The sequence below is a fragment of the Manduca sexta genome, chromosome 21 (assembly GCF_014839805.1).
Source record: "Manduca sexta isolate Smith_Timp_Sample1 chromosome 21, JHU_Msex_v1.0, whole genome shotgun sequence".
NCBI classification, from domain to species: domain Eukaryota; kingdom Metazoa; phylum Arthropoda; class Insecta; order Lepidoptera; family Sphingidae; genus Manduca; species Manduca sexta.
The window spans coordinates 9,880,191-9,952,279 of NC_051135.1; the positions used below are offsets into that span (position 1 = coordinate 9,880,191).

At 36.6% G+C, this 72,089-nt stretch overlaps 2 protein-coding genes across 2 annotated transcripts; one reads left to right on the plus strand and one right to left on the minus strand.

Moving 5' to 3' along the window:
* Window positions 1-19,943: 19,943 nt before the first annotated feature.
* On the plus strand, window positions 19,944-22,243 carry LOC115440159 (ras-related protein Rap1). Its single transcript, XM_030164351.2, has one exon. The coding sequence runs from the start codon at window positions 20,111-20,113 to the stop codon at window positions 20,666-20,668; it is 558 nt and encodes a 185-aa protein (XP_030020211.1). The 5' UTR covers window positions 19,944-20,110; the 3' UTR covers window positions 20,669-22,243.
* Window positions 22,244-22,537: 294 nt separating this feature from the next.
* On the minus strand, window positions 22,538-50,120 carry LOC115440155 (rootletin). Its single transcript, XM_037440977.1, has 35 exons — window positions 49,835-50,120; window positions 49,286-49,451; window positions 48,375-48,584; window positions 47,923-48,099; window positions 47,586-47,752; window positions 47,349-47,463; window positions 47,038-47,143; window positions 46,263-46,393; window positions 45,794-45,945; window positions 45,290-45,435; window positions 45,019-45,149; window positions 44,631-44,827; window positions 43,934-44,099; window positions 43,277-43,466; window positions 42,885-43,054; window positions 42,452-42,644; window positions 41,938-42,121; window positions 41,286-41,461; window positions 40,802-40,987; window positions 40,472-40,652; window positions 40,105-40,270; window positions 38,525-38,638; window positions 37,770-37,977; window positions 36,829-36,938; window positions 35,928-36,104; window positions 35,330-35,437; window positions 35,109-35,193; window positions 34,363-34,457; window positions 33,867-34,095; window positions 33,215-33,359; window positions 32,759-33,009; window positions 32,336-32,493; window positions 31,668-31,838; window positions 31,124-31,258; window positions 22,538-28,885 (listed from the first exon to the last, which is right to left on the minus strand). The coding sequence occupies exons 1-35, from the start codon at window positions 50,002-50,004 to the stop codon at window positions 28,778-28,780; spliced, it is 5,574 nt and encodes a 1,857-aa protein (XP_037296874.1). The 5' UTR covers window positions 50,005-50,120; the 3' UTR covers window positions 22,538-28,777.
* Between the last annotated feature and the right edge of the window lie 21,969 nt (window positions 50,121-72,089).

Genomic DNA, 72,089 nt, shown 5'->3' on the forward strand with positions numbered 1-72,089 from the left:
CTGGCGTGTTCCATCCCACATATATTTAATCGAAGCGTGAAGCACGCTGGGACGGCATAATTCTGCCGATCGGCAAGGCGTACATTATCTCTCACTATCTGGACAAGTTCATACAATACTGTCGTTATCTTTGGAAACTTGATAATATCTTAATTATAATAAATAGGAAAGTTTGTAAAAACGTTTAGATGTTTATAAGAAACAACTAAACGGATTTGGATGAATGGCACACTGATAGATCATGCCTTGGATTTTTTTATGCGTGCACGGCACTAAGGTCCAAAGTATGTCGACTGACGAGTGATGATTCCTTCTCGGCAGTCGACACAATTATGCTTGTTGGAACCAATACACAGACTGATCCCGGAACACGACGGATATAAAATATTTTTTTTTGTTATCTTCCTACAATTTTATTATGATTAAATATATTTTCCATGAAATTTATTTTAGAGTTTAGTAACCTACGTTATATCCTACTAATATTATAAATGCGAAATTTGGTGAGGATGGATGTATGTTTGTTCCTCTTTCACGAAAAAAATACTGATCTGATTTGTATGGAACTTTACAGTAATATTGTTTATACATCAGGGTAACATATAGGTTACAATTTATAATGAGTTTGTGTAATTTCGTCATAATATAACGATAACTATCAAGCAATTAACTAGTATAAAGGCACAAAGTTTAGGTATTAATTCTAGTTTTATGTTTGTATATTTTATAATTTGTTTTTGGTTCTAGTCTGTTTTGCGTCTTAATTTAATTAAAATAAAGAATAAAATAATTTTATCCCGGAAATCTCCTTCACGCGGGCGCAGCCGCGAGCAAAAGCTAGTAAATTATAATTATAGTGTGTCTGCCATTCGGTATCTTAAAGTTTAATACGCTATGAATAATTCATAAATAAAATTCAAATACTTAGCTACAAATCTATAGGGCATACACCTACTGTTGAAATGATAAACCTCTCTAACTTATTTCTAACCGGTTATAAAAAGTTAAAACTAATAGTTCTAACAAAAAGTGCCGAAATCCGTCAAACCGCAATCCGATTCAGGATCTAACTTCGGCAATGAATTTTATTGAGCGTCTACCATTCGCCTGAGGTTAAGATTTGGAAACACTATTTTTCTAGAACATTCGTACTGTGGGTTATGTATTACAGTCAAGGAATTTCGAGTGTCGATAATTTTCTAGACTAGTTTGTTGCTCAAGGGAGAATTACCCTACATATTTTTGGGAGATTTAAAAAAAATAACCAGCTCCTTAAAATGTCCCTTCAAAAACGCGATTGTGAGTTGACGTCGATTAATTTTGATTAGTTTGTGATTGATAAGACCAATGTGTCAGTAACGTGTTAGTCTTTCAACGAGTACGTAACTTTCAACTCAGTCTTTATGAGTATAAGTCTTTCAACGAATCTCAATAAAACGACACGGAGTGGTGTCGTGTATTTTTACCACATTCTAAGCACACTAATGCGACTTCTTAAATGCACTCAGGGAAGTGTCATAATGCAGATAACCATAGAGGGGAAGGCACGTAAGATATAAAACCCACCACAATGGACCGCGAAAATGATCAGCCGATCAGCCGATGTATATCAAACCTTGAAGAGGCCGGCATAATTGTGTCGACTCGCAAGAGCCATCTCTCGTCAATAACTCGACTAAATGGTCGCAACTGGACTATCGGGACCACGAAAGCCGTATAGTTTTCGAAACGTCGGAAGAAAACTAATATATTTAAACCGCGATAAAATCCGAAAATACTTTAATAATAATGTTTAACATTCGCGTAAATGTAAGAAATCATTCTGAACCGATTTTGAATTAAATTCTATAGGACCACTCTGAAAGTATATTCTTTAAAAAAATAAGAATTTTCTAAATCGCTTAGTAAATAACCGAGTTCTGAGGTAACAATCATGAACAAAAAAGAAGCCGTATTTACAATCTAATTCAGGAGTCTCTGGCCGAGTTTAAAAGAAGTAGAAGGTAATTCAAAGCAACTTTGTGACGCTCCCAGCAATCTTTATTTACTGCGCTAATTACATTGTAACTAATTTACCTCTCAAAGCAAAGGTTATTACATCAGACTCGCAACACGTTGCCCGCTAAATAGATGATAATAGATGGTTCTAGAATCATCTATGATTATATATTTTTTTACTTTATACACCGCTGGAGTAAGCGTGTTCTGGAGTGGAGACCGCTGGGCAAACGTAGCGTGGGAAGACCTCTGGCCAGATGGTGGGACGACTTGCACAAGGGGCCGGCAGCGACTGAATGCACAAAGCAGCAGAACTGGGTCTGTGGCCTACCTTGGGAGAGGCCTACGTCCAGCAGTGGACTGAAACGGGCTGATGATCATGATGATAATGATGATGGTGATGATGATGATGATGATGATGACGATGATGATGATGAATATACTTCTATAGACGGGCCTTGCTCGCAGCTACATCCGAAAACAAGACCTTCTTTGATATAAAAGTCATCCTACCTCAGTTTTTTCCAGGGTAAAATATCTCATTATAATATGAGTATAATACTTTTACCTTTAAATCCAAAACACGGTATATATCTTTGTAAAATTCCATTCAAATCAGTACAGCGGTTTGCGCACTTACTTCAACCATTACCTGTGTAAATAATCAAATAAATTGACATACAAACAAGGCAAACACATCTCCTTTCTTCGCGCAGTCGGGTAAACACCGCCCATGTTTTTCTTTAACAAAATCAAACAGTCTGCGGGAACAGCGAACCGCAACACAATTACAAGTAAATTTCGTAGAAACTTTTCAAACATTTTATTATGTTCCAAGACTTTGTGGAGTTCGTTTCGTTTGATACGATTTGTCGTTCACACATCGACAATTCCGAAGATTTCTTCATGAAAATACTTATAAATGTGATTAAATGATTTTTATGGTTACAATAAAAACTGGATTCTATATAAATAATGATTTCTTATGTTTGAATGTTAGACATTGAAATAAAACTATTTTCGGATTTTATCGCGGTTTATTATATTTCAGTTTTCTACCGACGTTTCGAAGACTTTGCAGCCTTCATGGTCGCGGGGACTGAGGTGTTGGTCGTCGGCAAGTCAATGTTACAATATCTACGTACATTTTACAATAATACAAAGTTCTATATTATATATTTGAGTCTGGTACTTTTGTCCAATACGGCAATAGCCTCGTCCTATCAAAAAATAGGACAGAACGTACTTGAAAACTTGAACCTGTGCCTATCCCTTCACAGATAACGGCGTAATTTATAATTTTGTTATTTCAAGTTCTATTGCTGGATATTGTCTTACTAAAACCTTTATGAAATAGGAGCTTCGCGGTGTTGTTACGGTCAATTACATTTTGAACACCCCACTCTTTTTTATTAATTTCTTTAATTCAACAGCTCAGTGCTCAGTCATGGTATAAAAACAAGCTGGTTTCCGTACCAGCGTCATACCTTCGTAATTTTTCTTCAGGAATGTAATTCTTTTTTTAATCCTTCTTCCAAGACTTCTAGTTTATTAGAACCCCTATTATACGTAATAGGATACTTTCTGGATTACAGATAAAATAAACCATCAGCAACAAAACAAATTACTACAATTACGTTCAGTTTGCTTGTTTTTAGGATTTATGTTTTGTTTTTCATAGATCAAAATATATTTTTTTTTTGCATTATCGGCTACTCACGCTACTTTCATTATAGATACAACTAGAAAGAGGCATGGGCTAGTTTCTGGACCTCTAACAATATTGTAATGCTAATTATTGTTAAAGTAATTATTAACTTTATCACCTTTGTGTTTTTGTTCAATAAAGCCTTTTTTTATTATATAATATCAGCCTATATACTGTCCCACTGCTGGTCTACTTCTGAGAAGGATTGGGCCTTAGTCCACCACGCTGGCCTGTTTGGTAGCCTTCACACACCCTCAGAATTCCTATTAAGAATTTCTCAAGTATGCAGGTTTTCTCACGATATTTTCCTTCGCCGTTGAATCAAGTGATAATTCGCAAAGAATACACACATCATTTTAGAAAGGTCAGCGATGTGTGCCCTTGGGTTTTGAACCTGCGTTCATTCGTCTCAGCAGTCCATTTCACACCCAATTAAGCCATCGGCGCTATCTAATTATTTTCTTTTATTAAGTAATTAATATTATTTTCGCTGAGAAACACACATTTTAAAATATTGCAGAAAATTTAATTATTTTTTTCACTCAGCCGTTTAACGTTGTGCAAATTCAAAAGAAGTGACAACTGTACTTAAATTATACCTAACCTGGAGGTCAAACACATGACCGCCCAATCCTTAATCCACATTCGCTACCACTGAACCAACGAAGCAATAAAATGCGAGCGAAAATAAATAATTCATACATTTCCGTGTCGCGACGCTTCGCAGCTTTGAGTTCCAAAAAGGCGAACTTTGTGATTACTTTATATATTAAAAGATGTTGAAATTGAGGTCAGTGAAGTTATTTGTTGACTTTTTAATGTTAAAGTACCTTTGGACCTCGTGGCGACGTGATATATACTGTTATATGTCAGTGATTGTGAAATTGCCTCATTGGCAATAGGTCGAATAACAGCACGCATCAGCACAGGATCACCAGGTCCTGGGTGCGAGTACCGGGCGTTAAACCACCGCAGGGGGATGTGTAAGAAAAACTTTTTACATACACATACTTCGTTACACTTGTGAATCGAACAGATAGACTGATAGATGCCGAAAGCATTAAATCTGCATGTACACTTGTTATGTTTTGTAGATATTACACATATACATTTGTAACGGCCATATTGCTTTGTAAGCGTCATGTATACGGAGTGTAGTCGGTCCGGAGAGAGTAGTGTAACTAGGAGTCCGGTACTGTGTACACGCAAATAAATAATTATGTAAAATGTGTTTCCTGAAATAAACTTTAATTCATATATCATTATGTTATTGTGGGACACTCACATACTCCCTATAAAAGGTTACCCCCCTTACACATTGTTATGTAGATATAGATATTATAATAATATCAGCCCTGTATTATAATACTGTCCCACTGCTGGGCGCGGGCTTCCTCCACTATTGAGAGGGATTAGACCTTAATTCACCACGATGGCCTAGTGCGGATAGATAGACATCACACACCCTCAAAATTCCTATAGAGAGTTTCTCAGGTATGCAGATTTCCTCACGATGTTTACTTTCACCATTCAAATATAGATATTGGTACATATTACATACATACATAACATCACGCATTTATCCCCGAAGGGGTATGCAGAGGCGCAACTAGGGCACCCACTTTTCGCCAAGTATGTTCCGTCCCATGATGTGATAGGGGGCGAGCCTATCGCTATATCGGGCACAAATTCCAGACTCCGGGCTGATACTGAGCAGAAAAACCCAAATATCACTTTGCCCGACCCGGGATTCGAACCCAGGACCTCATAGTGCTATTGTACCGGACATGCAATACCACTACGCCACCGAGGCAGTCATAGTTGATACACATTAATTAAATTAAATATACGATTCCCAATAAACATCAAAAATAAAAATACGGAAAAAGAACTCATTTTTAAATTGAAAATTAAAATCTTCAAATCCATCAGTGAACAAATGGAATGTATAAATGGTGTATTTTTTCATTAATCTCACACAAACGGCATTGTATCCGGGCTGAGGATTACATGCCTATGCAAATTGTAGACATCGGTTATGAATGTATTATCATTAATGAAAGGCCATTAGATACTAACGGATATTTGTAAATGAAAACATTTCTGTTCCAAATTCAAATATTCATTTCGTACTTTACAAATGAAAGGATCTTTGTCAGTTCACATAATAGATTGATAAGAGTTTTGCTTAGAGAATGTTTATATGTCTTGAACAGTGAGTATTGGATTTTATTCTTAGAAATTTGTATGAAACTTTCATTCCAAGATAATACTAGAAGTTGTAAATATATGTAGTTACTAAACGAACTATTTCCATATGCTCAAATACCGCTACTCTTTTTCCACAGAATAAAGCTACTAACAGCGAAGTTTGGATTAAGGACATTAAAATAGTTAAAACACACACGTGAATTTATTCTAATCTAGTACTAAGTGTAAAAACGGCACAATTTATGTAAAAATCTTGCGAGTGTAGAGCCGTGTTTACGACGTCGTAAGAGCTCACATTTCCATATGGAGATTCAGCAAATAAAAACTACCGAGATACTACTATCAACTTGCGAAAACTGTAATGCAAATGTATGTGTAGTAAGAATAGTTTATATTAAAAAAGAATGGTACAACACTTAGTTTAGCAACAGTTGAAAAAGAAGATAAAAAAAGAAGTTTATTACATTTAAAGCATAATTCAAAATGATTCCTGCATCACTGTATGGCACTCTGAGACGTTACCAATGCAAATTCGTTTATTTCTTCCTCATGATGTAAGGAATGTTAATGATGATGGATCTATCACATTTTAGATTCAACATAAACGAAATATGATCATCAATTTTAAAATACCTATAGGTAAAGGAGGTTAAATAGAAAAAAACAGGTTAGCAGTACCTATATATTTTTACTTCCATTTATAAATATACATTTTGTTACATGTTTGTTAAAATGTTATTTTAAAGAGTATCAAAAACGACGTCATCAACAAGAACACAACCAAATCCCGGCCGACCAACATCACATTCCCAATACTCGGATCCAATCAGCCACTATTTTGAGACGACACAGCCCTTCAGGGATCAGGAATTCAGCAAAAAATTCCCGAACCACCGCGCCGCCTAAACAAACTTGAAAACGTTACTTTGCAAAATATACCTTCATTAAAATTTGTGTATTCACATACCCACTTTCTGTCTTCAAGCTTTGTATATTTGAACAGGATACTGAATACGATAATACCATTTCGCTTGGTGGGTTATTTTCTCTTCTTGCTTGATCAAAAATAAATGATAAATGTATTACTTATAAAGATCATTTTCATTCGTGCAAGATTTTTGTGGGTACTCGAGAGATGAAAGGACCATATTTTATTATAGATAGACATTTGACAGAATACTGAATACCTAGCAAGCGATAACAAACATTGACTAAAATAATATATTATATACTAACGGCCGGTTTCAATAACTAACTAACAATTAACTGGAGTTTGCTATCACACTTAACATAAAAGTTACTTGCTTAACTGAGATCAAGGAAAGATAACATACGTAACTAGTGGGTGCATCAATCAAAGCGTTTTATTTTTGCATTGAGTACTAGTAACGTTAAGTTAAAAAAAAAATAGTATTTTTATATGTTAACTATAATTCTTATTAATATTTTTTCATCCCAATTTACGTAACACAATTACGACATATTACATAAATTATTATAACAATGATTATATTTGACAATAACTAAACGCCATATTGACAGTAATCATAGGTAATCATATTCGACCCACTGATAAATAGGATAAGGACAAGGCATTCCTGTCTGTCCTACAGCCGTTTTCAATAAACGATCTCAATTTCAATCCTCAATCCGATTCCGAGAATGAACCAATCAAAATAACTCATTTGTAGCATGTCAAAAATACTTTGTTCTGATTGGTCCATTTTTTAAATAGATCGAATAAAGCGATTGGGATCGTATATTCAAAAAGGCGGTTGGTTTATAGATATACAGATAACTACCATATAATCATTCAAACAGTTTATAATCTATAAAGATTACATTACATTATAATATCTATTGCGACTCAAAAGCATTGTTACTTGTCGCTCGTTGAAGATTGTAATTGAACTATGTACTTACTATACCATCAGTTATTGGTATAACATAGCATCGGGCGCACGTCTGTCGCATTGTCTGCCAAGATATACTAACTGGCAAACATCTTGAGCACAATGCCGCATGGCAAGAACAACTTATGCAGGTATGGTGTTTTTTTTTTTATTTACGTCCAGGAACACCCCAGTATGCTCAAGATATTTTCCGGCCGTATTATAGCATCTTCCACTTGCCTTAATCCCACACTAAAGCCCAAAGTAAGGAAGTACACATATTAACGAGAATGTAGAAAGGGTTTGGCTAAATTTTATATCCGACACAGACTATCTGACGTCAACCTTTGGTAGCTATCCAATTCCTAAAATACGGATCACACCCTCATCTATTTAAAAAAAAAATTAAAGCGACTATGAATTGTAATAATTCTAACATATTATATAGGTTACAGCGCTTACAGAAACAAGGAACCTTCTTCAGAGAAAGTACATGCCTAATTAATTTCATAACTTAAAAACCAAGTTAGGTCAATGACTCAAATTAAATCTAAAATTACTGTAAAACTTAGCGTATTGTTCAAGATCTCAAACTTAACAACATTCGAGCTAGCGAGCCGGAATCAATCCGGGTAACGAATGAGCGAATGAATCAACCTTCTTATAAGTTCTCAAGGTCCCGCCTGAAACGTTCTAGTGCCTATTATGTGAGTTTTGAATGATCAATTTAACTTCCACCGCTGAAAAGTTTGTTGAGTTGTGAAAAATGGATGTGGTAAATGTTGATCGGTCGTTTATTGCAAGAACGACGAATCGGAAAATTTATCGAGTGATGTGATGATATAAAAGAAGCCATTACTCATAAATTATGATCAAATTGTTTTACAGTTCGAGAGGGTATTCGAATGAAGAAGTTACGGAGTAAAATTTTGTGAGTTAATATCTACGAATTATTTTTTTTATTTTTTCTGTCTTCAATCGGAGTTAATACACATTCACAGCGAAATACAACATTAGGAATAATCGGCATTAAAAAAACACTGAACTCTGGCTCCAATAATCTTATTATTCAAGATTTTTAAACCACTATGCTTCACTTAAATGAAGAAAATGATGATAATGGAAACAGATTTTAATACAAAACGTAAACAATCACTTCCTAAAAAATTATCCGCAAATTTTAATTTGCTGAAAGCATTTATTTTAGGCGATGGGTAAATATTTTCATATTTTAATGTACAAACTGAAAAAGCCGTGGAACTTCAAGAATATAAAATTATATGGATGTGACACAGGATCACCTCTTCTTTTTTTTAAATACCCGTAAATATATTTGTTTTCATTCTACTTTTTAAATTTTTTATTATTATTTACCACGTAGAACAGTTAAACGTACCTTATATTTATGCTTTACACATTTTTACTCTCCACTACCAAAAAAATATTTTACAACACTCAATGATATTGCCAAAGCCTGCCATAACCAATAAAAAATCCTATGTAACGATTATCCCTCGATTGCAAAAGTAAGTCTAATCTATTACAATAGTAGTGTTAGGTTTTTAGTACTCGAAAGTCTAGCTAGGACTGTCCAAGGACATTACAGGCTACAAAATTCTAATGACTCATTGACGAATGTAGTAGAGTAACAAAATTGGCTGTTCATCTCACCATTTCGTTTCATAATAATATATGTGATGTAACATAATTTATGTTACCATAGATTATACATTTTTTTTTATACAATTTAGCGATTGAGAATGTCACCTCTGTGGTACAGAATCAATGCCGGATTTATATTTTTTATGAACGTAGGTCACTTTATTTCCGCCACCCCATGTATGTATGTAGGTTTCTAAAATACTTATTTTCCATTTGTTGGTATAATGGAAGACACTAAAGTTAAATAAACGAATGATTTTAATTAAATCGAGTGAGCGTCCTCTGAAATCTGCCGCTCCTATACGGCCTATTTACAAATTTAGGAGTGGTGTGAATGACAATTCGGGATCACTTTTAGAACGTCACTTTCCTTCCGTCGGCAGTCATGTACTATCCGATGCCGCATCCATTCCTAGATTTGGTCCTCAAGGTCCCAGCGTACGGTCCTTAGCCACGCTGGAGTCGGTTCTAACGAACTCATTCATTCAGCCGCTCGTATTGTGACCGGAGAAAGATGTGCTCTTAAATTCAATCAAACTTTGCAATTAAAAGTTGCCTTTCAACTACTGAGGTGTTCAGCTCATATTGAGGCTTTAAAAAGGTTATGTTATCTTTTCCGAATGTGAGGTTAAAATTATTGGATAAATTTTGATAGCTTAAGGTCCATTTTCATACATTTTGTTTCACCTTTAATCTGGGTAACTAAACAAGTATTAACAAGTAAAGAATTTAAATTCACGTCTAGTTAGTGATTAGTTCTCGCAGTTGAAAAAAAAACGTAAAAATAATTAATATGCATGGATATTTCGGCCTTTAAAATTTCGTCATATTAAATTTGTACCATGGTTTGTACCATGTTTTTATTATAAATTTTATCCCTAATTTAAAATGTCCGTAGTTATATAAGTGATTTTAATTGTTATTTAAAAATAACAAGTATTCTTACAAATTGTATTGACGTATCATAAGTGTAACTTTGTTTGCCTACGTGATAATTAATAAAGTATTTTATTTATTTAAAAACAGACACCAATTAAAGTAAATATATTAGGTGAAAATGAACATCACAATCCTAGAGATATATTGAATAACAGTTGACAAATAAATTAGTTCTCGGAATATCATATTGTTTAGAAGCAGTCGCCTGCGGTCACATAATGGAACATGCGGCATTAACTGGGCTCTACATTGTACTGCGAGAGGACGCAATGATACCCGCATTCCGACTGACATTTTGGTGGAGTAAGATACTAAATTTCATAGGTTTGCTCTAGGCAATTTTTATTATCAAAGTAAAGATTTATAGAGATAAATGGTTAGTTATTCGTATTTACGAAATGTTGCCAAATCCATATTTATAAATATCAAAGTAACTGTCACGCTTTGTTGGCTGAACCAGTGCACCGATTTCGATGAAATTTAGTAACTAGTCTGAGGATGATACTCTGGATATTGATACTTTTATCTTGGGAAAACATGTCAGGAGTTTTATCCCGGATTTTTTTTTAAGCGAACCGAGCCGCGATCAAAAGCTTGTCATATTAAACTTTAAACAAGTTATGGCTGATTTTCATTGGTTGATAGATCCACATGGCTGCGAAAGATTTTCTTTTCACGCACACGCACGCTACAGGACTTGTATTTCTGTTTAAGCATGTCACGGGATCCCCATGCGGTAGCCATTTTTTGCCACTATCCCGTATTCGTGGACACCTCGCATGCGGTTTAACGAGTGACTTAACAAGAAGTGATATAAGAATGAGCAATAAGTTAGCAATCAAAATACATCACGCCTCTTATGTTTTTTTTCACCACTGTTTTATAATCAAGTCTACTTGTCACTTTACTGAATAATAAAACATAGTCATAATTATTCGACAGAAAATTACTCTGTCTGCGCAAACATGTCGCCAACATCGCAATAAATTAAAATGATACCAGCTTTTTAAGCGAAATGTATTTAAATCAAATTATCTCATATTAAATGTACAGCTGAAATTTTCTGCTAAGAGGGATTGTCCACAGCCGCCGACACAGAAGTAGCTAGTGTTTCCATTAAGGTATTATTCGGACGAGAGGAAAACAGGAGACGGAAAACAAAATCAGAGCAGACGTGCAATCTGATCGATATTAGTCGAAACCATAGCGTTCGAGCAAGGGATTATCATATATCCCATCAGGGTCATAGGTCATACACTCGAGGCTGTACGTCCGTCTTGAAATGGGAGGAATTAGTGTGCTGACCTCGCTGCTGTTACGGACGCCAGCCAAGTTCAATGTACCGACGCACTGTTTACAAAGTGTGCCGCAGAGGTTTATCCAGTAAAAATTCCAGAATCCCAACGTAACCGACCTATCTGGTATCAATCATAGCAAGACTGTGCATTAAACAGATGCTTAGCATGGAACGGTCACGTCATTACATCACCAATCATCGCGGTCAAACATGTTCTCTTCACTTCAACCCTAACTCGGTCCGACGTTTCTGTGTCGGCGGCAGTGGACTAACGCTGAAACAGTTCGAGTTAAAGCAAAAATAAACCGCACAGACGCTACAAGAGACCTCAAACGTAAAACAGACACGCTAATTACAGTCAGTCACGATTTTTGCTTCATCATTAACGTATGATGAGTACTCTACATACACGAATATTTAATTCACAGCCAACCGTTACATGGATCGAGAAAGGTGCTAAGAATATTATATTTTTCATACAAGTGATACGAAAAGTATGGAATAGTGGAATAATGGACTCGTTGGATGTAAGCCACTTCTAACAGGTCTGGAACTTAAAACTATTTTACGGATTTTAACTGTAGCGCGGTTTGACTTTGCGGATGTCCAACACCTCAGTCCGCCCCTGACCACAAAGGCTGCAAAGTCTTCGAAACGTTGGGAGAAAATTATCATATAAAAACCGCGATGAAATTCATAAAATAGTTTTATTTTAATATCTAAGATTTGCGGAAACATAAGAAATCAATAGGTCTAGAAATCTTAAAGGAAGGCCTAACTTTAACAGTGGACTTCTAAAGCTTGAAGATGATACGAAAGGCCGCTCGCTTGATAGTAACACCTACTTAGACTCAGACAGCTCCAAGCAGATTATTTATTTACAAATTACAGGGTAGAAATTATGTAATTCAAACGAATGCAGCAGTAGGTAGGTACATACAATTTGCTCGACGGCAGGAATAAACAAAACAGTACTTACCCAAACTGGCATACAGGACGTAAGAGATTAAGTACAAAGAGATACGATCAACATTTATAACCAAGCAACGTTCTATTTAAATTGGTTACAAACTACCCACATTTGGCAAGACTCGGCGTTTTCAAAATTCCCTAAAATGTTTAAACGATGTTATCAGTAGTTGCGAATGCAATTTCGAATTGCAAATGTGTCTCTTTTTGCATTCAACATATTTGCGAGGTAAGTAGTTTTTTTACGCGGAATTTGCTTTCCTAATCTCTCCACCCTCTAAGCTCTGCGAAAACATTTTGTGTGTTTATTTTTATTTGTTTTATTTTTTCACGGCAAAGTCACCACACTGCACCTTATGGTAAGTGAAGTTCTTGTCCAATAGAATGTCTGACGAGAAATGATTACCCCTGCAGTCGACACAATTATGCCGGTCTATTGGAACTGGATATACAGGTTGATCCCAGAACGCTACACACTTACGTGGGCTATTCTCTCTTTGCGTTGTGTTCCTCAATAACCAGGGTCGTGATCTCCCTTCTGTATCATTTTCTTTATCTTCTGGGGGTGTGGAGGGCGCTGTAAACTGAACAGTCAAGAGCGGTGCGGATCTGGTCAGACCAACGCATTGGCCTACGGCCACGAGGCCATCCCCCACGTGGGCTACTATGGCAGGTTTTAATACATTGTATACAATGGTAGCTATCCGGGCGGATATAAAATATATCCTACCCCTAGCAAATATACTGTTTATTTCATTGTACTTTTTAGTTCCTTAACTTTGGTATTTAATGCACTGTAAATTCTAACAGAAATCCTATAGATTGCGACAACGGCAATGTTAACAAGGGATGCTTACTTACTAGTGGTAGGTCTCTCATATATGAGAGACTGCCTGGATAGGTACCATCGCAATAATTCAAGGTGTTGGATGGTGTTTCTACCGTTTATGAGCGGTCTTATCGCTTACCATCAAGCGAACGGCAAGCTCGTCTCGTCATTCAAAGCAATAAAAAAACTTACTCAAACGTCGCATAGTTCTGAATATATCCAATGATCACCCCATCATTTTCAATAGCTGCACGCAGGTTCATTGCATAAATCGCAGACAGGTACAAATGGTAGCGGGCAGCGCTGTGCGAAACTGAATATTTGTGCGCTCATTAGCATGGAAATTTGTGTGCTTTAAACGCAATAAACTCCCGCCCATCGTACTGTAATGAAATACAAAGGCCATCTATGCATCTTCGTTTATTGCAAGCCATAGATAACATTTAAAAGTATTGGCTGTTTGTGTTGTCTGTGACGAGAATATTCTGAAAACATTTGGGTTGTTTCTAAGAAATAATGAGAACATTCTTATATTATATTTTATAATGTGAATAATGTATTTCGAAATATTAAAAGAGGAGAAACTTATTTTTGTTTGTCCTTTTGTATTTTGAACACGCACCGAAGCCCGACCGATTAAATTTTCATTCTAATTTTATTAACACGTAGTCTCCAAATACTGGAATAATTTATTTCGCACTTATTCAAGCTTTTTGTACGACTAATTGTAATCTAGGCTGAATAACATAACTATATGGAAACATGTAGAAACAATAGTCTTTGTTAGGAATGAGGAAAAACATTTATGTGTAACGAAAATAGGATTAACTATTGCAAGACTTACTCGGTTTTACGTTTTTTTTATGCCTTTATTGCTGATACTAAACAAACATACTGAAAATAACATATTATTTTAACTTAAAATCTAACATCGGATTTTTGGTTCAGTGATCAGCGTGTCCTGTGGCACGTAGGCCTCTTCCAGCTTGTCATGTGTCCTGTCCATCGCCATTTCGACAGTCTTATTTTCTTTACTACTCGGTTTTATATAATTGTATTTAAAAATATAATTTCTATTTCTTTATCGGCTAGTAACAGTATCGTTGTAGGATTTGCCAGTAGAGCTTGTTTATGTACCATTCTGAAGCCGCTGTTAATACAGCCTCCCGTTCGTGGCTCGTCGAATGTCGTAAAGGGTTTAACAGTTAATTGTTTGACTCGCCAGCCGTTCAGCAACAGTCAATGCGAGGTTTTAAAACCACGCAAAGCCCCACCAAGTCAATAACTAGCATAACACGTAGTTTTTCACGTACAAAAATTACCCAAATTAAACGCACACACAATTAACAAATACATAAATGAAACACAGTATTTACAGTAAATAAACAAAGCGCATTTCTCTTAAAAACCCATGCGAAATATCGGACATTTTTGGCCGAATTCATTTTATTTGAATCTGACAACACTAACGCATTCTGTTTGCGTTCATATTGTATACAGATCGTAAAATACGCGATTTCGTATTGAAGAGCGTAAAATATTTTTATTGGCGTCAGTTTATGATATAAATGAAAATCTTTTTGGATATGTTTTTGAGGTCACGGATTTGTGCTAGCGTTTCGCGTGATAGCTATTCGCATGTAATAAAACGGGGTAAATGGCGGAAAGTATGTCTGTATTTATTATATAAACATTATCCAGACCTACATATTTCTTCGGATCTGTTTTGCCTCGCCTCGCTGATTCTTGATACTTTTAAGACAAGATAAGCGTTTCGTACTTGAATGGGTATTTGTAAACGTTATTTATTGTTACATATTTAGTTGTTCAAAGGTGGAAGAGTGGGTTCAAATTTTATTTTATTTTATTTGGGAAACTTACAGCTAGTACAACTCATAGAAAAAGAATACACTCAAAAAAGGCCAATTACAAGTTTCCACTACTAAATTATATAATGTAAAAAATAGGAAATACTGTGGTCTGCTAGCTAATAAATAAAAGTAAGATTATAATTAGTTTTTTTAGTTTTAAATGTTAGGTAATCCGTCCCCCAGGCATATAAGCAACTGAACACGTCAATTTGTGATCCAGTAAATACATATCTATGTTTTTAAGTTGTAAAAATAAGAGATGGGAGAACTGAAAAGTGCGGAAATAAGAGGAGTAAGATATAAGTTCAATGAGTAATGTTTTAGTTCTTACACTACGGGACTACCCATTATTCACAGGAAGCGCATTGAGATCCCTATCGGCGCATAGACTTCAACCCTGCGGTAGCCTTCGTCGACGCATTAGAAGAGATTTCGGGTAGTAAACATTACCTCAGATTGCTACTGACACAGCTTCTATGGTAACCGTGTAAACACACACCGTAATGTCGATATTGATGATACAACTGGCCTTCATAACTTCAGCGAGGTTTGCACACCAGTTCACTCCACGGTCGCATATGCACATACAACCCTAAGTCCTTCTGAATGTCCAGCGGTGACGTAGGGTGAAATATTCCGATAGGGAACCCTACTCAACATAATATAGGTACTAATTTGCATAAATGCGGTCTGCAAATCGTTCTAATGATAATTAGATTTTACATAAATTACAAGAGAGAAGCCGCAAGGAATTGGGTTGTATGGACTTTTTCGCCACTAATGTCCAGTGGCCCTGATAGACCTCTTTAGTCGCCTTTTACGGCAGGTAGTGTTGGCCATTGCAGTATTCTATCATACCCAAATTCCACAGCGCTAAGAGACTACACACCTGACGTTGAGTAAAATATAATACAAATAGTCCAAACGTAGCAGGCTGAGTTGGCCGTAGCGTTATTCTTCCATACCCAAATTCCCCAGAGCTAAGAGACTACACCCCTTAGGTTGAGATAAATATAGTACAAATACTCTAATACGCAACGGGAAATGTGTTCCTTGACAACCGCCAGTTATGTTCCCCTTTGTAGTCGAACGTTCATCGGCTAAACTTGAAATGCGTCGAAACAAATCGTAATCACTATCTTTTGGACACAAAAGAGATCTAATATCTACAATTCAGCATACGAAATCAAAGTACAATATTATCATAACCAACAGTATCTCCATTGCTAAAGAAGTGCCTCCACTAATTTATTAACTCATCAATATTATCGTTAAGTATTTAAACGCAACAAAAAACACAGCCGAACTTTCCATATTTGTTATAATGGTGTGTGGCCGAAACTATCATTAATCAATCACATCCCAACAAAAACCGAACGATTTTGCACTTGCGTTTAATTTTTTCAAAGCATACAACTTTGTAGCGACGCCTTATCAAGCTTTATTTAATATTCGCGACGCTCTTACAAAGTTATCTCATTAGCAGAGCGACGACATCCGAGTGACGCTGAACAGCGACTGGGCACCGGCGTTGATAAATTTAATTTTTATATTTTATATTAGCTTCATGATTTTAATACAATAAATGTCGGGTAAATAATGACTTCTAGAAACTGGTTGGACTGAGAATTGAAGTCTCTACCTTACTAGTTTTCCAGAGTATATAGGAAATTAAAACCTATTAAAGGAGTCACCTTCTTTAAGTTACAAATTTTTACCAAAAGGGATATAATAATATTATTTACCGTACATTATATACTGTCCCACAACTAGACGCGGGCCTACTCTACTACCTAGAGGGATTAGGTTTTAGTACACACTGCGTTGATTTAGTGCGTGTTGCTAGACTTAAAATAGCGTCACTTTTTTTTATCGAGAACTTCTCTAGTGTGCTCACGATTCTTTCACAATTAAAAAAAAGGATTCCCGGAAAGGTAATTCTAAAATCAAATAAAATTTATTTTCAAACCGTATTAAAATCAAATTACCATTATAAGATCGTAGTCGTTATAAACCGTAAATGGCCTTTTATTTCGCTTATTCTGTATATTATTAAGATGTAGGTATGTTAGCTGTTGGTTTTCTAATAAATAAATAAATAAAAAAGATATTAATTTGTAGTTTAAATTACAAACCACAATTATAGCAATACACCGTGCTTGTTATTGTAAATAGTAATCCAACTGTCAAGAATGACGATTAAAATTTGAACACCTTACACGGTACACTACCTTACTTAAATATTATTATTAGTCAGAGATCTAAACCCACATAACATGCTTTTACTGTAAGTATATATTATAAATTAACTTTTATTTTCTTACAAAAAAGTTCTATTTTCTGAATAGAAACTCTACTTGTTGACAATATTATCTCTACATTAAAATATTTGATTCATTAACGTATTTCAAACAAACCTAAACGAACCTCAAGAATTTGTGATCCTCTTATTTTAATTAAACTATTCCTTTGTAATAAGACTTTTAAGAACGCAAAAAACATGTGTTCCACACGTCCAAGTCGATTTTATTACAAATTCTATTCTTTCTTTTTGACAGATGGTACATCTTTCAGTTAGTAAAATTTTTGTTATGGTACATACTTAAACTTAACAATTAAACTAACTTTTTATAGTTTGCAGACGCAGCCGGGGGCAAAGCGCGAGTTTAAGAATTGACCTTCAAAATAGAGCACATGACAAAGGATAAGTATACTGCAGGAACATAGCATATCAATTACCCTCACTAAAGCTGAAACTGCCATGCTATCTCAGCCAGGCGCGGCTTAAAATGGGTGTCGCAAAATCTCCATTATACTTTCAATTTAATTGCCCCTTCCCATGTCGTTTATGGGACAATGTCTGACATTTTGGGGTACGCGTGCCACACGCGAGCATAATATCATACTACACGCACAAGGGTGAAATGGGTAAACAGGGTGAGGCATATGTTGCAGTTTAAATGTAATTTTCTTTATGGAGCCAAGCAGAGTAAATCTTTTTTGAGTGTGGCAATAAAGGGTAATTTAAATTTTTACCTTGGTAAATTTACATTGAGAGCGAGTGTAGCTACGTGGTCATAATTGATCAGGTATCAGAGCACTTACATTGTGCACTGGAAGGTCCTCGGTGCGATTCCAACGCTTAAACAAAACTTTGAGTAATGAAGTCCTAGGGGGTGGCGATTGGGGCAACTGCCCGAAGCCTTACGCTTATAAGGTGCAGGAAGAAAAAAACATATTCCTCTTTTAACAATCAGATAAAATACCGCGCAACGACCTTCCCTCCAGCGCCTCGTATTAATTAAGGTCGCCAAATTGACTATCAATGTTTTTAAGGTTCTATAACAGAACCCTTATAGGATCAGTTTGTTGTCTATCTCTCCGTTTGTCTATCAGTTTGTTAAAACCCTTTTTCTCAGGAATACATTATCCCGAGCCGAGTATTGTAACCAGTTAGTAGGTTACCCTCAGCATGGTCACTTAATTTTCAAGGATTGCGAGCACCTTAAGCGCTCATCCAAAAGTCCGATGTATTTGTATATAAGCCGACCCTTATCAGGCTAATAAACGTAAATAAGTCAGGTTAAAAAGAAAATATCAACTTTAAGTTTATATCAAATACTGGAGTCCATGATCAAAAGTAAGATAAAAAAAAAACAGAATGTTTATCATTTCAATTGTTTTTTTTAATTAAAATGCCATGCAGGGATTTCTTTCTTAGCTTTTTGTTTTAAAATACGTGTTAACTCTATCTTGCATCAAAATCAACAGAACCTCTATCATCAGTGATTGATTAACCGACAACCCACTTAGCCCCATACAAACTAACAGACTATTCCTTTGTAGGTAAGTAATGTGCAACGCCAATGAATAGTTAAATTATTATAACTACAATGCAGAACCTAGAACCCAATTGTTATATAATACAGTACAGATACAACCTCAATAGATTATTTAGAAAATGTCCACAATATTCATTCTCATGGGTGCAACTTAATATTATACAGAACAATAATCCTACATGATAACGATTATTACGATCACACACTAAATAGGTATATAAGAAAACATTACAAAGTATTTAAAAATCAAATTGGTACATACAAATTATGTACTTTCATAAAATATAACATTGTTTAATCCTCAAAACTAATTTACTATACATGAGTCAATTACAGCGCCATCTATTCATATTAGATGCAACTACATAAAATAATAGTTTTCACCGCTTTGTTTTGATATATCGTTGAAAATATTTTATTTGATTTATATGAATATTTATGTAATATATTAAATTGTACTCATTAAATATTTTCTGAAAAAAAAATACACAAACACAATATAAATTAGCATGCCCCTCTGTGCAATAATGGGTGCAGGCTGCAATTAATTAAAGCTAAATTAAATAATTTGTTTTATCCTCTAGGTCTGCGTAGTTGATTTATTTATTAGTGAGACGATTATTTCGTCGTAGTTGATAACTGAGTTTTGCAAGTTATCAACGTGAATAAAATAATAATATTTTGTCTCTTATAATTTCTAGACTGCACAACCCGTTAAATTACACGCGATTGTGGCAACACTGTAACAGTGAGCCATCGCCCCGCTAACGGTGTCATGGCGGTTTGACTTGTTGAAGGTTTTTTTTTGCTTTAACTCAATAGTTAATGTGCTTTTTAGCAATTTGATCTTTGATTTCAAAAAGTAAAATTACGTGACACAAAATAGTTAATAATGCGCGAATACAAAATAGTCGTGCTAGGTAGCGGTGGCGTGGGAAAGTCTGCTCTGACAGTGCAATTCGTACAAGGCATCTTTGTCGAGAAATACGACCCCACCATCGAGGACAGCTATCGGAAACAGGTGGAAGTGGACGGGCAACAATGTATGCTCGAGATTCTGGACACGGCGGGCACAGAGCAGTTCACGGCGATGCGAGATCTGTACATGAAGAACGGGCAAGGTTTTGTGTTAGTGTATTCGATCACCGCACAATCTACGTTCAACGACCTGCAGGACTTGCGGGAGCAGATCCTGCGAGTGAAGGACAAGGATGATGTGCCGATGGTGCTGGTGGGCAACAAGACAGACCTGGAGGCGGAGCGCGTGGTCGGCAAGGAGCAGGGACAAAACCTGGCGCGCCACTTCAACTGCGCCTTCATGGAGACCTCCGCCAAGGCGAAAATACACGTGAACGATGTGTTCTATGACTTAGTGCGACAGATCAACAAAAAGTCCCCCAAGAAGGAAGAATCAAGGAAAAAAACTATCAAGTACTGTAAGATTCTGTAAGAGTTCCGCTGGTGCCAGCGAGTTCGACGCGTCGAGGTATAAAATATTTAATAATTTGTAAGACTTCTCGTACCCTGATTTGGCTCTTGACAGTACCCAAAGTTAACTAGATCAGATGATGAGCATAACTGCTTCAAAATACCTGTAGCGTTGAGTATGTGCATTTGTTGAGCTGTGTCATGAAGGAGTGCCGTACACAAGTGGAAAATCCACAGAGCGCTCTGCGTGATGTCCGAATTCCTCCCCACGTGCAAACACATATTTACTGATACTTTTTAGTCTATATTTTGATAGTTAGTATATATATGAGGATAGACTCAGAGTTTCTGTGCATGTTTCACTATAGAGAATTCCAATTGTATTGTGTGGATGCTGTAAGTTCAGAAGTTGTAAATGGTTATATAAGAAATTCCTTATTACTATAATGTATAACATTGTAAACCTTTGTTAGAGGTCATGAATAGTGTGGCTGTAGTGTTGTAATTGGGCACTATACATGCTTACTGCTAACATAGTATGATTATATGCAAGAGGTTACATAGTCACTGAGCATACACTGTTCATGGATTCTCAAGTATTAATTTTTTCCATTTTGAGCAACAAAATTCTGTAAATTAATGAATTTTGTTATAATTATAAAATACCAATGTTAGGTACAGACAGCTGCGTGTCAATTAGATTCAACAGGAAAATGACTATGGGGATTTTATTTACCATGAAATTATCCTTCAAGGGCACACAGTATGTAACGGAGCGGTGTGCCACACTGGGAGCTGTATTGTTCACAGGTCAATGTAATTTGCCAGTAATGTTATTTGCATTTAGCCCTCACTGTGTGGACCTAACATTATAAGTTTATTTTTAATTATAGTATTGATCTTATCATACTGATAAGGGTGAGATGTGAACTTCTGAACGGCCAGGGTGAAGTGGGTTGCACGCAGGCTCCCTGGCCAGCTGGCCGGTGTACCGGTAGGCCTGAATCAGCGTAATGTTTAATAATTAAGGATACATTAAATTTTTTCAGATATATTATTGTCTTGTTATATAATTCAAATGTATTGAAGGGATGGTGATGACACTGTTTAGGACTCGGTGCCTCGAACAAACTAGTGGATGGTGAGTGCACAACTGAGTGATTAGTGCGGGCGTCGCGCGGCGGTGCGGCGGCGCGGCTGCGTGCCGTGCTGTGCCGAGCTGTGCCGTGCCGTGCCGTGCCGTGCTGTGCCGCGCCGCAACACACGGCGCACACACGCGCACCGCTCGCGACCCTTCCCCCACCGTAACCCCTCGTAATATACAAAATTAAAAAATCTAAAAAAATTATCGTTATTGTAAATGAATTAAAGTTTTATGATTACTGGCTCATTCATATATAAATTACCAATCTATGTTTTGCCGCTAGAACTTTGTTAAACATAATAATTATATAGGTGTTCAAATATTGTTATGGGATTAGATGTTTCCTCCATTTGTCTTTTCTGTTTAATATTATGTAAGATTAACTGCACAAGGATATTGGTAAACTTTGATCTGAGTTGAATTATATTTTTTATATATATTGTGCAAAACTAAGAACTTGTATATTTTTTATCTTTTCAATCAATAATCGTCATGTACACTAAATATTAATTTGATTTTTTTGCAAATTTATCAATAAAACCAATTTTAAAGATGATTGTTTTGGGGTATGCCTTGTCCCCCGCGCGGCCGTGCGGCCGTGCAGCGCTCCCCCATGTCAATTGAGGTCGCGGCGTGAGTCACGTCCAGCGCGGCGACCACTGACTCGCGCTCGTCCCCCGCCGACAATCAAATAAACATCAATTGCCGAGGAATTTTAATGGATTATAATTAATTGAAAGGGCCACACTCGGTCTACAACTATTTTATTGATCCAGTGTAAAAAACGTTACATAAGTGTCTCACATTTACATCGCTAAGTACTAAACAATTACAAAGGTAAAATAATGGCAGTGTGACGTGGCGGGCGTATGTCGACATTCTAGTAACATAAGAATTGACACAGTCCAATGGAAATGAACACAATACGCCTAGCTTAATACATACGTACGACAACTAGCATTGTAATCTATAATGCAAAATAGGATTGAGTTACGCGTACTAAATGTCTATGCGCACCCCATGATGTGAAACAAGGTCTAACACATAGATCGAGCTCACAATGGGGTGCCCGGGCTGGGAACAAAACGAACGGCGCTGTTGGGGAGTTGACAAGCCAGTGCCAGTGAGAGATCTACATACAATAGCACTCGGGACAGAATAGATAACGAACAATTTATTTGATTATTTTTGAAGCGTCTATCATGACGGTCTGGGCGTTTATCTAGCGAACGGGTCAAACGTTGCACTGTTGCCGGCAATATCGGTTATCGATACTTGCAACTCGCTATCGTTACAATTTGCTTTATGATAAATGTCCGAAATCCGATAAGGGCCCCGTTCATACGTAATTTACTTCGCTACGTGCCATTAAATGCGGAACGGTGCATTATATACCTACTTTCTATAAAATACATATTCACTGCCTGTAATTTAATTTATTTATTTCCAATTAACTTTTGAAATTTGTAAACACACGCCATAAACTAATTTCGACATACAATAATTTTTACGAGTGATCTCATGATTACGTCATTTTAATACATCTTGCATTAATTGCACATTCGTATTACTGACAATTAGCCTTACATTGTACTGAAAATACAATTAACATACATTTAAAGTTACATCAGAGGCGGTAAATGTGATACGTGCTGATAAACACATGTCGCGTTCCCACTCTTATTATCTGTTTGATATCTAAAATCTAGGAAATAGATCATGATCGTTAAAATCAAAAATTTGCGATACAAATGCGAACTATCAAAAATATAATAGAAGTGGGAAGGCGAATAGACGCAAACTTTTCTTCCTGCCACCAAGTCATCAGAGTATTACCAAACACTCGAACCGTACGGCATACGGAATATTTTCACATATCAACACGATTCCAAAGTCCGTTTATCAATACTATTTCACACTAGATAGTCTCAGGCCGACAAGACCGCGTAAAACCATAACCTTAAAACTAACGACTAGTGATGACTAGATTTGCATAATCACAATACATATAAATCCACCATTCACACGATGAAAAAATCTGTTTTTAATATGAATGACTCATTTCTCGATGGTAAGCACAATCGTACTCAGCCTCCGGTGGTGAATCATCGTGGGCTGGATGTGGGAGGAAACGAACGTTTCTGGATATGGCCGACTCCAAGAGCGTCCAATTTAGTTTATCGCATCGATAAATATATGTTAATACACCTGTGAAGCGGTAGGCAGAAGTGATACTTCATAGTTTATTATTTTCTCAAGTAATTTCGGGTGAACATAATAATCAACTTAGTTGGTATAATACGAATTTGACAACCCTATTATTTTATAGGGATGTCCTACATAAAGGAAACACTACGGGGCATGCCTAGGCATCGAACTAAGATTCGCAGCCTCAGTACTATGCCTATGAGACAACAAATCTAATAACTATAGTACTAGTACAATATACCGTAAATAAAGATTTCCTGTGATAGAACGTGACTGAGCCGGACTATGCGCATTCAGATGCAAAGGGAATGCCTTTAAGGGTTCAACGAAACAGTTTTAAAATAATACGTAGACTTAAAAATATTTGTAAACAGTTAAGATCGATTCTGAATTGCATTTAGCGTTAAGTACTATAGTAAGTATAAGACAAGTAAATCACTGGCCCCAGTGGAAACGATACTCCTACCTGTATAGTACTGCACTACTCTCATTACCATAAGAGATCAGATGTTAAGTCTACCAAAGTTTAGGAATTACACCAGCTGTGATATCCTAAAGACTCAACCATGCATACTGATGCTCGATGGCGGAAACAGTGTTTATCTAGGTGGACTTTCGCAAGGGATATTTACGGGTTTAATTTCTAAAATCACAAATAATCAAGATCCACGTAAAGATGGCAGGAACAGTGTTTATCCAGGTGGTATTTCGCACACGAGAAAAAAACGTGTATAATTTTTAAAATCATGCAAAAAAACGTCCACAAAATATTGTGTCAAATATTTTTAAAATTATGCTCTAACGTGATATATTAATTTATGTTACATTAACCTTGACGCGTTATTTAGTGTATTTATATATTATTTTTCTATAAAATATTTGTAAAGGAAAACTAAATGTTTTTAGAGATTACTCGAACTATGACAAATTCCAGGAAACTGATATATGTGATTCACGATTTTAATATCCATTTGCCAACGACAATAAATGACTGATTGGCTGATGATTCCAATCAAACGGCAGTATGACATGTCATATAATAAATGCCTTATAATGAGGTGAATATATCAGACGTAAAAATATAAACCAAATTAAAACACACAAATAACCGCCCGAAAGTTTTAGATAACATTTAAAGATGTTTATCTGTAGAGAATTAATTTGAGTTCACCCCAAAGTTCATTAACCTAACTATCCAGCCAAAATTTTAAAAAATATCCGCAAAATATGAACAAGACTAACTCAAACAAATATAGGATAAAAAACAGACATTCCAAAAATATTACTAGCGATAAGTCAACGCCCCAGATATTATGTCAGAACCGACACATTATTTAGGACAAACGAGAATTTGGTCCAGAACGAGTAAATGTTATCGCATTTCAGGCAATTATTCCGTTTCTAGCTTCACATTTAACTTCGTCACTAATTAGTGTTTTAGGAATTATATAAAAGATTTTGTAATATCCTTTTCAAAGAAATTGTATGCATGTAGACATAAACTTCGATAAATTATACAAATTGCTGTACCAATATAGATAAGGAAATCAGCTTCTAATTCGTTGGTAATTGAGTCTAAATTTGCAAATTTCCATCGCTTAGTTTGCATACGCGTTAGAAACTAGAATATTTGATTCATTAGCATGAGAAACAACGTGTTCCTAAGCTTCCGGTAGCTGACCTGTCGTGAATCATTGGTCAAGACGTTGACTCATGAGTCATGCTGTTTGATAACAAATCGGTCTAAAGATCAATTTTTGCATCCATTATTTCTTAGGAAGTAATTTTATTACTCACTTCCTCTTCGTGTATACTCGTAGGCGTCTCATCCATTTAAGTCATAACATAAGCTCACGCCTATGTTCCGGGAGGGGTAGGCGGATATTAAGTCCGCCTGCGGTTCGTTTGTTTTATATTTACATACCAACCGTAGTAGGCGAGCGTGTCGCAATAATAAACTCTATTTCCAATTTCGGACAACCCACGTGTTGCGAATTGTAAACACTCTTTCTATGGAACGGCCTATCGAACCCATAAATTTACCTTCTCAACTCAAACATGTCTAGCCCAATGATAAAAGTGACACTAAATACCGAAACGAGCTTTTAGCATACTGTGGTCCGAATTTAATGACACAAAATCTTCATTGAATGGAATATTGGATGCCTAACAAATTTTGAAGATTGCAGAGGCGCTAACTTACTTCGGTAGTTATATCTACAAATGTCTACAATATAATGTTGTCTCATCGCATTCATAGGAGATTAAATATAACAAAAAACTTCAAAATAAGAATGCGTCTCTTTTTATAGAATTCAAAACCCTACCTGACTCAAAGTTTTTTTCACCTGTCCAATCCCTTTATAACACATATATTTAAATACATAAAATACCTACATTGTGTCAGAAAAGGGTTAACTGGAAATTGTCACCACAAATAACTTAGGCCCAGAACATACCCAATATTTTTTTTAAAGTGACACGTTTGTTAGCCTGATAAGACCCAGCTTATACAAACACACCGGACTTTTGCACAAGCGCTTCAGGTGCTTAAAACCCAGGGGCGTTTCTACCTCTGTATCAGCCGTATCAGTAATACGGGGCTCGCGAGCTTTGGAGCCCCTCTTGGCCCATCCCTACATTAAACTAAGCGGCGCCCAAAAGTTCGCACTGCCCTGAAAGGCCTCCAACAAATTTAGATATAGGGCACCTCTATAGCAAGATACGCTACTCGCACAAGTCTTGAAAATTAAGCGACTTTAGGGCAACCCACTAACGGGTTAGGAACCTCGGCTCATGAAGGTCATTGGGAGAGGACGAGACATCGACGATGAGAGCATGGCCGCCGGGAGAAGTGCAACAAAAGAAATCACAAAACACAAGTCCCTAACATCCACCACAGAGGTTTATTTATGATAAAGAATGTTCAAATACCCGCAAGATTTAGATTTGAAATAAAATCTTTATGTGCTAAACTCAAAAGCGGTATCTTGAAAAAAAAATCAAAATCTTGATTTTAATGTCAAATAGCTTAAAGAAATACCCATCCAATGCACTTACCTAAATAACTATCTTGTATAGAACTTGTTCAAAAAAACCTTAAAAGAGTCTCTCTATCTCAGTTTTACATACAAATCTATACTTACAAAACTTCGATTATATCGATAAGATTTCCTTGATATACCGCTTTTGCGCTTGACATAGCAGTATAGTGTGTAGGTGCACATACACCTCCCTAAACCTTATCTTGGCGGCGCCTAAGGATGAGGGACACAGTAAACGATGATTTAAGTATTTTAAACCATTTGTTATCGATAAGTGCTGAGAGCAATAATGCGGTAAGTAGGTAAGTGATAAAATCAAACACTATCTCAAGAGTATGGATTTGATAGTCTGAGTGTTGTAGTCTTAATATAACTTGTTACAAACATTTGGTACTGTCTGTCTGTATGTTATCCATTTTCTCAAAATCTACTGAACGGATTTTTATGAAATTTTGTATGGAGATAGTTTAAGACCCTGGGAAGGTAATAGCCTACTTTCTATTCCGGAAAATTATATAACGGGACTTTTATCCCGCAAAAATCTTTCAGGCGGACGAAGCCACGAGCAAAAGCGAGTCGGTAATAAATCTGATCAATTTGTCTGATGCAAATTATTCAACGTATCGAAGCAACGAACAGCAACAAAAATAATTATATTTGTTAAAGGGATAAATGCAGTACCTATTGCACACATTGTCTCATCTCTGCATCACCTAAAGGTTGACTGTTAGAAAATGCCTCAGTCATTAAGTCCACCTGTATACATACACTGTATATAAAGTTTAAAGAAATATTAATTAATGACCAATTTGACTAAAGCTACATAGTCCTACCAAACTTCATACTCAAGCCGAACCTGCACCGTACATGGACAATACTATATATACCAAATTCCTGATTAATACTGAGCAAAAAACCTCAATATCACGACCCGAGGTTCGAACACGGGACCTTAGAACGGTGTACCGTTTACGCAACAACTACGCCACCGAGACAATCCGAGATGGGAATACTAGTAAAAGATTCAAGCGAGTGACGACAAATCATTTCAAATTTTGTCATAGTATTAAAATGGAAGAGCTATTCTAATAGTGCAAGTTATTTAAAATTCAAAAGTGATCTCATTTCCGCTTCTCTGATAAAAATTACAATTTAAATAATTTGTTACATGTTGATACAAGACATTAACTCGTTTAAAGTTATTTGTACTACAAAGCAGGCGTGATAATGTAGTCACAAAAGACAAACATTTGCAGATGACACCAATATTTGTTCCAATATGAAACGTGCCATACTGTACACCATTATGAACAGCGACATAACCCAAAATAAATTAAAAACGGCATCAGAAAAATGACGTCAGACGACAAATATTTATTTTTCTATACATCCTGCAAATGACTAAACCGCATTTGTCACAACATAATCGAAGGAAAATCCACGCCGATGAGTTACATTATTTGTTATGACTCGGGTGTGATTAACTGCATTACGATAGATATCTATAATGAATCAAAGGCATTATAACCAGTGAGTACTGTACACAAAGAAAGATGAACTTCGTAGTGAAGGTAGGGTCAACATCAACGAAGACATGCCGGCAATTCCAAACGATTTACAATTAACAATACCTATATTATAAATTTTGAAGCATACGTTAGTCATTTCCCGAATTCGGAAAAATAAAAATATTGGGTTATGTCACTTCACACACCCGTTGCTATATAAACGGTATTTATTTTGAAGACTCATAGCTGTCGTTGAGCGGCGGCAGGCTGTGTGCGAGTGTGCTGTCCAGCTTCCTGGCTTCGTGCTCCAGGGTGTAGGAATCCAGCGCAGGATCCTGGAATAAACATTAATTATTTACCATTCCATAAAAAAAAAAAAAAAACATTTTATTTGGTCAGTTATTATGTTTTTTTCTCTGTATCACCCAATTTTAACTGGTAGTGAATGCCTTTACATTGCTATGTGTGAAGGACAAAAATAAAATAAATAGTAACCGAGTTGTAAGGTTTATGAAACAAATGTTTTTGTAAAGGTGTATGTTCACGACTTATCACAAAAGGTAGGCACAGACGCTAATAATGCAGTACAAACAGTTAAAATTCCACGGAATAACTAAAATAATAGGTCGATCTGGAAATCTTTGGGGGAGGCCAATGTTCAGCAGTGGACATCCTGCGGCTAATGATGATGAATAACTAAAACTATCTATAAATTGAAATCTAAAAAAAATTCGCTCGACCTGAGAATCGAACCCTAAACCATTCACAAAGCAACTTCTCAACAATGACTATAAACAAAGAATACAACTATATTATCGTACTGAACACACTTTGTATATACAAGCATTGTAATTGTTCGCGATAATGCGTTACTAAAATAGCACCGAGTAAATTATAACCATACTTAATGTTTTTACTTTCCTGTTTTCCGACAAAGTATATTTATCAGGATATTATTCAGGATGGTGAGCGCAGTGGGATAGCAAACAATACCTTGTAATTCATAGTGTTGGTGTTTCTACTGTTTATGGGCGGTCGTATCGCTTACCATCAGGCGAACGGCAAACTCGTCTCGTCTTACAAAGCAAAAAAAAAACCTACACTCAATATTCTTTTACTAGGAGCCATATTAATATATCAATCTCAACTTTGAGTCGGATATCAAGTAGACATTTAATGTATTAAACTATATAAACAAAGATTAAACTGTAACTTAAGGGCTTTTTCTCGGCTAAATCGGCGCTGTTTGATAAATAAAACTCAGCTGTCAAAATCTGTCACATTGAGATTTGAGATATCATTTGAACTGATATATTAATATCAGAACCCGATATGGCTTTAGGGTCGCCTCGTATCACTTCATGGGACGGAACACACTTGGCGTAAAGTTGGCCCTGGTTGCACCTTTGCGTACCCCTTAGGGGATAAATGGGTGATGTGAGCGTGATATTAGTATAGGTTTATTATATTGCGACTATCTTAAGATGCTGATTTTAATTTAACAGCGTCTCAGTAATATCGTTGTTTAGAGCGAGATTATGTTGCATTTATTGCGGCCCTAGTTTTAAACCACTATGAAATATAGAACCTAATGAAAAAATAATACCGCGTTTCCATTTTATTATTCCTAGCCCGAACAATATTGTGACAAGTCTCAATTAATGAATGCCTCAGTGGCGTAGTTGTATTACATACGCGGTACGGCGGCATTCTGAGGCCCTGGGTTTGAATCCCGGGTCGGGCAAAGTGTTATTTGCGTTTTTCTGCTCAGTATCAGCCCGGAGACTATAATTTGTACCCGATATGGCGATAGACTCGCCCCCTATCACAACATGGTAGGGAACACAATTGGTGAAAAGTGTGTGCCCTCGTTGCACCTTTATAGCCCTTCAGAGATAAATGCGTGATGTTGTGTGTGTGTGTCTCAATTAATTTGTTGCCAATATTTCACAAGAAATAATTATTTTCAGTATGTGTGTAATATTTACGTGGAAACGTACAGACGCGTACATTTAGCACGAGGCTTGACGCACTGTGACGTCATTAGACAGGATAACGTTTTGTCACGTTTATTCCAGAACTGAATGAGGCAATTACAAGGAAATATTGCTTTAATACTATGGACCTGTTTTTTCAACGTGCGTACGCGCAGATTGTTTTCCTTGACTGTAGAGATCTAACGGTTATGTTTTGAAAAATCGATAACACAAATAACTTATTTCATCGCATTGTATTATTTAGAATATATAAATTTGCTAGTTGTTTTTTAATAAAGTTGTAGAGCCATGTCGTAGACAGTTAAAGTCTTTGACAAAATTGAGTTAACCTTGTGGCACCAGTACGTATGTTTCAAAAAGCCGAAGAGTAATATTTCGTGTCATTTAAAATTGATGATTGTTGAATAATTTTAAGTGGTGTAATTTAGGAACACAGATGACATTATTTCAATTATTTTTTTTGTAGATTGGATTTAGTCGGAGCTATAGTACTACCAGTCTTTTACTCTCACTTCACGCGTGTGAGGTTAAGAAAAATAATCTAGGGGTGATTAGAGACAGGTAGCGTGGTACTACCTGCGCCACGGCGCGCAGCGAGTCGCCGAGCGCGGCACGCAGGCGCTGCACGTCGCGCGCCGCGCGCCCCGAGCGCGACACGTAGGCCTGCCGCCGCCGCAGCTCCGCCGACAGCTGGCTGCGGAGCTGCGCCGCCTGCGGGCACGACGCACCTCGAATTGTATACTTATATAAACATTTTCATACCTTTTAGGGGCAAACAGAGGTGTTTTCACCCATTTTTTATGGGCCTATATAATAGGCAAGGCTATGTAAATTTTACATAATATTAATGTTAATAAATATTGTGAAAAAAAAAACAAACTTGCTAAGCAAACAATCGAAATAAATATTCATGAATAAAACAATTCAATTATACAGTCCGTGATCGATTTATAGTTTTACACAATTCCAAGTGTTCAATTTTATTTAAAATTTATTCTTCCAACTATTTAAGTACCGTTATTCGATTTGACTGAAATCGATATTTTTTAATCGAGTTCATTCCGAACCAAATTGATCGTTATTGACTTAGGTAATACTCAATTAATCGATATCACGTCACCTGATTCTCGAGCCGCATGATCTGCTGTCGGTGGCTGGCCTCCCTGGCCTCCAGCAGGCGCTCGGCCTGCAGCGCCGCCTGCCGGTAGTGCTCCACGTCCGAGCGGCAGTTGGGCGACGCGGACGACAACTCGCTCAGGTAGCGGCTGCGGGCCATCGCCAGCTCGGATTCCTTATACAAAACAAAAACAAATACATCACACCTTTATCCCCGAAGGAGTAGGCAGGGATGCAATCAGAGCACCCACTTTTTGACATGTATGTTTTATCCCATTACCTGATAGGAAGTCTAACACCATATCGAGTACAGATTGCACTCGGAGTTGATAGAGGGCAAAAAACACAATATCGCTACACCGACCCATTGTAACATGCATTATAACAATTATGCATTATATAAAGCATAACGTCATCGTGTATTTATTACAATTTACAAAAACTTCACAGTGAAAATTAATTACTACAACATCGAATATTAACCCTTGAATACCAACAAAAAATAGCAACATAGGAATTACTTTTCAATTGAAACCTAAAGAACTCCATTAGTTTCTCATAAAAGTTAATAAAATTTTATTTCCACCTCATGATTAACCCACTGGCATTTATCATGAACGCAACACATCAATGATATCGATACACCGCCATCTATTGATAACATTTAAATACCTTATCAGCGAGCTCCTTCTCCAAGCGACGGATCTTCATTCTTAGCTCTCTATTCTCCAACTCAAGTAGACTTAAATCAGTCCCAAACCCTTTGTCCCTGCATGGGATTTCCTTCTCTTTGTAACAATGGGTTGACGAGTCCTTTGTGGAGTCAGGGCCTGAAAACAAAAGTATTTTAGCTTAGGAAAGGTTCACGAGTAAATGAATTGAAAAGTGGTGAGATATTTTATATACTATTTTTCTTCTTTTAATAAAATAACTTATAACTGACTTTAATAAACAATTCGACATCTAACTTCGCATTGGCAGCGAAAATTAACTAATCAGGAAAAAGTTCTTTTGACATGCTTGCAAAGCCCTATTACCATTAACTAGTGATATTAGGGTGACTACTTCAAATCATCCAGTATAATATAATCTTACCTGAATCCAAATCCGAGTAATACACAGACTTGTCGGTCCTGTCATGACTCTTGCTCCTCAAGGCCGAGGGTCGCGTCCCAGTGATCCTGCGCTCAGCCTCTATCTTCCGCATGGACTCCTGCAGCGCGTCGTTCTTCGCCTTCAGTTCGGACCTCTCCCGCTGGAGGGCGTGAAGTTCCCGCTCCAGCTCGCTGTCACTGCTCTCCTTACCGTCCCAGGTGGTCATGCGCAGCTGGGATTCCAGGCCTGATCTGGAAGATTTTACACAATCAGATAAATGGATCAGGTGCTAAATTATCGATAAAATTTTTATCGAATTTCACCTTTCAAAGAATAAGCGAATTCTTTAAACGGAAAATTAAGAAACTTAAGGTACTACGAATATATTGCGGTGCCTTTTGTAAGTTTAAATTGAAAACTCTCAAAATTATGAAAGATATTCAATAGTTAACTGACCTCTGGACCTCGACGTTGGCCAGCTGATTGGTGAGTCTGTGCACTTGATCCTCAAGTGACGAGTTCTGTCGCTTGAACTCGCCGAGAGCCGCTTTAGCGCTTTCTAACTTCTCGGTCAACACACGACGCTCGTTCTCACAATTCGCTAAAATGTAAGAGTATTATTTCAATATCTAGTATCTAGCGATATTAAGTGGACTTTCACAAATTAACAGGGCTTCTTCAAGACTTCTTTTAGCAGATTACAACTACTTTTAACAACAGAGTCTAGAAGCAAGGGTTAAGTGAGTAAAGATAGTCATAGATAGTAGAGCTACCATAAATAGTGTTGTCCCTTTCGTCATAATCGTTTTTATTTAGCATCAAATTACACGTAGGTAATATTTATCGACTCTTACCCTCGCCCTCGCCGTTAGTAGTATGACAGGTGATTATAGTGATTATATGCTATGATAATAGTGGGGTACAGCTGAAAATCAGTGCTGTTTAACAGCGTATACTGAACTAGTATCCCTTCTACCACACATCATGTAAGGAATCCGTTGTGTGCCCGGTATTGTTAACTGTGTGTGTGTGTTTTTTTTTTCTTTTTATACTTTTTTTGTTGTACGTATGTGTGTAGAGAGAAATAAATGGTTAAATGATTACTCACACACAGACTTCTGTATCTGCCTGAGTTTGTCGAGTGCATTCTGTTCGTTGTTCTTGGCTTCGCTGAGCGCCCGCTGTGCCTTGCCCACGGCGGCACGCAGCTCACTCTCGGCGGCGGCGGCCTTCTGCAGCGACGCGGACAGCTGCTCCACCGTGCCCTTGAGGGAGGTGCAGCGGTCCTCCAGCTGGCCGATCGTGCGGGTGTAGCCTTCGCAACGCTCTTGCAGTTTCTAGAAAATTCAGTTATATTAATGCTATCCTAGTGCTGGGTATAGGGTCTGATAAGATACAATCTTTTAATGGTAATAGCTATGTTATATGTCGTTCAAATGCTGGGCACAGTTTTTTTAAAAATGTAGAGGCATATTGACCACCAAGATGATCTTTAGTCGTGATGACAGATTTCACATATCATCGAAATTCTTACGATCGATTAATCGATATTTTTCGTAATCGATTAATTATAATTACAACGTATATTATGTTAATAAGTATACCTTCAGAGCCTGGTCTCTATCTCTCGCTGCAACAGCGGCCCTTTGCACGTCACCCTCCAACTGTGCTCGACGGACGTCCAGCCTCGCCGCACGACCTAAGAATAAATCATATTAAATACATCCAACAACCATACACATATCCAGTCTAGGGTTGAGATCTAAGTAATATATAATTTAATACTCTAGGAATATTTTTTTTTTTTTGTTAAGAACAAATGTATTTTATTTTGCCTTACTGCATGCAAACCTCATATAAGTTTTTTTTATTGCTTTGAATGACGAAACGAGCTTGCCATTCGCCTGATGGTAAGCGATACGTCCGCTCATAAACAGTAGAAACAACATCCAAGACCTTGAATTACAAAGTATTGTAGTACAGTACAGTAGGACTACTGCGCTCGCCATCCTGAGACGTGAGATGTTAAGTCTCATTATGTCCAGTAGTTACACTGGCTACAATGTCCTTCTATCCGGAATACAACAGTGACTACACACTGCTGCTTGGCGGCAGAAATAGACATTGCGGTGGTACCTATCCAGGCGGACTATCACATATAAGAAACCTATCACCAGTAAGTGTATACAAAGTGTCCACTAACATTTCTCAAAAAACATTAATAATAAATAATAATATCAGCCCTGTATTATATACTGTCCTACTGTTGGGCACGGGTCACCTCTACTACTGAGAGGGATTCTCAAAAAACATTAGTGATTAATAATTTAGTATGTGTTAAATATGTCACCTTCGGCCGCCGCTAACGCCTCTCGCAACTGACCGACCTCTTGCACGCGTTCGGCCAACTGTACACGAAGACTCTCTGCTTTGTTCTGTAATCATTATAGTAAAATATAATACATATTACGAATGAAAATTTCTAGACGTTTCTAGCAAAATTGAATAGTAACAGACCGGCATAAGTTTGGCGACTGTCGGATGATGCTGATAATCAAAGTGCATAATTACCTCATTTTGCACCTTTTCTTCTGTGACGGAGCTGAGCGTCGCTTCCAGGCTGGTAATCTTGTCCCTCAAATTGCTTATCTCCAATGTCTTTGATTGAACCGACTCGTTCTACAAAGAAAAAGAAATAAAAGAACGAACAGCTTATAAAAGAACTTCAGGAGTCTATTTTGTATATTTGCATGATTTTTGATTAATCTGAGTGGCCTGGGATAGATTTTGTATCTGATATGGTAGTAGTATCCCTCCACCATATTATGAGACAGATATAGCCTTTTTGAATAGTAGGCGAAGTAATTGTACCTCTGCCAATTATCCTCAAAGCCTTTATCCCCAAAGGATAACCTTTGAGGATAAAGGCGATTGCTTATAATAATTCACATGATTTAAAGCAATTTTCAAACACCCAACTCACCCCCCACCACTCCCCCTTGAATACACTCACAATATTAGAATCATGGATACGTTCTCCTAACGTAAAGGGATGAAGATTAGAGTAAGGATGGTTGTATTTAGGCTACAAGGCTTTTTATTGGACTTTACCGCCTCTCGCCTTACTGGTCACTCTCTTCCTTCAACGTAGTATGAGAGTGTTCCTCACCAGTGCGTTGAGCTGCGCCTCCTTCTGTCCGTACGCGCTCTGCAGCCGCGCCTTCTCCTCCTGCATGGCGCGCAGGTTGGTGGTGACGGACTGCAGCTTGCCCTCCCCCTTGCCCTGCTGGTCACTCGCTTCCTTCAGCTGCTTCTTCATCGCACTTACTTGCGACTTAAGGTCGTCCTAAACATGTGTATTCATTTATTTATGTGTGTTTGTACAGTACTAGATAATTAAACTTTATATTGTGTACAGTATGTAACGGTGAAAGTTGAAACACATTGAAAGAAAGAAAGAAAGAAGAAAGAAAAACCATTTATTAGTCACAGTCGCAACATAAATAAACACAATGTACCTCAATTACAAATAATAATAAAAAATGTCTGGTCGATGCTGGCTGTTTCCGAATTCACGCTCTGGACTTTCAAAAGATGAAACCTCTCTCGTTGGTTGACATTAGCGTTGCAAATCGATAGATAATCGATTATCTATTAATAGTCAAGGTAAAAACAATAGTATCAATTGTCTATCGATAATATCGTCACGTGTCAATACTGTCGATACTATCGATAGAATCGATAGATCTCTTTGTGCAATACTATTGTTAACAGCGATGATATCGATATTATCGATGATAGCGATGATATCGTATTGCACATGGAGAGCTATCGATACTATCGATAGTATCGACAGTATTGACATAGGCAATACGATCGATAGTACAATATATATCTTGAATAGTTTTCGAGGTCAACCATCGATATTCAAATTATCGATGGTTCTGCAATGACATTATAATACTTTGAACTACAGAGTACATACCTTCTGCATTAGGGTTGTCACTTTCCCCCTAAATTCCCATTTCTTTAGTTATACTTACATCTAAGTTTTAAACTAAAATACACACCCTCTCCCGTTCGATCTGGCACACTTCGTGCATCAAAGTTCTGACTCCCTTCTTGATCAGCTCCGGATCCACGTCAATTATCTCGTTGCGGTCTTCGGATTGGTCGCGACCTTTTACGATAGATACTTGTCATAGCATTAAATCGTATTAAGCAACCTTCTCGGTGAATTTTTAATCATAATTTGTCTGGGACTACATAGCCAGAAGGCATTAGGCAAGAGTCCAAAAAATTAAGTAATTCGTGAAAAAGTGTGATGCGCTGTTACATTGAAGTTGATACAGGTAAATGAAGTAAGCCTCTGTAATTGGCAGAAGGACACCAAAACATTTTGACCACATCACTTTTGATATAATAATAATAATAAATGTTTTATTTGCACAAACAAAATATAACAAATAGGAACACATAAGTACTTAACTAAATTATTATTAGTATGTAATGTTAGTGCTTATAACTAATTTAAAACAAAACAATTGACAGGGGGCCCCAAACTAGGCAATGCCTGTATCTTGGGGACCAAAATATGAATATAATATAATTTAAATAATGTTGTTCTTTACTTTTTTGTTTTTTATATTTCACTTAATTTATATCTATTTAAAATTTACCTCCTATTCAGATTTTTGACTGTTAAGCTATTCAATGTATGTAGTATTATATAACAAATGTATATTGTAATTATTTATGGTCCTTATATTAAAAAGAAACATAAAATTTATTATAATTATTGCCATTATTCTTATGTAAACTTGAAATTAAGGTGTAAACTAATATATATCTATCAGTCTTATTTTGAGATCATTAAATTGCTTTTAAAGTTAAATTATCTTATGTTATTTAAAATATGAGATAAAAGTCGTGGCCTCTTATACCGATTTTTGTTTATAATTTGAATGACAATGACCAATGTAATTATATAGACTATGGCGGCAGTTGGTACCTCTGTGCGGGCTGTAGCGGCGCGCGGGGCTGGCGAGGCGGCGGCGCGCGGCGGCCTGCACCGAGCCGTCGGGCTGCACGCCGCACACGCGCCGCAGCGCCTGCGCCACGGACGACAGCCTGGCCTCCGCCTCGCGCCGCGCCGCCTCGCACTGCGCCAGCGACGCCTCCACGGCGCGGCACCGGCCCTCGCTGCCGCCCACGCGCGCCTGCGTGGACAATACATAAATTGTTAAAATTAAATCTGTATAACATCGCATTAGTTTCAACTGTTATGGTGTTATAATATATGTATAAATAAATAAATAAATAAATAAAAAAAATAAATTACATTCCTAGTGTTTGACATTCTACTAAACTCTGCCCGAATATCGACCATGGTACACAACGTGTATGACCCGTCATAATGACTCACGTAAACATGTCGCGTTTCGGGACCCACCTGTGTACATCTAGTTTAAACAGACTGACATAATTTTGTCAACCGGCGAAAGGTAATCTTCTCTCATCCATCCCAATAGGGTTACTATACCAATCCCGTATAAAAAAAAAAAAAAAAAACTTTGCTTTTATATTAATATCGATTAATAATTCATCGAATTGATTACGTGACTGAATCGATTAATTTAGATTTGATTTGATACCTGCTGTTATATTATGACCACATATCCAAAGACTTCAACCAAAACCAATGCCATTAAATATACGTGCAAATATTATCAAATTTGTTTTATAAACAAAACATAAATTATGTACCTTTAATTCTTGTATCTGTTGTGTAGCATCCGCAAGACAGACTTCCAGATTGTGTTTGAGCTCTTCAAGTCTACGTTCCTTTGAACGGCAATCTTCCAAGCGTAATACCAACTCCTATTGAAATTAAACAATAAATTCCACTTCAATGGTAGTTTTGTAATTGTTTTCGAATGAGCATATCATAATATTCAAATAGTAAATATTTTTTTTTTTTTTTTTTTTTTTATTTTATTTATACAGGGAAAACAAACAGTAACATACATGTATACAGTACTTAGTCTAAGTTTACAAATTAATAACGTATGCTACCTACAACATTTTCCACAAGCAACAATTCAAAATTAGATGTTTGGGTGATTATTGTGAGCAGGCGAGATATGCGTTGAGTAAATTGTAGTATGAAAAATAAGTACGATAGAGCAATATTCTGAATTTTAAGGAACACAGACAATACATAGGTAAATACTTTTAAAAATTACATATTTTAAGACACTTCCAGATTTAAAATTAAATGAAATAAGAAAACTCGTGAAGCTAATTATTCTTTAGAATTGACACAACATCTTTTTTAAATTTACTATGGCTGGCATGTAGAATGTCAATAGTGCCAAATTGTTGATTATATGTTTCCACCATCCTGTGCAGAGGAGAGCGCACCCCAGAGTTCGTTTTACAAAAAGAAGAAGCAAATAAACGTCTCGTGCGCACCTCCCGTCCATGAACCGTACGGGGACAAGGTAACATAAGCTGTTGACTAAATCAGAAAAGTCAAATATATTACGGCATATACCGAATAGAGTCAGCACTTCTAATAATGATCGTCTAGATTGTAATGACAGGAGATCATATTTTTTCAGAAGAGACTGATAAGACAGTCTACTATGGTAACATCTGTAGTGCATAGCGCGTAGGTATTTACGCTGGAGCAACTCTAAGATTTCAGTGTATTTTTTCGTTTGGAAAGAAATCGATAAATACAGAAACAAATTAAAAGTGCTGAGCTAATAGTATTTTAGAAGCTGAACGCTCAATGGCTTGTAATGTGAGTGAATTACACTATTGTTTAATCCTAAAGACGGGGATAAATCTAAGGCTGGAAGTTATGTATGAATATATGTATGGATGGTTGAGAATTGAGTTTGAGCCGCGTGCTGCGTCTGTACAGCTGAGTGCTGAACCGAAAGGGTTGAGTCAATGGGTCTGAACGCTAATTCTGCCGTGGTAAAAGATATGCGGCTATTTTCTTTTATGGCTGATTTGGAATGGACGTTAATCGAATTTTCTTCTTGTCCAAGTTTTATCTAAGTAAGTAAGAATGATAAGATAATCTAGTTAAGCATGTAATAGAGCAGAACCGCTTTTTCAGAATTACTGCTGTATCGATTACCAGGATTGAATTGGTTACGGCTGAGTGGTGAGTGATGAGTTGTGAGTGGCGAGTGATGAGTGGTGAGTGATGAGTTGTGAGTGGCGAGTGGTGAGTGATGAGTGATGAGTTGTGAGTGGCAAGTGGTGAGTGATGAGTTGTGAGTGGTGAGTGATGAGTTGTGAGTGGCGAGTGGTGAGTGTTGGGTAGTGACCTGGTCCCTGGCGCGGCAGGCGTCGTCGAGTTCGGCGGCGCGCTGCCGCGTGGCGGCGAGGTCGTGTCGCGCGGCCTGCAGCAGCGCCTCCAGCTCCGCGCCATGTCGCCGCGCCGCCGCCGCCTCCCCGCCCACCCGCTCGCGCTCCTCGCTCTCGTTCTGCAGTCTGACGACACACATAGGCACCGTACAGGAACACGTTGTGTATGATCAGTGATAATGCCAGAGAATAATATACTAGAGATAGAGGCCTTAAGGTTCCATGATGATCACTTACCCTCAAATGTCACGTCTGTTAAGTTTTCTCTTAGTCTTAGTCTAGGACTATTTGGAGTACAATTCTAGTTCATAGCTCTAAAGTACTCACCTGGACTGCAACTCCTTGATGTCATGCTGTGCCTGCTGCAAAGCGGCGCGTTCCCTCTTCAACTGCGCCTCCGTGGCCTTCAGCGAACGAGTTACATGCTCGCCTCCGGACTCGCTCTCTTTCAGCATAGTCTGAACCCGAGACAGTTCCAGCTCCAGGGAGGTGCGGTTTTCTTCCAATCCTATAAGGCATAGCGTTAAGATTAAGACACTGCAGTAGTAGGTCGGGTCCTTATTGTCCTTTAAACCTTTACAGGGAAAGAACTCGGCTCGCTTGACGTGTTCGCGCAGCTCCTTGCAGTAGGAATGCTCAGGCCGACCCAGCTCCTACCTGCGATCTTGTGGTAGGCGTCGTCCCTGGCCCGCGCGGCGTCCCTGCGCTCGTGCTCGGCTCGCTTGACGTGTTCGCGCAGCTCCTTGCAGCTGGTGTTGTACTTGTCGCGCTCGGCACAACAGTTCGTCAGCTGGCGCCGGACGTCCGTCAGCTCCTTGCGTAGACTGTCTGACTCGTTCTCCACTAGGAAAATAAATTTAAAATCGAAATGCCAGTCGAACTTCAGACCAAATTTTAAGAAATTTAACTGGTCAAAAAGAAAGACAGCGCTGACTTTATAATATTATGGTTGTCACCCTTTTATGTGCTAGGACTTTATAAAAATCATGAATTATAAAATAAAGAAATATTGTCGCTAAACATGGAATTCTCTGAACATCAAAATACTAAAACACAATAACCTCGAAAAGTAACACTATCCACATTAAGTTCAATACCACCAGAGTAAACTAAGCTCTTGTATGCAGATGGCCACACTCACACTCCTTGAGTTTCCGCAAGGTGTCCTGCAGCTGCGCGTACGCGTTGTCGTACTTGTCCTCTGCGAGGGAGAGCTGCGCGCGCAGCTCGGTGCTCTCGCGCTGCACGGCCTCCTTCTCCAGGTGGAGTTCCTTGATTCTGTTTTCGAAACGGGAACACTCGTCTTCTGCCGCCGCCCTGATTATATTTATACCATTGTTAACAATCAAAATACTTAAGAAGCAAAAATATTTCGTTAGCAATCAAAATACTCCAGGAGCAAAAATATTTCGTTTCAGGCTGATGGTAAGATATACTTTGTATCCGCCCGGATACTGACCACTGTACACAATACGTATGTACGTCGCGTTCCAGAATCACCCTGTATATATCCGGTTTAAACAGGCCGACATAATCAACAAGCTAGCATATTACTCAGTTAATGGGTGGTTGAATAATCTTAAGAACATCCTATATACTGAGACTTATTATTACTTATTTTTAAGCTTTTTTAAGTAATAAATAAAAAGGTACAAATTTCAAAACCCTTGATAATCATACGGCACTTTCTATTTATCAATAAGGGATAAATCATCAAGATTTAAATATTACTACTCTTTGCCAACACCCTGTGTTCATTCCACCAACATTAGCAATCACTCATGTAGACTCACTTCGCCTCCTCAAGCCTGGTCTTCAGCTGCGCGAGTTCGTCCTTGAGCTGGTTGACGTAGTTCCGGTCCTGGTCGGCGCGCGCCTGCGCATCGCGGCGGCACCGCTCCAGCTTGTTCATCTCGCAGTCCAGCGCTCGTTTCGCTTCTTCCAAGCGTTCGAGCAGCGCTTGTTGCTCTTGATGGGCTGAGAGTAAATATAGAATACTATTTTACACACACATTTACATTCAAAGCAATAAAAAAAATACATTTTTGTAGCTCTGACATGATTAACTGACAGTAAAGCTAGGAAGGTTTTTTCTTTATTTTGGAACAAGAAACAATAATATATTATTCAACGCATCGTTTAATTTACTTGCATAATCCTTCTTCTACTTAACAATAACAAAGAAAGAATTCTAAATAAAAATCTAATTATACTATAATAACCGTCAAATATCTTGAACATACTAACTTGTAGTGGGGTATTTTTTGTGTACGTCAAAATGTTTGCCGGCCTGTATATTAATCTTACCCATAAGCAACGCTTGCTGTTTATCGTTCTCAGCCCTCAGCATAGCCTCATCGTGTTGCAATATGAGCTGGTCGCGGGCGGCGAGTAGTTTCTTCTCTCTTTCCCTCGCGCCCGCCTCGCTAGCTTCCTTCTCACTCGTCAACGATGCGATGGTTTGATTCAACTTTTGTTCCAATGTTTGACGCAGTTGTTCCTAAAAATATCGATAATTGTAAGAACCCAAATAGTTAAACTAAGTATATTGTAAGTTTACATTGAATTGGATACATATTTTTATTTATCTTAAATAAAACCTTACCCGTTGGCTTTTATACGCCTAAATAATCGCACAAAAAGTAAATTGCTAATATTATTCGACAATCGATATTCACAATTTAGAATCGATATCCGTACTTCATTGAATCGAATCGCCTAATATCGATTTATACAGTACCTTCTCCTCCTTAAGCTTGGTAATGTTCTCAGTGGTGGTACGGTTGATGTTGGTGATGATCTGCTGATACTCCGCCTCCTTCTTGCCTGATTGATGCTGCATCGAGTTCTTCGTTTCTCGGAGTTTGCGTTCGCTATTCTCCAGATCCTTGCTTAGACGTGCTATCTGACCTGGAGATATATTTAATTAGTAGTCTATATATCTTAGCCGGATAGTTATCTATTTGTGCTGTTCTGAAGTTAAACCCAAGTGAAGTCGCCGCGATATTTACCAGAGCTTTAAGTGGAACGGGACGCAGAAGGTAAAGAGAGTAGATTGTTTATTGCAGACCATAACGTTCAACATCAGTACAGAATAAAACAACTGCACTACTAATACTATAATCCAAATACCTTTCAAGTTCTCTTGCATCACCAGCGTATCCTGGAGGTCTCTCTCCAGCTTGCTGCGTTTGTTCTCAGCGTCTTCCAGTAGATTGGCTGTATCGAAAAGCACCGCTTCTAACGCATCCTTCTCTGACCTGACGCCCGCCAGCTGCTCTTGCAAGTGTTGTTTGTCTTTCTCTAGACTGTCTATTAAGATCTATGAGAAATAAATAATCAAGAACGAATATATTAAGTTTCTGTGCTATTTATTCATGCGTTGAAAGATAGTAATGATGAATAATGGATTATGTATTTTGGACTGGTTAATCGAACTATATTTTATTATGCAAAAATATAATTTGTTATTTAAGGTACAAGACTTAAAGTATACAATTTTTGGAACCATAATCAAATGAAAGAATCATATTCTAGAAATTAGAAAAGATTTAGAAAAAATATAAAAAACGATTATAAAAAAAAAATATCGCCCCCAAGGAATACCACAAATGCGCTGAAAAGACGACATGAAGAAAGTCGCCGGATCGAACTGGATAAATAGAGCTCAATGCCGCAGTGAATGGGAAATGTTAAAGGAGGCATACACCGAGAAGGTTGAAAAAGGCTAACGAAGAAAAAAGACGAAAGATTACAAAATGAATTTCGACATCACATAAAATGCCGCACCTGTTTCTCCTCGCCATCCTTGACGTGGTCCTCCAAAGCCCTGTTGATTCTGCCGATGGTCTCGTTGGCCTGCTCGAGTCGCTGCTGCAGGCGCATCATCTCCTCGTTCAGAGCGTCCTTCTTGCGCACCATGGACGTCAGCTGCGAACTTAGTTCTCCTCGTTCCCTGGGGAACATCAGTTAAATTTAGTATTCTACATCTACTTTTGATAAAATAACATATTGCTTTTGACTTAATATACATTTTTGGGAAAACAATCAGTTTTCGTGGCCCGACGAGCCCTCAATGGCCTCTATTCGTCGTCTTTTACGACAGGCAGGGGATAGAGTGGTGGAATTCTCCAAACGCCCCCAATCCACAGGGCGGATAGTGCTTTACAACGGTGTTATCTAGTTGTAAACGTTCCTATACTTGAGATTAAAATAACTTCTTAGTTCATCATTTTGTCCCCCGCTTTGCTATAGAGGGTTGACAATTAATATTTCCAACTCTTCTCTGTCTTTCTATTTGATTAATTTCGTTACGGGATATAGACAAATTTGTGTTCCCAGAGACTGCCAGAGCTTCACCGCTCGGTGTCATACAATTCGTACTGTTGTTGATCTTGGCTTACAGGAGTTGTAGTGATAGGTGTGTGTGTGTGTGAGAAAGTCTCTATACGTGTATCTTCCCATTTCTAATTAAAAATGAATATACCTGATGACCTGCCGCAGCTCCAACTCCACCTTCTCCCTGTCGCTCTCGATGAACTTAATCTTCTCGCACAACGACGCCTTGTCCGCCTCGAGCTCCATCCGGGTCTGCTCAGCCGCCAACAACTCCTTGCGCAAGGAGTTCAGATCGCCTTGTTGTTCCGACGACTGGTTCGAGAGCGAGGATCTTTCGTCCTCCAACTATAATGTTTTTTTTTTATTTGTAGAGGTCTATATTGTATTGGTCATCAAACTACGTGTAAAGGTGCCAAATTAAATTTATTTTAAATTAAAATAATATTGGCCAGGATTAAACAATAATTTATCTACAAGAAATAATTAATTTCATTTTCGTGAGTTGTCTATTGCCTTAGACTTGAAGTATAACATACATTTTTAACTTCTTCCTGTAGCTTCTTCTTCTCACACTCCAAGTTCCTGACGGCAGCTTCTAGTTTCTCAACGAGGTCTTGAAGATCACTTCTCTCCATTATGGTTCTTTCTAGTTCTATTTCAAGATCACCTGTAATATAATTTTAGTATCGATAGAGTGTATTTTTTAAGTTAATGTAGCATATATCGCTTTTCTAACAAGTTATAAGCATATAAAGACTGAATAGAGGTTTTCACCTAAAACGGAGATTAACATAATTTATGACTTACTTCTGTGCTTCTCCATCTGGGTCAAGATAGCATCAGCTTCTAACTTCTGTTGGTCGAGTAAGTCTCTAGCTAGGGCGGTCTTATTCAGCTCCTCGCGAGTGGTGACCAGCTCCGAGCGGAGACGAGATGAACTCTCCTCTTCGGCTCTAGAAAAAAAATTATTGATGGATATCACATAATTAATCAAAATACTTTATTGAAGTCAAAAAGGCTTGTATAAATTAGATATCGTATTTTTCATCTGTTTGGATTTATCGATTGCTATTTATTTTTTATCGATTTTACATAAATCATCGTTTTCAAGTATCGATACAATCAAACAATTTTATATTGAAATGAATAGAAACAAAACAATATGATCGCCTATCACCGTAAAAAATAGCGAGAGATAAAATATAGTGATAAGAATCATAGCTACAGCAGTTGCATTCCATTTGGAAAAAAAATTGTTATAGTTGTGAAGTACATACATTTTAAGATTTTCATAATACAATCGATGTATACCTCAAGACAGATTCTCTGGTAGAAGCCTCTCGATGTAAATGGTCCACTTCGGAGTTCAGCGCACGCTTTTCGTTCTCGAGCGCTTCTATCGTCTTCTCTAAGCGTGAATTCATCTTCTGCAGCTTCTCATAATCTGACGTTAGTGATTCCACCTGTACACAAAAGTATATTAACCCTCTTCAGGATACCTCGTTTATGGGCATAGATAAGGCGTTATTCTTAGACTGAGAATTTTCTGAATTATTTTTTTTAAATTAAAAATAATCCTGGTTATCGGATTTAAAAACTTTATGACGAGATCGAATTTCAAGTTGACGCATAAACGTTGTTTAATATTTTTAAAATCTAGATAAAGTTCGAATATCTTCGGTAATTATGAACTCGTATAAAAATTACTTGTATATAAAATCGAGTCCTATATTTAGAGGCTTATGCCAGTTTAAAAACGTATTAAAACAAAACTGTATACCATCGCGTTGATCTCGACTCTATTCCTTTCCAGATTGTTCTTGTCGATCCGCAGCGACTCCACAGTTTTCTGCATAGATTCCTTCTCTTGAAGCAGTTGGTTTAAGTCAGCGTTGGCTTGGTCCAGTTTTCCTAACAGCGTAAAGGCATTTCATGTGTGATAAATGCTATTATAGCTATAAATAATTGGAATACTTTATCTTCCTTACATTATCTTTACTCTTATTGTCAATGAATGACATAACCCAAAACCTAACAATAATATTACACCAAAAATTAAAAAAAAAGGAATCCAATCCAATCAAATCAGATAATAAGAGTCACTGTCAAATAATAGAAAAAGTATAAAGTAGACAAGTGACGTCATATCAATGTTGGTGGCCGTGTAAAAGTGAGACAGCAATATGTTGATGCTTCATCGCAAAACTCATATTCATATTAAAATAATTATTAATGATCCCGTAATTATACTTTAAAGTGTTTCTTGGTGCCTATTTCTTAATAAGTTTAAAACAGAATACAATATTCATTATATCATTATATTACTGTTGGTGGTCGGATATAGAAAGCAACCACCATACACAAGATATTAAAACCCGCTATAGTGGCCAATGTAAGTGTGTCGCATTCCGAGATCAACCTGTGTATATCCGGTTCCAAGAGGCCGGCATAATAGTGTCATCTTTCGCCAGTCGACTTTTTACTGGACCCCATTCCACTTACCATCAGGTGCAGTGCGATCACTATGTTGTACATGTATAAAAAAAAATGATTACCTTGCAAATCTTGCACTTTACTCTCCAATGACATGACGGTGGTTTCTGCTGTCTCGCAATGCTTCCGGCTTGTCAGTAGCTGCTCTCTGCTATTTTGTAACTTTACCTAAACAATTGTTTAAAAAACCTGTAAAATGCTTCTCCAATTTTATATAATGTACAAACACCCACTAACTTGGACAGTGACTATCTGAGTAAATTTTTAATTTACAAGAACGTAACAAAACTTTTTATTGTAACCTTAAACGTTTTTCGGTTATGCTTTTAAATGTAGAATTCAAAATCTTTGAAGTCGTCAGTTAATGCCTTACCTGTAGTTCGTGTATTTGTATCTGGTACTTGTGCAGAGCAGCTTGCACCGCTGAGATGGTACTCTCCGCGAATGCGGTGGCGTTAGCCGCTTGAGACACGCCGCGCTTCGGTGATCTGACAATGGAATTCAAAAATAATAATAAATAATGTATTTTAATATTTCATAATATTTAATTGAATACATATTATTAGTATGATTGAATTAGCAGATACTGCATGTTAATTGAATTACGTACCTGTCAGCGAGGTGCATATGCGCATGCGCAGAGTGTGCATGTGGATGCGCGTGCGCATGGTGGTCGGGCTCAGAGTCTTGTATGAGTGCGCGCGCCACGTCCTCAAGTGCCGCGCGTAGTACGTGTGCCTGCGCACCGGCGCTCTCAGCCGCCTCGCATCGCTCCTCCTACGCACACCGCAAATTTTAACAAACCTTTATTTATATATGTCAATATATCTTTAGAGACTACTGATATTGTTATTGTTTATGAACAGTGGTGGCTATCAGGTAAGCCTTGCTTATCTAATATTTCAATTAAATAGATTCTACTTGTATAGACAAAACTATATTCATACCAGTCCCTGCAGTTCTCCGAGCAGGCGCTGTATGCGCGCATCTCGCTCGCGCAGCTCGGCGGCGGCGGCGTCGCGCTGTGACGTCATCTCGCGCAGCTCCACACGCATCGACTCCACGCTGATGTTACCAGTGGCTTGTTGGGTCATATTCTGCGCAGTTGCATGTTGAATGTCGGACTAGAAAAGGTATATAACTTTCTCCCAAAGATGTTTAGTTAGGAACACGCACTCCTATCCACAAAAAATACAAGCAATAAGTTTTATTCTCATGAAACATAATATTATCAATATTAATAAGGAAAAATCCAATTTATACAATTGTAATACTACTTAAAGTAGCGAAGAGCTCAGTTCATAACAATTTTAATTAACTGGCCCTAGAACTGAAAAAAAATATATAAATAAATTTTCTAATAAAAAAGACAGTAAAAAAATATGTAAAAATATCTTACATTACTACCTTGAGCAGCATAAGCATTAATAGCATAGCCGCTCAGAGTGCCAACGAGCTCCCTGACCGACGAGTCAAAGTCGTTCTTGACTCGATACAAGTCCCTCTCCGTGTTGGACTGAAGCTCGGAGAAGTAACGTTTCACGGAGACCACCTCGCGCCATAGACTTAGCAGACGGTTATGCTCACTTGAATAGTAGTCGTTAAAGGCCTGTGGGAAGAGGGATATGGTCAAATATGTGACACAATTCATACCTGTGAGATGACTGAAAATAGTCTATTTTATAGTAATACTTTTCAGTTGATACAAGTTAATACGAAAGCATAAGTGAACACTTGTCAAGACTGCAGGGAAACTATGGATTAGGATAGTGAAGGCAAGAACATAGAGGAGGGAGTTAAAGGAGGCCTATGGCAAAGGGCACACACACAAGAAGCTGGTGATAAAAGAGGAAAGTTAGCAAAAAATGTTAATTTAATATTTTTGTAATTTCATGTTAATAGAATTAGAATTATAATTATGAATTGCAATGATAATTAAATTCAAATTAATATTTATTATGGAATAATGTTAAGCTAACTTAAAATTGTTTATGTCAAATTTATACTGCTATGTCTAAATAAAGGGCTTATTCATTTATTCATTCAATACTCAAGCAATAGTTCCGGGACAGTTGAAAAATTAGTCCAGAGTGTACTGAAATTTACTGAATACTGGAATGAAAAATAGAAATTGCAGCTTTTGAGCCAACATTTACATTCTATTATGTAAAATATATTTTTTTTTTGTTTCATTCCAATACTAAAAATAAATCTTCTTTCTTTCGTTCTAATAATAAAAATCCTAGTAAACAAAAGTAAAACCATGTTTTAATGGCACCATTATTTTGTCACTAATAGAATTGAACCAACCTGTTCCTCGTCCTTCCACTCATCCTCCTTAATGGCCATCTCGTCCCTCAGAGCTTCCCAGTCATTAGTGAGCTTCTGCAAGTCTCCCGTCAGAGCCTCATTGAGCTGATGGGACTCCTCCAGCTGGTCACGGAGGAGGTTGTTCTGGGCCACCAGCTTTTCACACCTACAGCAAATTGTAGTATAAAAGAATAAGTTTAGTTGATACTGATTTTAACTTTGAAATAGCAGTATTTTAATGTATTACAAATTTATTTTTGGAAATGTAGCCTTTAATTTTAGTCATCAATTTTAATTTTTTTAATAGCATTAATAGGGTTTAAAGAATACAAACACAAAAGATTGAATCCCTTTAAATATATTAAATTCTATAAAAATTCTATGAAATTGCTACACTTTTGCTTCAACCATAATTGCAACGTATAAATAGTGGTGGTCCCTGAAAATGACACTAAGTATAATAATAATAAAGGACATGCGAAACACATACAAATCATAAACCGCGTTAACTCAAGAGCGAACTGAAAAGCTCCACTTTTTCACACTTACTTGCGTTTCTCTTCATCGAGCCGTCGCAACGCAGTTTCCAGATCGCTAATCCGCTCGTCCTTTCGCGAATCTACCGACGAGTACGAGCTCGGGGCCGGCAGAGCGGCCGGCGCGGGCAGAGCGATAGCCCCCGCCCGGTACGGGTCGCTGCGCGGCGTCGACTCTACCATCTGCGTCTCCAGCTCCGAACATCGCTGCTTGTATTGGAGCACCTTTACATACCAACATGATTAATAAACTTATAGTTTAAGAGAAATTAGGGTTTAGGAAAATATGCCGATTTCTGTTTATTTTGGCAAATTGACATTGACATAAAACAGTTGTCTTGACAGTTGACAATATTACATCGTTCTGAAATAGCTACCAATTTGTTTAATTAAAAAAAACCTACATTTTCAACTAAAATATTTTTAAAAAAATTATAAAAAAAAATACAAAGCTATTATATTATTGAAAGTAACACAGAGCCAGGAACGGCTCGAATACACTGCTCCTTTTACACCGTTGCCCTTTTTACGAGCCTTTTGATTTCAAATGAATAAAGATTATTGTTGAAGGTTCATTACATTACCTTAGCTTGAAGCCTAGACACCAAGGCAGCCTGGCCCTGCTGAGCACGGCGGTATGCGTCTAACCGACGCTTATGGTCCGCCGCCTCGCCAGCCAGGCGCGCGCGCAGCTCCTCGTTCTGCCGCCGCAAGTCACTGCTGACGCTGCCGCCCGGAGAATCCATCTCGGGTGGACTATCCGGAACCCTCTATAAGTCAACTATTGATAAATATGAGACTTAAATTTGATTAAAGTCGGCGGGAGAATAACGATCAGTTCCACTTTGAGACGTTACATCGGTATTCACACAAATATAATCAAGTTGTAATTACCATTAGGAGAGCAATATTGTCACTTTAGTTGAATTAAAGCGCCGATGTACTAGGCACTATCTACTTAAGACTATAATAGATACCTTCTCATATTGTCCACATTAGCGAAACATAATATTTCTACTGATAAAAGTACCTAAATACCTCCTATCAATCAATCAATAGTTACCATTATTGTTATTTGAAGTAGATAACCCTAGAGCTGGTATAAATTACCTCTTTCTTCACGCGTTGATGAGGAAGCGTGGTTGGCGTTCGCCTGCCCACAGGAGCGCGAGCACTCCTCGGTGTTGTCAAACAATCCCTCGTTGGTAACTGGTAAAATAAAGCTTTTATTCATTTTAAATGTGAATAATAACCATTCAATTCAAGTCAAATGTTATAAGAAGCTAAAGCAAGAATGCTAAAATATACTGAGTAAATATATAGTTGAGGAAAGTAATAGCGTGGTAATAGATAGTTACTATATCGTACTATTTACGGAACTGACCAGAGTGTGATCCACACAAGGTTACCTACCTATAAGGAAAGTTTAAAACAGTATCAGTATCAGTAAATTGAATAATTTAAGAAATTACATCCTAATTTTACCTCAATATAATGTTAATTTAGATAAAAATTTTATATTTCAAAAAGGTAACTTTTAAACTTAACGGTATATTAAGGCCTCATTAAGAGAACATATTTCGATAGATCATTTAGTATTATTTTAGTTAAGTACACTTTTTCAGCGTTACACCAAATGTTATGGCATGTGCTATACGGATTCATCGCCCCTACGACGCCTTCGTTTATAATAAAGACTTTACTGACTAATAAAAGTGAAAATGCAATAAAACCTTAAACGTCACTTTCTTTTTAACTTTCCTACATGGATATTTCATTTCCAAGTAAACATTTCGAATAGACTTGTGTTCGAAATTCATTTTGTGCACCATAAACACCGTTTTTACTTTTGTAAACACAAAAGTTGAGGCCATAAAGCACTCTTTTTTTTCGCGAACAAAAGGAGGTTAGAAGAAAAAGACTACATTCTGAGGCGAGTCTGAGGTTAAAATGCGGTGTGTTTGCCACAACCCGGTCCCGGTAGGGAGGAACGCTGGCTATCGCACTTGGCATCTAATTATTGCCTGCCGCAGCCCACATTGCATTTACTAAAATACCCTATACTGAGGTGAATAAACCTGTCCCTCGTTTGCGTTTAATAAATCAGTTTCCACCATGCTAACTGCGAAGGTTTGCAGCCAACATCATAAATGCAAATGAAATGATAATTATACAGGGTAAATTAAATGTGTGTTTCTAGTTCGGGAAATCTACAGAGCACGGTAAGTGTAGGGCAAGAAAACAATTTATTTGTAACTACCTGAAAATTCGCTGGAATGACAGTCTTTGCAATTCTTCAATCTATTGAATGAAAGCTTAGGAAGGTAACACTAAAATAATACGTAATTGCTAATGAAACGTTTAATTAATTATACACAGTCACAAAACGTTTAATATTTAGGTAGGTATTTATTATTTAACCTCACAGACGTATAAAGAGACGCTTCATTTAATGTAGTTATCCCATAGTTTTTCTATTTCCCTAAACCGTTTAGGTAGAAAAATCATAAATTAAATTTAAGAACATCATTAACGTAGACAACTCTATAATAAACAATGCATATGAATATAAATTGTGGGTACTGGCTGAATTTCCATGTGCATACGGCCTTACCGAAGTGACTATTTCATTCAACCTAGTATTTACGTTGTAGGTCATGAAACAGGTGAACTACCTTAGTTCAAGAAATCCAATAGTACGCATAACCTTGCGAGCAAGTAACCTGAACCTTCGTAATATATCAAGTGACAACCATCTTCAATATTAAACTTATACAAATACTTACCAAGGTTTTATGGAGTCACAGTCACAGCTATGATTCACGCTGTTTTATGATTTCATACAAAAAAAATAATACACTGTATCTTAGCAACGCAATCAGCTATGCCACGCAGCTTTGTAGGTACTCAAGACGAAGTATACGTTATCGTTTCAGCGGACTTTCACGAGCACATAAATTTTTGCATTATTGTTGCGATATTTAATTAAGTATTATGGCTTTACAGAATATGTTTCACTTCATAGTAATAAATACATAGTGTAAAATATAAATTTATTCGAAAGGAATGGTTTAATCACAATAATATCGTTCTGGTAATTTGCTAAAATAGTTTTATAAGGCACTTTAATACTAATATAAATATAGGTACAGCCCACGTCGCACGAACGTACGTTTCCTAAAAATGTCGATAGGGTACTGATTAAAAATTTCCGCATATTTTTATTTGTGAGGGTGGTGTTTCGGTTGGCTGGACTCCCCTCATAGATAGCACTATACCTGCAGTTATCGATCTTTAACGCACCATTCGTTTACGGTGTACCTAATTATACGTAACTTGAGTCATTCACAGAACCCAAAAAGGACGTACAGAAATTTAATCTAAAAGTCGGCGCTAAAAGAGAGATAAGGACATGGATGATGTTATTATAAAAAAAAAGAAAAGATAAACAATACTGGTAGGTCTTTTATATGTGAGAATCCGCTCCTCGATAGGTACCATCGCTATGTCTATTTCTGCTGCCAAGCAGTAATGTGTAGTTACTATTGTGGTCTGGTTTGAAGAGCATTATAGCTATGTCTCAGGTTGGTGAGCGCAGTAGAATACCAAGCAATACTTTGTAATTCAAGGTGTTGGATTGTGTTTCTACTGTTTATGGGCGTTCGTATCGCTTACCATCGGCGAACGGCAAGCTCATCTCGTCATTCAAAGCAATAAATAAAGAACTACTCAGAATAGTCAAAAAACTAATTTCTTAAGGACTTCAAGGACTAATTTATAATAACTAATTCTCGAAGTCATACACTTATAATCAAATATGTAAGTATATTCTCATAGTATTCTAAATTAAAAGGTGGCAGAAAATTCACAAATAAACAAGCGGCCATATTACAACAAAAGATAAGCGACGTCCTTGAACGCCCAGTGGGAGAGGGTTTATGTTGTGATTGCGTTAGCAACCCATTATAGGGAAAGGAGTTGTATTACAGAAATGTATCTTATGGCCTTTTATTATTTAAAGACATGAAACAATATCATCCACACGAATTTTCTATAAAAATAATTATATTACTGATTATGTCTGTACTAATTTATTTACCACACGACTCTATCAATTAAATAAATATTATAATATGCCTGCCATAGCTACAAAGATTCTATTAATAGAAGATACAAAATGCATTTATTTATCAAACATGCAAATGGATGTAACAAAAAAATAGTGCGACATGTTTTACCATGGTAGATGTACAAATATAGGTGAAATAAATATAGCTACGTCTATATTTTTTTAATCGAAACTTATGACCTTCGCAAGTGCAAAGATTTAACAACATTATTGATTTAAAAGACCTTGGCCATCCTTCAATTGAACCGAAACATGCTAGGATGCGTTCCAACAAATTGTAAATTTCGAAATTATAAATTGATAACTTACCGGTAATGGCTACCTACTACCTAAAGGACTACATTATACTTTGACAAGCATTGTCTTTCAAGTCGACAACTTTTGTCTGTTCGAAATCTGCTAGTGGAGGATATTTCTATCTGCCCGAATATAGATCATCGTCGACAAGGTTTTAAAACAAAACTGGCCATAGAATATGTACCAAACCATTGGGTGAATCTGGTTTTAAACAGATATAATTATATAGACCAGAGAGAGAAATCATTTCTCCTCAATCGACACTATCTAGATCCTATTCTAATCAATATCAAGTGCAGGGACACTTCGCTGTGCCCGTATTAAAGAAATAAAAACTAAATTACCAAGGATTGGTTCCCAAATCCCAATATAAGTAAATATAGTTCTCTATGACATGATAGCTTAGCAATAATGCTCAAATCTTGGTGTGGGTCTTGACTCTACCAGCTCTCTACGCTAGACGAACAACTGGTAAATACACACACTTTTAATTTTGTATATATATTTTGTTTTAATTGGCATATTTATTTTGACAGACTAATAATTGAACTCTGAACTTCGCAGTTCGTTGTCCAATTACGCTTCTACGAAACTTATGACGTATCTCATAACAGAGGCGTAACTGTAGAGCGACATGACGGGCAAAATGGGCCACCGGTTAAGAAGGACCCAAAATTGGAAAATTTAGTAAGTGTTTGTGTTTAGGGACCGAAAAAAAATCGCCGGAAATATTTATGTGGCTATTTCATGTCGAAAGGACCCAATTCGAATAGACCACGAGCCTTTAACGGGTAGTTACCACGCTAAGTAGGTACTAGATAATTAATGTTTATTAATTACCTTAGAACTAGTATCGAAATAAAACAATTTGTCAAACATTTGCTTAAATATAAGAAATCATTATACCTAACTAGTAATTTAGTGAAACCTGTCCATTATGATAATAATCATATGAGGATTACCTCCGTATGTGGTACGTGGTAACACACCACGCCTTATTATTTCTCAACACAATATCTTGTTTTTAGAAAGGTATTTTCATATAATTTATTGCTAAAAGCTATGTATAGGACGTCACAAAGATTACAACGGCTAATCTATCTTTTCTCTTAAGGCTTGTTCACAAGTTTTTGTTACACACCTATAATTTTATTAATATAAAATAAAATTATTAAATCAAATGATTTAACCAAAAAACTAACTTGAGTTTGGAACTTATCTACGATTGAAAATAGTTTGGCTTTTATTCATAATGCTAGCGAAAGGTATTACCACATAAAATATACATTCAAGAGATCATATTTTATACTAGAGAGGGGGAACGAAACATGAGATAGTACGCTTTTTCGGTAACAAGGCCTTTTTATTATTTTAGTAACGACTAGCCTGCGGCTACGCCTGCGTGAACAACTTTTTCCGGGTTAAATATTTTCCCGGAATAGGAAGAATAATGTAATAAGTAGAATATCCGGTAGCCTTTAAGAGTAATGTAGCTTTCTATTAGTGGAAAAAAAATACAAAGTAATAGTAGATCCTGAGATTAGTGCTTTCAAACAAACTTATCAACTTTATATAATAGTGCAGATTGACTAAGTGTAGTAGTGTAGTGACATTTTGGGATTCTAATTTTCTTTAAAACAAAGGTTAGCTTAAACGTGAGTATTTGACGCCCTTCGGCGTATAGATTTTTATGGTTTATCATTTACCTACTAAAATATGTATGGATTTAAGCGGTCTTATTCATAAACCCGGAATCATTAATGCTCAAAGTTCACGTCATCACGTACAATGCACATGGTTCTTGAATGCTGTAATAATTGTATTAATCGAGGGGAATTAATAATTAATCTTATCAATATAACGTTTAATCCAATTTTACAAATATAATTTCCTTAATGAATTCGGCAGAATTTATCGATTTACTTCCTTTTATAAATTAAATTGTAACGCGAAAAAGCATTATGTTATGCCCATGCAAATATTATTTTTAGTTTAACTGTTAATTGGACTTAAAATATATCTTTACGTATCGCAAGATTTCTGTTGTTTTAATTAGAAGCCAATAAGAGAATATTTAAGGTTCTATCGTAAGTTGTCCTGAGTGATGCTGAGTGCGTGACGGAGTCACTTCACCCACTACGTTAAACTTGTTGATCATTTTAAATGTTAAATGATTTTTTAGGAACTGGTACTCCATTTACAAACCAGCAAGCAATTTAAGATGCAGTGATAATATTAATCCAACCTGATCTACTTACACCGGGATTTCCCGGTATCAAGTTTATAAGTAAACCACTCCAGTGTGGACGACACCTAACATCTCCAAGTGCGTCACCGTGCGTCGAGTTCGCTGACCGATATCATGTAGTAGATATGATGTTTGGTTATTATTATGATAAATCCATTCTTGGCTTGTTTTTTTCATTACGCAATTCAAATATAGCTTTATATGTAAACTTTTTGGAGGTAAATTTGCAAACAAGGACCTTTTGCGTAGAGACTCAATTTGACAAATTGAAGTATGTTGTAAAAAAACTTGAAGAATATCCTAAAATCGCAGTCGGTTATTTTATAACGTCACTTTAATACTGTAATTGTTATGGTATTATATGCATGTATAAATAATAATTGAATAAATTACGGTAATTTGAAAATTTGATCTAATTTGGTTTACGTTTGACGTAGACTTTCTCTAGAGCAGCTATACCCAACGTCCGACCCGCGAAGCTTTTCCGGGCGACCTACCAAGCATTTGCAAGTAGCCCACTCGACTTCAAAAATTTCATTAAACAAAAAGAAACATTTCCCAAAATCATTTAAACTGTATGTTATCCAATAAAAATAACAAACTTCAGTCAATAGGGGACCGGCCTATGCTTGATTTTGTACATTATTCTATATGTAATGGTTAATAATACGAAAAAGAAGCACTCCTATGAAAATGCATAAAAATTGGTTAAAAAATGAGCGAGTAATTCATATTTAAAATATTGTAACGTGCAGAAGTGGGCGCGATGTGGGGATATCGCTTCATCTCTTTTTTTCGCACGCGTCGTAATTCCCGATGACGTCACATGTGGATATTTCGTCTCTTTTCTGTTTCTTGTTAATTACCCCTTCCACTGAAATTCAAAGACTTCTAACTTGTTGATTTTTTACCGGATTTTAATAATTCCTTCTGTGTTATAATTTATATTATGTAAATATTTGATAATAGCAAAGAACAAAAATGAGTCCGGTACCCTATTGAGAATATTTTAATGAAAACAAGGAAACTCAAAATTTTGATTACGTTTTAGACACTTAAGTAGGTGAATGAATTTACGTTGTGACTCGAGACATCATAACTATGACTTATTTGCGACCCGTATAAAAAAAGTTGAGAACGAAACTATCAAGGATCATATCCCGAGCAAATTATATAAGAAAAACCTTATTCAGTTTAGCCTTAGGAATCGAACCCAAGTCCTCCCAGTTCACCATAATATTCACTAGTAGACCAAGGCGACAATCATCCATTTTATCTCATATCAGTATTTTATACTCACAATGATAATTGTTTCCGTACGTTATTGTGTAGAGGTATATAAAGATAGGGTTTTATTAGTAGTAGCCCGTTGGTGTGCTACCGAATACTTTCTGTAGCTGATTGAATAGCAACTACTGAAGTTGTGATCAAAGTGTGTTTCTCCAATCTTGTAGCCAGTGTAACTGGACATAATAAGACTTAACATCTCATGTCTTAGGATGGCGAGCGAAATGGAATACCAATCATTACTTTGTGATTCTAGGTGTTGGGTGGTGTTTCTACTGTTTATGGGCGATCGTATCGCTTACCATCAGGTGAACGGCAAGCTCGTCAAGTCATTCAAAGCAATAAAAAAAATATTCAACGCAAATAGAAGACAAAAAAATACAATCGATAAGTAAGTTAGGATATATCGTACACACACATAAAGTTAGCGTTATCGATTTTAGAAAGACAGCTTGTCATACTGCGTTTTTAAGAAAGAGAAGAGGCAAATAATGTAGAGAAGAAGTGAGTTTTCCAATGATACATGACCACCGCCGCCCATAAACCTTCACAATACTCGAAGAAATGTCACTCTATGCGTTAACGTTTATACTTATCATTGGGAAGGGTGAAAATTTCCGTAAGAGAATCCGACACAACATGTAGGTATATATGCATAAATGTGTTCTGCAAATCGTTCTGATAATAATTAGAGTTTACATAAATTACGAAAGAGAAGCCGATAAGTATCGGGTTATATGGATACTTTGCCACTGATACTATCTATCTATAATGCTGACTCTATAGTTTCAAATTATTATCATCATCATCAGCCACAAAAAGTCCAAAGATTTCCAGACGGACCTGTCGAAAGCAGCCTATATCCAACGTGTTCCTGCGACGTCTATTAAGTCGTCTGTCCACCTTGCAGGTGGACTTCCACCGCTGCGATTGCCGGCCCGTGGTCTCCACTCAAATTATGCTTGCATACAGTCACGCAGAAATAAACAAAGTGTCACTCACATCCGTAATCTAATAGTTTATTTGGAAAATTTACTATTAGAGAATCATTATCTCCTAAAGAACGCAATGACGCAATGACGCAAATAAAGTTTGGAACAGAATTAGAGCTATTATAAGGTTATTGACTTACGCACACGTGACCTCGGAGATATTACAATCAAAACATTGTAGAGTATATGTGTAAACTCAAATGTAAGTTAAGTGTAAATGGTCACCTACCTGATGTATTTTATAAGGTGCAGATCGAGATCGTACATAATAATATTAGGAATATTAAACAAAAAACTAAATCATAATGGAAACATTGGTTAGGAAGCTTTGATGCTAAAAATATACGTATATCAAATTTAATCTTTGTTCAGAGAACAATCTCACATACCTGAAATGCAAAGACAGCTGTTACGTAACGCAGTATCTTTGAAGAACTACCCCGTTCTTTATAACAATTTCACCCTTTCATGTTACAGTCAAATCGACTACCTGCCTACCGCATACAAATCTTGCAAATTGCCATTCATCGCAAATTGTCAAAACAATCACAAGATTAAAGATAAAGGAACAAAAGACGAAAGTTATGATGGAAGTTTGTTTACCTCGCAAAGTGCGTGCCATTGTGCGGGCAACGGAACTAGGTCACGAGAAACGTTTACGATAATCTGGTAATAAACGGAGACGGGACAGCACGGGACCAGCTGGGCGCACCACGTGTTTGGGGATCTTTGATTTGGAAGGCATAGTTAGCGTCAGGCGTAAGTGAGGCGCAGTAGCGAAGGGTGTTTTTCATAAAGTAACCCGAGGCAAAAAAAATTGCCTTAGTTAACATACCGCGGCCAATTTAACAGCAAACAAAAATTAAGACTAACGTAAATAAACTTAAAAGTGAAGCCGATAGGAATCAGGTTGTAAGGACGCTACGTCACTAGTGAGGCGTATTTATCGTAGCAATGAAATAACACAGGTATGAACAAATAATAAACGTAACTGTTACGAACAAATTTTCGAAGACAGGTTCGCCTCCCGGTTCGAAAGGGATCTAGCCACAAAATTTAGGTACTAATGTGCATGAATATGGTCTTCAAATCTTTCTGATGATAATTAGATTGTACATAAATTCTACATAATGGGAAGCCGGCATGAATCGGGTTATATGGACCCTTCCCCACCGTAGTATACATAATATAGATGTTAAGAGCGCAAAGTGTGTGTATAATTATGTAGATATACTTATCTGTATGATTTATAAAACGTAGACAATAAAAAAAATCGGAAAGTAACTTTCACGAAATAAGGATATACAATTTGTTTTATTAACTATATTTAAAATCACACAAATATTTTGTTTAATGGAGATACATCAGTGTTATTTCAGAAAATCTGAATATTCTTAAAATTCCAGCTCTCTCCCTCCTTACTTAGATTCCCAAACCATTCATAAATCCTCTGGCATGATAGGTGCTTATGAGCAACAGTGACCATTTTCCATTAGGGATTTACTGCACGGTACACAGGCATTTGCCCCTTTAATTGTCCTTTGAATTGCATTACATGGATTATTTAACTACCTGTAATAATAATAATAATACTGTACTTTCCAAAAAAAGATTGTGTCAGAATTGAAATGAACTATATATCAACGATTTTGCTGTTATCATGTTACGTGGAGGTAATACACTGGCTAAAACTGACTTGACGCATTCAAACACCGTATGTGGAAATTATTTTTGAACCTAGTATGCAAAGTATAAATTCAAGGAACGTACAGTACGTCCATCTACGTCTGGGACAACTTAGTAATGCTTTAAAGGGCATAAAAAGAATGTTGATCAGCTGAAATAGGACTCCATTCAAAATTTTGTTGACAGTAAGTATTAGTTATAAGTTATTCCAAAATTAATAAGCCATAAAAGGCTTTAATCAAGTAGCTGTGCCGGTAATGTACCGGTAAAATAACAAAATTATAAGTGCTATGAAAAAAAACTTGCGTATGTTTCCCGCCGTGTCCTGCGCGGTGCATGCGATCAACCAAAATCCTTCCCATAAAACCGTCATGAATAGAAATCGTTCATTAAATCAGTATTTCCGCGGTTCGTGACTGTCTCGCATGTCTCATCCCGACTCGCAAACTTCCCGCTCGTAAATATCGTTTTATGTCACGTGTCAAGTCCGCCATCTTGGTTTGGCGGTAAAATTCGACAACGTTACATTTACCGGTAAATATGTCACATCCGTAAACCCCGATGCGTTACGGCCTTGACATAGAGTTTAGTATCGGACGTAACCCGCTTTTGGGGGTAGCAAAATATTTATAAAAATTGGAAGGCTCGTCTCCGTATCGATTGTGCCAACTGGTGCTTTACCCCGATCTCGATTCGTGGGCAATCGGCGGCGATCGAGATTACTCGAATAGCATCGAGTGATGGCGGGTAAGTACGTACTAGACACAACAAACTTTTTAGTTGCTAGTACCGCCTAACTCACGTAAACAGACTTTTTCAACAAATTACTCGGCAATTACTGGCAACTAGGAACTGTCTGTTATTGTCGTATAGAGAAATGTGAACGGGAAACTTTGTTGTTACAATAAACTGCATTCAGTTGAAAGTTAGGATTAGTTAATTGAACAATTAGAAAATAAGAAGTGAATGGTTCCGAACAATTAAAAGGCAATTAATCAACATTTTGCGGATTCGTTTTATTGTTGCTGAAATTGCTTGAAAAGGGTAAACTCAATTAAAGTATACCACTAAAATGAAGCAATTTTGTAATTTTTTAGTAAATGGCTTATTTTTTCTTTCAATATTCTTGGATTATGTAAATTTACGTTCATCGCCGTAGACAAATTTGATTTAGTGAGGCACGCACGTCGCGCGTTCCCTGGCTTGGCAACAACAAATGGTATAGTGAAACTTTTAAGGTGGACTAACTATTAAACCACTTATATGGTAACGACTTATTCTCAAGTTATAAAAGGGAACTAGGATCTAACTTAAAGTTCTAATGAACTAGAACTAATCAAGAACTTTTTATAGTATTCTATTTTAACACTTTTAGCAACAAAGTGAACACAACGGGTCGAAATCCTATAAAACTCACACCCAGGGTATAATACATTAGGAGGCCAAAATAATTAAAATAGTACCCATAATAAAACAATAGAATTCGTAAGTATTTTCAATGTTGCATTACGCGAAAACTTAGTAAACATGACAATAAATAGGAAGGGTGAATGAGATTTCAAATAAAATTTCACTCTGCTGTATTCACTGGCTCACTACAATAAAATGCTGAAACACGTTGTGTAGAGATGGCATACAAAATTCCACTCTCATGCAGTCGCTGGCACAGTACTAAAGCAGTTACTGTCATACAACTGTCCAGTTTGTAGCACCTCACGCGGTGAGTTCGTGCCGTTATCACCAACCTTCGCTCAGGCCTGACCTGCGATAAACAACAATCTAGAGGTCAACGTGAGAAGTGCTGAAAGATCCGTCTACTATTACAAAAATTATCTGCCACACTAACCTACTGCACGGTGCGGAATCTGGTTTACTGTGACCCGAATTCAGTTTTATTGTTCAGGTGTTTCGTTCTGATTGTTAACTGTTTATTTATAGAATTGGGGAAACGAGTAAGTCTTCTCTGATCGTAATTTAATACAGCACACAAATATTCGCAAATTAGGAATATGGTTTTTAAGGAAATCGTAATTTCTTAGTCAAAAATTTTAAGAAGATTGGTTCCATAAGGACTTAGAACAAGGAAGAGAATTTTTAGCAATGAACTTCATTGAGGAACGGCGTTCAGATTGGATGGAATCACAACTAATAGAACGATTCATAGTGATCTAATTATAATAGTTGATAGAGCAGCGCTACAGCTAATATTGTCTATACGAAGATTGCCCGCGGGCCTTAATGTGGCCCTCGGATAAATGTTATATGACGTGTATAAGCAAGTTTAAAAAATCCCTACAAAGTAAAAAAAAAGATCCAGTAAAATTATCTGAATCATTTGTTTGCTTGCTGTTAAAAATGTTGAGCAGCCCAAGTCTATTGCAAGAATGGGTCCAGTGGGCGACACTCTGCCAGATCAGAATTTGTCTCATAACCTTCATATATAATGACGCTGTAAATTAAATTCGACAATTTAGAACACTGTTTCTACTCCAGAAAAAAGGATAAAATTATTGTTATTACTTAATTACTTACACATGTAATTTATATATATATATTTCCATACATTTGTCAAGCTCAATACATATTTAGAATTGTATACATAAGGCATGATCGCATTGTGGTATCTGTAATAGTAATGTCAATAAATGTATTCAAATAATCGCGGTTTTTTATATTATAATTTTCTCCCGACGTTTCGAAGACTGCAGCCTTCATGAATCACGTGGGAGAGTGACCTTTTTAACTATTGACAGTCCGATATACGCAGAATTACGGTGTTATGAAATCAAAAATTTTAATATATAAATAAATATATAAGATATGCTACGGCTTTTTTTAAAATAATTAAATATATTTCAATGTAAATGAATGCCTTGTTTATTCACTTATTTTCTAGTTTTTTGTGTGTGATGGATGTAAGTACATAACATTACTGGAAATTTCGCGCGCAATCACGCGGCGTCAGCGTGATCAACGTGTGAGAGTCCAAATAGCCTAATTACTGTGACTACTTAATGTTAAACATTTCCATTATTTATCGACATAATTATTTGTTTACTATATTAATGCTAAACATTAACGTTAATAGTTAATACTCGGTAAGTTAATAACGATCAGAAAATTCCTTACATATTTTTTTCTGGTGTCATTAACCGGCTACGATCTGAATAATAACTCAACAAGCTTATAAACACGGCATAAAACATGCGAAATGATAATACAATTACATCTACAGAACGAAATAGGTGTAAAATTAATTTTAACGGTAATGATTTCTTGGTGTTGGTCCTCCGAAAACTCTAATTGTAACTTTGACTTTTCGGATGACCAACACCTTAGTCCGCCCCGTGACCACTAGGGTTGCAGTCTTCAAAACATCGGCAGAAAGTTATAATAAAAAATCCGCGATAAAATCGGCAAAATAGTTTTATTTCAAAATAATTTTAGCGAGTTCATAATGACTATCTGATTGCCTCCAATAATTATATTACTATTTAATCTATAATGCACAACTACAGATTTTAAATTCACTTTATGAGTGTTCAGTGTCAATAATCCACGTTTAGTCACGTGATCACGTGAAAATTATCTTGTGACTTCATTTTACTTTTATTTTCAAGTTAAGTATGTTGAGACGGAATTTACTCAGCATTATAAAACGGCAAGCTTGTCTCGTCATTTAAAACAATAAAAAAAACTTTTATACATAAATCTTATTTCGAACCGTAAGTCGGCTCTACGCAAGTGGAATCACGAGCTAAACGTTTTCTACGCCAGTGTGGCTAAAAATATAAATGACTTTATATTTTAGCAGCGTCCGTTGATATCGTACAGAGGAAATTCAGTTCATTGCATCTATTTGCATTTTGATCTGTCGCCGACACCGAAAGCAGTATGTCACAGATTGTATTCCAGATACATCTAGGCCAGGTTACCCTATACGTTTTGTAGCAAATCCTATTATGAAGTTGGCAACAATAGATTTTATATTATATTTCTATGCCTCATGGGTATTCCATGGGAGGGAGGGCGAAGCGGGGAGGGGTTCCCACACCTTAAAATAAATGGATGTAAATGTCATATAATGCACATTTTTGACGTTTTATTTTTTAACCCCCTAGCGTGTTATTAAAGCCTGGCAAAGCGCGTGCTATGCTTAAATACTGAATATCAATGATTTACATATTGATATTGAATGTTGACTGTTCATAACGATAATTACTTGAAGGTATATAAAATGCCGGAAAATTCTAGGCAACAACAGGCCGGCATTAATAAAACCCATATTATGTACCTACTTACGAATATAACATCTCTATCACCAGAACTTGCAATCCTCACGGATTAAACAAAAGGTGTGGTATTCTAAGCATTAAATACAATATATTTTATGACATAATCCAATACATTAATCAATTTCTTTCGTATTAATTACTAATTCATTTATAAATGTACAAATAACGTAGATTATTGGATTCTTTTGCGCCAGGTAACAGAGCTTATCAGCGGTATTTACTTTCTACCAAATCTTATCTATGCACAGGCTAATATAGACGTAATTTTAGGTACTGTATCTCTTTATTTCTACACAACTAAAGAAAGTAAAGGATATATCAAAGGACGTATACATCGATGTAAACTTTTTATTTAATTTAAATAAAAAAGAGCGCGCAGGTTTAAAAAGAACGGTCAATACATCTACATAATTTATTTAAAATATTGAGGGTTTGATTTTATCTAAATAAATGCATAAAGATATATTATATAAGTACAACGGCATAGTAACCGATACTTTTTGCATAATCATTACTATCTTGGAGGCTATAATCGATTATGGCTAATCGATTTGTGTCACCATCCGCGGCGCATTTTATGGGTACTACTATTCTCGTAATCTGTCTGCAGTGCAAGACTCATATAAAATCTGATAATAATTTGCTTGTATTGTAATTATTGGCATATTCATACTTAGTCAAATGTGTTCCCGCCTTTATTTAATTGACTTATGATAATTATGATTTTTTTTATTATAATTTTTCCTTGTTCCATATTTTATACGATTTTTTTGGCTCCGCCTTTGTAAAGATTATTTTCCTTAATAACTAAAGTAGCTACCTAACGTAAAATGTTCTTTAAAAATTTACCTATCTTACTGATAATATTTGTATTGAACGTGTATACAATATAATTATCATGTAATAATTATAATAATATCAGCCCTGTATTAAATACTGTCCCACTGCTGGACACGGGCCTCCTCTACCACTGAACGGGATTAGGCCTTAGTCCACCATGCTGGCCTAGTTCGAATTGGTAGACTTCACACACCCTAAAAATTCTTATAGAGAACTTCTCGGGTATGCACGTTAGTTCACAATGTTTTCCTTCGCCGTTAAAGCAAGCGATAATTCACAACGAATACACACATAATTTATTTTTAGACAATTCAAAGATGTTGCCCTTGGGATTTGAACCTGCAGACATTTGTCTCGGCAGTCCATTCCACACCCAACTAAGCTATCGCCGCTTGTCAATTATCATTAGTTTTAATTTACTTAAATAAGTTCAAAAATTTACTTTCATATCCAGATCTAGACGAGAGACGTCTAATTCGCCTTCTTTGTTGACCTTATCGAACTCAATTTGTCATATTAAATACAAATTCCATAATCTAGTCTAATTTCTTATAAATTACATGAGTAAGAGATTAGATTAAAAAGAAAGTAATTTATGATACTTGGAGGTATTAATGTATTTATTTTCAGTAAATTCGTTATAACGGAATCAACTGAAAGTGTGAACTTTAATACTGATAAACTTAAAGCCGGACGTGAGGAGCAAAACAATAAATAACATAAGTCTAGAACTAGAAAATATCTCCATTAGCTATAACCAAAGTGATTTCATTTCAAGTTTTTTTTTTTTTTTTTATTTTTATTCGAGTACGGTTAAGCAGCCCCACTGCACCTGTAAAGATGAATATGAGGACATACTATCAAAATAACCCTGTAAGACTATTTCACTAAAACTGATGAGGACTTTTTTTCTTTTTATACGGACGCTGCAAAGTGCCTTCACTGCACCTGATGGTAAGTGGAATGGGGTCCAATACAATGTCAACTGACGAGAGTTGATTACTCCTTGACAGTGGACACAATTATGCCCTGTTGGATCCGGATGTACACAGGCTGATCTCGGAACGCGACACACTTACGTCGGCCTCTATGGCGGGTTTTAATACCTTGTGGGGTCATCACTCTGTCCTTTTCTCACTCACGCAGCATTATGGCCGGTGGCACTGGGTGACGTCACATTTCAATATTAGTGTAATTTGACAGCTTCCTTTCCACCAAATTTCAAAGCTCTATAATCATCATTAGAACGATTTATAGACCGCATTTATGCATATTAGTACCTATGTATATTGTGTTGTGTCAAATTCCCTTACCAAAAAGTTTACCCTTTGGCACCGACTACCAATATTATTGCGCTCTTGGTCTTCTCATACACAAAGACTTTCGATCATGCTCCGATCACGTGGAACTACGCGAAATTACCTCCCAATCGACGCAGTCATTAATAAGCCATTTTGTTATCATATCGGAATACAATTCGAGATCTCTAAGCAAAATTGACCTGTATTGCTAAATAATATGAGTCTTTTCACCGTTTCAAGAGCTTTATTAATATTTATTTTTAGGGTAGAATGAACTCTCTAATTATAAGACATAAGAAAGTGACAAAATAGCGATTAATTAAAATCATTGAGTTGAAATACTGCTTCACTTATTTTAAGAGCTGAATGCCTCGATGGCCTAATCGGCATACCGTATCGGCAGCACGACTTTGGCTATGAGGTCTCGTATTCAAATCCAGGGAAGGGCGAAGTAATATTGAATTTTTCTTCTCAGCATCAGCCCTGAGTCTATAGCGCGATATGACGATAGGCGTGCCTCCTATCACATCACGGGACGGAGTACATAATAAGGCGAAAAGTGCATACACTAGTTGCATATCTAACTACCTCATAGGGCATACAAGGCGTGAGGGCGTGTATATAATCTTAAAAAGGCAAATAAAAAATGTATTGTTTACCAACCAATTTTTCTACTTCCTTGAACTCCGATATTTTATCAATATAAGAAGGTATATCAATAATAGATTTATTACTAGGCATAGATTTATATCACAGTGATACTAGAACCTTATTTTGTAAAATGTGGTAGCAAAATGAGTAGTTGACATTAAGAAAACAAATCTGGTAAGTAACAAGATAAATACAATCTCAATCATTTAAATATAAACAAAGTTTTTGATAGGAATCATGAAATCATCACTCACTGTGCAAAGTGCGTTTATCTCTCGTTGTACAAAGTTCAATATAGGCATGAAAGTCAACTGTGATGACACAAAAACAACATCGTTTTTTATCATTTACGCTCTCGTCCGTTTATTATAAGAATTCGGATGTATTTTCAAATTATTATTTCTCAACCGGCAAATAAATAATTATTTATATATTTTTTGGTTTGACAGTAACTAAACTAATTTTCTTAAAACGTTTTTGAAAGTCATATTCGAAATTCATTTGGGGATAAATACCATTTTATTCCCCACACACTTTTCAAGTGTCAGTTGGCAGCAAAATTGCATTTAGATCGACAGTTACCCCTCTACCTCACCTATAGGGGTAAAGGCATGAAGTTATGTTTATTTTAAATCTATACTGACCCCATACATTGTAATTGCGAATGAATTCGCATCACCGTAGTACATGCGTAACCTTTGCGCGGGGAGATAATAGCTATCACTTTTAACAGTAGATCTGAGGCCAAGACGCTTTCTTACAATCATAAACGCCAATAGAAAACAAAAAATGTAAAGGAATAAGTTTGTCACTCGGATATTCCTTTAAATTTAATGAAAACGTTTTGCACCAATTACTTACTTATATTAATCCTAAAATACAAAAATGGAGTACCTATATATATGTACAAATGTGAAAAATAAAAATAAGTTAAGGATAAAAATAAAATCATAATACTCATACTAACAATCTCACACACTAACCATTTTCAATAATCGATCCCAGTCGCTTTTTTCGATCTTCCGCGAAAATGAACCAATCAGAACAGCTTTTTTTAACATGCTTACAAATGAGTTATTTCGATTGGTTCAATCTCGGAATCGGATCGAGGATTGAGATTGGGATCGTTTATTGAAAACACCTGTTAGTCATATAAGAATATGTCATTCCCATACGTATCTTTGTTTTCTATTGACGTAAAGAATTGTAGAACGGAGTATTGGCTACGACCCCTGTGGACTATGTCTCATGTAGCGCTTATATATATTTGCTCGGTTAGAAGTAAGAAGGATTTTATCTATCATCGACTAAATTCGAAATGTTTGTACAGTAAGGCCGCTATGTCTTGGCCCGTTTGGAGTTCATTACAACACCTGCTCTCTGTATAATAGTGGCGAAAATAGAATTTTTCCTAAAGGTAACCCAAGACAACACATAGGTACTAAAATGCATGAATGTGATCTGCAAATCGTTCTAATGATAATTAGATTCAACATAAATTCTACATAAAGGGAGCTGGCTGGAATCGGGTTACATAGACCCTTCGCCATTGTATTACCGTCACCCGTTAGTCCCCAGAAACAATGGCTTTGTCGTCACTTGCGACAAACTTCAAGTTAGCTGTGGCAGAGCGACCGTACTTTAGATTAGACGGGGTATCTGAAAAGTCGATGACGACGACAATGTTTCTTTGTTTTAATTATTTTGTATAAATTAATAACAATAAAGAAATTTAAACAGATTTTGTAAAACTATATGCTTACTTTTAATGACAAAAGTAGCGGGAGGGCTCGCTCATTCCGCCATTTTACTTTATAAAAAAATCGCTACTATCTTGATCATCACGTTTAATAAATATAATATCATACCTAATTAACCTACATAGTTTTGTGACAGTACTGCCCGATCTAGATGGCCGTGAGTTGGAAACCAAGACTATCGCAGTCACGTATCGCATCCACGTTCACAGCTGATAATCACACGAACATACAAACAAATTGTTATTTAAAGCCATGAACAATCAATCTATTTGGTATTAGACGGTACATTTCTAATTTATAAATAGACGATACGTTGATATTTTATGGCATAGCTTTGGAGACGCATAACTTAGCTAATCAAAGATTCCCCACCTGCGTATAATACAATATTCTCTGAGAACGAATTGTCAACATGAACTGTGAATTTTCCGGGAGAAAAATGGGATGGGAAGAATGATGATCGAGAATAACTTTATGATTAAACTTATCCAGTTCTCTGCAATACATAGTACGTTAACAGGAATAAATCAAATGGCTTAGTAAACACAGATTGACGAATCCCATCGATTGTTTCCGTGCTAACAGAACATTACAATTCGCAACGATTTGATAGGAAGCATCGGCTATTCTTTTACTGCCTCAGTCATGAATCGTACTTATAATTTTCGTTCGCATAAATCGATGTGGTGTATTTAAAAACCATAAATAAAACGTAAATCTTTTTTGTTCATTAAAAGTATCTTTGATTGCAGTTTGGATGAACTTTATTGGCAAATAGTTTGTTCTTAATTCAAATGAATTATTCGGTACTTAAATACTGGCATAAACTTGGCTTCGAGTAATATTTCTTTACGCCTAAAAAGCTTTTCGCACATTAAAAAGTTAGTTCTTTAATTTAGAACAAGATACTATTTTCAACTTGGTAAAAATATGCAAACCACTAAGGTAATTATTGAATAAAGATAAACCATAGTAACAACAGAATTAAATATTCCTACTAGTGGGGACAGTTCTACATTACGATTATTATTTACTACAACGTAAATTATAGTAAATAGTAGCAGATAAAACCACGTGCAAAAAAGGTGGGCCGCGCTATCAGTTCAATGTTCCACTCACATAACATTCTTATACAACTTCCCATATACAATATTTATACCTTAGATACCGACGAGACAATTAATGATAACTTATTTGGATCGAGGACATCTATTCGGTTTGGCGATAATTTTATTGCTGTCTCTAGCTTTGTATATGTGTTAGAAAAGGTAAGAATGTATGTTAATCCGATATAAGTAGGGAACATGTGTACCTTCACGTTTTTTTTGTAATTTTATAAACGTGATTCGATTTTATAATCAGTGCCTTTTAGGACTATTAGTCATATATTAGTAGATATTGCTCGCGGGCTCAGATGTTACAAGCCTTTCCCGCTAAATAAATTCCTAAAACACTAGTGTTTCACAGCATCACCTGTACAGCGCCATCCATATAAAAAAAAACATTATTTCACATAGGAGAAAATTACCCTTGTAAAAATAGCCTATTTATTAATCGATGACATGGTCTACCCATATGCCACATTTCAATCAAATTGGTTCAACTTTCGTTTCTGTGTTTACTTCAAACAAGCATTCGAACATACAAATATAACTTTCGCATTTATAATATTAAAAACATAATATTATAATATATGTGATATTAAGCTTTATAGGGTAAAAGGGGAATTGGTTATAATTATAGAATATTACGAACTCGGAACATCATAGACCTAATTATAATTGATTCCATTCATTAAAATCAGTGGGAGTGAAAATGAGTATCTGCCAAATTTTTTCAAGAAAACATCAAAATAATTTTCTCTACATATTACTAAACATTTCACCATAAGTTTTCTCTACAAATGTATATGGTACATAAGCAATTTTCGTATAACAATTTCATATATTTGAAACGTCATACTTATTTTAATTTGGACGCTTTAATATATTTAACAATAGTAACTTTTGTATTGTGTGTTATCTTGCGGAAATAAAATGTAATCTAAGTATACTAGGGTACATGTTTCATTTGAATTTATTAAAGTCACGTATCAGTTCGTTTAAACTTTATGTTTTACAGATACGATTTGTTGGTAGTAGGATATATTTTATATCCGCCCGGATAGCGATCACCGTACACAAGGTGTTAAAACCCGCCGTAGTGGTCCAAATAGGTGTCGCGGTCCGGGATCAGCCTGTGTATATCCGGTTCCAACCGGCCGGCATAATTATGCCGACTGTCGAGAGATAATCAACTCTCGTCAGTCAACATTCTTTTGGACCCCACTGCACTGACCATCAGGTGAAGTGGAGTCACTTTATTTACAGCTGTGTGTGCCGAGCGGCCGCGTCAGCACTCGGCGCCACCTACCACTGTTCCGCCTTCAAACACCGCGAACAAATATTCTAAGGTTTGCGCCCTTATCACGGGCCATACGATTGCTTAACACTATATCTCAGAACTTGGATATATTTATATGTAACTATGCAGCGCCCGTATATTTTTTATTTTTTTTTATCAATTTTAGAGAAACAGGCATACATGGTTGTTTGATATTGTGTTATTAAATTAACGACATATTCGTCTTTACCAATGTTATGACCGTGCAAAAATGTTCCACGAATAAAGAATATTTTCTCTAAAAGTCCTGGTTTTAGTTTTCTGACTTTCTAACCATTTTGTAGTTTAGTGCGAATATGGTGTGCGTGGGTGTACTTCTGATTGTGGTGTTACAGCTCCA

What these genes read in the sequence shown, in the direction of transcription:
- LOC115440159 (XM_030164351.2), top strand. Translation starts at nt 20,111, where the DNA reads ATGCGCGAATACAAAATAGTCGTGCTAGGTAGCGGTGGCGTGGGAAAG.
- LOC115440155 (XM_037440977.1), bottom strand. Translation starts at nt 50,004, where the DNA reads ATGGTAGAGTCGACGCCGCGCAGCGACCCGTACCGGGCGGGGGCTATC. An exon ending in TACAGGAAGAAGTTAAAAAT is followed by an intron (nt 44,828 to 45,018) that starts GTATGTTATACT and finishes AAAACATTATAG; the next exon opens with TTGGAGGACGAAAGATCCTC. An exon ending in GGCGTTAGCGGCGGCCGAAG is followed by an intron (nt 34,458 to 35,108) that starts GTGACATATTTA and finishes ATTTATTCTTAG; the next exon opens with GTCGTGCGGCGAGGCTGGAC.